Below are 71,909 nucleotides of genomic sequence, written 5' to 3' on the forward strand. Positions count from 1 at the left end.
ACCCCAGTCCTTTTATGCTCAAACCATCATCTTTCGGTCCCAAACTGTCACTTTCAGGGTCCAAACCCCTCTTTAAAGGCTAAAGGCCTCAGTTTTAAATTCCAAATCTTCAGTTTTAGGGTCCAACCCCCTACTTTTAAGGGACAAACCCTCATTTTTAGGTCCCAAGCCCTCACATTTAGCATCTAATCTGGTCTTCTAATGCTCGAACAGTCATTTTTTCGTTCCAAACCGTGAGTTTCAGAGTCCAAACCCCTGTTTTAAGGCTCAAAGCCTCCTTCTTAACACTCAAATCCTCACTTTCAGGGTTCAAATCCCTTTTTAACTCTCAAAGCCTCAGTTTTCAGTTGGTCGCAGCAGCAGGAGCTCCAAGCCCTCATGGCGGCGGCGGCGAGCGATCCCCGCCGTATGCCCTCGCTGAAAGCCCGACCTCCCCACGCCCTGGCTTTTCCTCGGACCCCAACAGCCTCGGCAGGACTGCTCCGCAGGTTTGCTGGGGCCACTGTGCAGGGCGTTGTCAGCTCTGGCACTACGGGCATCTGCCCTTGGGGAATGAGCTGCGGCATCAAGGGGGATGAAAGCGGCGCTGGGCCTTCTCTGCACGAAGCAGCTCGCATCGCTTGTCAGCGGTGACTGACGCATGTCGCTGAGGCAGCTCAGCCATGCCGGGGGTGTCTGAGGTGAGCGCGCTATCCCAAACCATAGCTACGACAGCGACCAGATCACCATCAGCACAGCCAGGTCCGCGTGACGGTTAATCAGATTTCAGGGCAGCAGCCAGTCCGGCCGGCAGCGCCAAACACGCCGAGGCTGCGATGGCCGCCCCCAATAAAACTGAGCCCCTCGGGGTGTTCGGTGGGCGCAGCCGGGGCACTCGAAGCAGGCTGCGCCGGCGGCTTTGCCTCGGGGGGCGCCGTGGCGGCCCTGCCGGGGCAGGGGGTGCTGCCCTTGAGCCCCGCGAGCCCCCGGGCGGAGCCAAAGCTTTGCGTGCAGCTCCCGCGCCGCCCCCGCCCCGCGGAGCCCTTCAGCCCGCTCCCGCCGCCTCTGGGCAGCAAACGCGCTTCCAGGGCCCGAAAAAGGCAGGGCCCGGGCGCGTTTCGCCACGCTCGATGCCCTCCGGAGCCGCGGCGGGAGCGCGGCCGGGCGGTTCGGAGCCAGCTTCGCTCTCCCGGGGATGGGAAGGGGCGCCCGCTTCGCGCCGGGGCTCGGCGGGAGCCGCGGCCCCCCCTGAGCGGCCCCAGCCGCCCCTTCCCGCTCCCGGCGGAGCCCTTCCCCCCCCAGCCCCCCGCGCAGCCCCGGGGCCGGGCACGGAGCGGGGCGGGCGGCAGCGGGGTGGGCGGCCGGGCCCGGCGGGGCCATCGGGGCCGCTCGGCTCCGCGCCGCGGCGGCTCCTGCTGCTGCTGCTGCCGCGCGGCAAAACGTCGGGCAACAGCGGGTCGGTTCTTGTTTTGGGTTGTATTTTCAATGCCGCGTCTCTCGGAGGCGCCTCGGCTGCTGCCGGAGCCCCTGCTGATGTTTCAAAGCCCTTCAGCGGCAGGGAGCCCCCTCCCGCCCCCCCATCTCCGGGACCGCACGTACCCGGCAGAAAGTCCCCGCTGCTCAGGCAAGGGTTTGAAGCCTGTTTGCACAAACGTGCCGGGGGAAGGAATGGCTCGGTGGGGGCTGGGGGTGAGGGCCTTCCTTCCGTAGCCCTTTTGGTTACAGCTGTAAATCACAGCGGGGACTGCTTGTGTTTGCAAGAAAGTCCTAAAACATCAGCAGGTTCTTAGCGTAACTTCCCCTTACTTCCCCATCAGAAACAAAGCTTCTATTTAAGGACAAGTAAATAGTCCCAGAGAGGGAAAAATGAATGGGGAAAGGTGTCGACTAAAAAACCAAAACCCCTAACCTTAAAAGTCCCAGTGCTCCGAGCAACGTAGGGATTTCTGACTGTAGCCTTTGTATACTCTCACGTTAATATCAGTATTAGAACACAGTGATGATGTTAACAGTGATTAGATGGACATAGGAGAGAAACTGATACATCTTAACATTAGTGAGTAGATGTAACAAATAAAAGATGGGGATCACGGTGATTTTTGTTCATTAAAACTGGAGCCTCAAAATCGATGCTTAGCTGAAAAGAAACATAGTATTTATGTCAACTGATCAAAACCACTGTTTTAAAACAGAACGTACAGTTTAATATTCCACTGTAAGTCAGGGTCATTCCTTACTGCAGGCCTCGCTCATTCAAAGCTCTTTAGTGAAACGCTGGCCTCAGCGGGCTCTACAGAACGGTACCTTCTGTATATGTGACGGAAATGCTGAGGAAGTCAGTCTGATTAACAGAAAGTCTAGTCTGTGCGTGCATCGCTTGTCAAAACAGAACGCATAGTGCATTATTTGCTCAACATGGAAGCCTGGAATGCCTATTTCCTATCCCTGTTAGTGGAGAACCAATGGAATAGGAAGGTCTGATCTGCTTATTTCACCAGCTAGCCCTTTTATTGACCTCATTTACTTACCTTTTCTGATCGCACGCCAGGGAACACGAGGAAGATAGCATCGAACACAAAGGTGTTACACCGCTGCACCAGCAAGCGTTGTACAGAACAGGTAGTGGCTCGGTATTACTCATCTGCTTAATGAAGGCGATGGACATTAAGAAAAAGAAAAAACAGGAGGGGGAAGCAAATTTTGTAATGAAGTATAAACCACTCGATAGAATAATTCTGAATCGAATGTGAACACATCACATCTCAGGGTCTTAAGAAACATCGGCAGTTGTGGTTCTTGCTAAAGCAAATGCTCTGCTAAAGTGTTAATCGCTTTAAGTGGTCAGTTTGATTAATCATGAGTTACACCTTAGGGTTCTTACTAATTTTTCATAGCTAGACAAGTAGTAATGACCAAGCTGGCCTTAACGGGTGTTTTGCTTTAATAGGCCATATAGAAGCCTGATCCTACACTCCCTGCCCAGTTCAGGCTCCCGCATAGCCTGCTGTCACCCGCGCTCTGTGGATTCGCTTCAGTAAGTTCCTGTTTCTGGATGTAAAACAGAAGTACTGAAGCTCTGCAAAGGTAACTGCAACACCACAACGTCTGGAATATTCTCACGCTTTGTAGGTGGTTGGTTTCTGAGTGTTATATTACGCGCACGTTGTACGTGTTTACTTAATTTATAGATAGTGAGCACACATGAGATCTTAAAAGGCTTTTTGATGCCATCTATATAGCTAAATATTGTCACACTTGAAAAAAACCCTGAAAAAAATGCAAGCCTTTCTTATCTCAGCCCTCTCACATGTCCAGCTGAGAATCTTCTATCTATCACCACAAGTAAAGCTGAAACCGGTATTTTATTCTGCCTTCTATTTCATTGCCTGATAACTCGTGACTGTCGGAGCAGGGTATTTGACAAGATTCATGGATACAACTAACCTCTTTGTGCTGCTACTCACTGCGGTATTTATCTTAAAATCCACTCCCAAGGAGGTACTATGGGCTCTTGAATATGAAAGCTACCGAATATCTTTTGAACCACTAACTGAAAGATGAACTCAAGTAAGGGAAGGATGCAGCCTTAATTAAATACACAGCTTGGGGGAAATCTAGTAGATATTGCGTGTTGTGATCTTCAAGGCGGCTGGAAAAAACACTCTGTGCCTGAGTAATCTTTCTCTGTACACTTAGGCCAGTCATTCATTGATTTGCCGTTTTTTATAAGTGCTCCGCTCTCGGTAAGGAGAATGTTTTTCATTGAAACCACACTATTTATGTGCTATAGAAAATGTAGTCACCGTAATTACTATTCATACTTTTGGTTGTTTGCTTGTGGTTTTGCATTTGTTTTCTTCTCCCTACTTCATTTTTCCTCAAAACTGTACTGTTACAATAAGGATGGATGAATGCAGATGGGACAGAGCTTTTACTGTCAGAATGGAACTTCCGTAAGTGACAAAGTAAATCTAACGTTGCTGTCCAGCCTCAGGGATATCTCGTGTAAACCTAAAAGCGTTAGATGGGATCATCCTGTGTTTTGAGGTGGAGCCGCACCTTCTGAGTCCTTGGCCTGTGCTACGAGTTGAAGAGTCAATCCCAATGATGGGCTGCAAACGCTCTGCCTAACTACTTACCCTTAGGAGTACCGAAAAAGGAGTGCAAGCCAAAGAGAAAAGAGCAGTAAGTGCTCTTTCTCAAGTTGCTCCTCTCCTTTTCAGAAGCATTATTCTCTAAGAATCACCACTAGCCTGCTATTTTTCATTCCATATCACCAAATTGTTGCATTTTTGTAGTTCAGGGCACATTTTGCTAAGCAAGGGTTGGGGTTTTTTCTCCCCCCCCGGGGGGTGGCGTTAGCTACAGTTCTTTTATAACCTTACACAGTATTTCGAGTTGAGTGAAAAATGGTATCACAACTCCTAACAGCCAAGAAATCTTAGTTCTAGTGCTGGCCCTGATAGTAAAACAGAACTTTTCCTGCCTGCGGATCTCTGATGTCTGATCCTTTGCGAGTCACGGCAATTGTGAAACTTAGGTAATTTCTGAAGAATTGTTTCCCTCGTTTACATGGAAAAATCAGTTGCACAGACTCTTAGGGAGGTGAGGGAGACTGATTAATCCTTTTTCTTCAAGGTATGTCATCCAACAGCATCTAGAAGTGTTGCAGTTGACATCCTCTATGCCAGGCAATGTATGTAACCAGGGGCTAGAACAGCTCGTCTTGAAAACATGCAGTTTCAAGACGGACTCCGCCTGATGTGAGTTACAGGCGATCTCTGTCCCCGCTGAGCTCGGGGTTTAGCAGGAGCAGAGCATCGCGGGACTCTGTCTGCCTGCTGTTCGGTGTCACCTTCCTGCTTCAGAGGTGGTGGTGGCTTCCTTGCAGGGAGTCCTGCCAGGCTCGCTGAGTGCAGCTGTTTCAAACACACGCATGTACACAAGTACAAAGTTTTTGTTATCTTACTGAGTGAAAGAGAAAACAGTGATACTTCTCGGTCTAATTTGAGTGCTGGATGCCCAGCCATGATAATCTGAGGTGAGGAAAATGTGTCCTTAGCCATGAATAAGGCACTCCACAGCGGAAGCCGAGGAAGCTGGAGGCATCTGTTTCCCAATGTGCTATTTTTATCTAAGGAGTTTAGCTCTTGCCATGTAATGAGCAGAGCACCCAGGCATTGTTACCGAAAAACGCGGTAAAATCAGAAACAACTCTTTAACGCCAATGTAGTGTTAAAGAGCATGCGTTCTTTATTGCAGCGCTGGATGCACGGGGGATCGCTCCTCCAAGCGTGCGTACTTTACACGCTCTTTTCATGTGATTTACAGGCCAAAAATATACATATTCATCTTATCCATACATACTCGATATTCTTCTCTTCGGTGATTGGCACAGACTTGCTCGCTTCGCATGTAAATCACTGCGCAGGCTCAGTTGTCCTTTCCCATTGTTCTCCTCTGAGTAGGTGGTGTTACTTGGGTCAGTGGTCCGGGAGTCGGTGGTCGCGATCTCCCCCTGCCGGAATTACCTCTTACCTACTTGGCCCTTAATCTTGGCGGTCCTGGCCGGTTTTCTCAGCCTACTACACGAAACCACATTTTGTCATCCTTTTCTGACAGCAGCACCTTGTCTGTTGTTTCGGTCACATTAATGATTGCCGAGGGACTAAAACACAGATCGACAGATATGCTGATTCGTACGCTCCATGTCCCCGTAATATAACAACATCCCTGGTTGATTAATTTCATCACTTTGGTTACAGCATGACGATTAGCGATACTTGATGGCGTGACTTGGTTTCCTATCCCTTTGCTCCTTAAGCTCAGGGGTTAAAAGGAGGCGCTGAGCATTAAAAGTGAGGCTTTGGACCCTGCAAGTGAGGCTGTGGGACCTAAAACTGAGGCTTTGAACCTAAAACACAGGTTTGGACCCTGAAAGTGAGGCTGTGGGGCCTAAAACTCAGGCTTTGCTGGTGAAAAGAGGGCTTTGGAGAGTAAAAATGAGGTTTTGGCACCTGAAAGTGAGGGTTTGGGTGGTAAAAATGAGGCTATGAGCTTTAAAACTGGGGTTGGACCCTAAAAGTGAGGGCTTGGGACCTAAGAATGAGGGTTTCTTCCTTAATAGAGGTGTTTGGACCCTGAAAGTGAGTGTTTCAGATATGAAAAGGAGGCTTTTAGACTTAAAACAGGGATTTGGAACACCAAAAATGAGCGTTTGGGACTTAAAATGAGGCTTTGAGCATTAAAAGAGGGGTCTGCACCCTGAGAGTGAGGGTCTGGGACCTCAAGAGGAGGCTTTGAGCCTAGAAGAGGGGTTTGGAACTCAAAAAATGAGGGGCCGCAGGACCCCATAAGCAGAGGCCGCAGGACCCCATAAGCAGAGGCCGCAGGACCCCATAAGCAGAGGCCGCAGGACCCCATAAGCAGAGGCCGCAAGGTTTAAAACGGGTTTAGACACTGAAAGTGAGGCTTTGGGTGGTAAAAATGAGGCTTTGAGTGTTAAAAGGGGGGTTTGAAACCTGAATGTGAGGGTCTGGCACATAAAAATGAGGCTTTGAGCCTTAAACAAGGGGGTTTGACTCTCAAAAGTACCGTTTGGAAGGAAAAAATCATGATTTGAGTATTAATAGACAGGATTCGATGCTAGAAGGGAGGGTTTTATGTCCCAAGCCCGTCTTTCAACACTCAAAGCCTCATTTTTCAGTCCCAAACCCTCACTTTCAAGGTCGAAATCCCTCATTTAAGGCACAACGCCTCCTTTTTTAACAGCCAAACCCTGTCTTGTGGGTCCAAACCCCACTTTTAAGGCACAAAGCCTCATTTAGGAGTCCCAAACCCTCACTTTTAAGCTCCAAACCTATCTTTTCTGCACAAAGCCTCATTTTTATATCCCAAACCTTCACTTTTAGGGTCCAAATCCCTCCTTTTTAGGGACAAACCCTCAGTTTTAACAGCCTAAGCCTCCCTTTTATTGTCCAAACCCCTCTTTTAATGCTCAAAGCCTTACAGTCAGGACTGCAAACCTCACTTTTAGGGACCAAACCCCTGTTTTAAAGCTCAAAGCCTCATTTTTAACTCCCAAAGCCACACTCCCAGCGTCCAAACCCCTCTTTTAATGCTCAGTGCCTCCTTTTATGTCCCAAATCCTCACTTTTAGAATTGAATCCTGTCTTGTAAAGCTCAAGCCTTCATTTTTTCATGCCAAACTGTGGGTTTTAGGGTCTAACCCCTTGTTTAATGCTCAAAGCCTCATTTTTATCACCCAAACCCTCACTGTAAGGGTCCAAACCCCTCTTTTAAAGCTCAGTGCTACCTTTTTAGGTCCCAAGCACTCACTTTTAGCATTCAAATCCAATCATTTACTGCTCAAGCCATCATTTTTTGCTCCAAACTGTGAGTTTTGGGGCTCAAACCCATCTTTTAAGGCTCAAAGCCTCATTTATAAGTCCCAAACCTTCACTTTTAGGGTCCAAACCCCTCCTTTTCATGGACTAAATCTCATTTTTACATTCCAAATCCTCCCTTTTATTGGTCAAACACCTCTTCTAAGGCTCAAAGCCTCATTTTTAGGTCCCAAACCCTCACTTTTAACAGCAAAGCCTTAGAGTTAGGACCATAAACCTCACTTTTAGGGTCCAAACCCCTGTTTTAAAGGTCAAACCCTCACTTTTAGGACCCAAAGCCCTCTTAACACAGCTGAAGCCTCCATTTCAGCATCAAACCCCCTCTTTTAGCGCTCAGTGCTTCATTTTTAGGTGCCAAACCAACCCTCACTTTTAGCATCAAATCGACTATATTATTGCTCAAACCATAAATTTTTTGTTGCAAACCATGAGTTTTAGAGTCCAAACCCCTCTTTTATATCTAAGAGACTCATTTAGATGACCCAAACCTTCACTTTTAGGGTCCATATCTGTCTTTTTTACTGTCAAAACCTCATTTATATCTTGCAAAGCCTCACATTTAGGGTCTAAATCATCGTTTAGGGCTCAAAGCATCATTTTTTGGTCCCAAACCAACCCTCACTTTTAGGACCCAAACCCCTCCTTTTTAGGGACAAACCCTCATTTTTAAGGTCAAAAGCCTCCATTTTATTGTCCAAACCCCTCTTTTAAAGCTCAAAGGCTCATTTTTAACAGCCAAACCCTCACTTTCAGGGTTCAAATCCCTCTTTTAAAAGTCAAAGCCTCCATTTTCAGTTCCAAACCTTCACTTCAAGCGTCCAAACCCCACTTTTCAGGCACAAAGCCTCATTCAGAGGTCACAAACCCTCACTGTTAGGGTCCAAACCCATCCTTTTCATGGACTAAATCTCATTTTTAAATTCCAAACCCTCCCTGTCGTTGTCCAAACCCCTCTTTTAACGCTCAAAGCCTCATTTCCAGGTCCCCAAGACGCACTTTAAAGCACCCAAACTCCTCTTTTAACATCAAAGCCTTATAGCTAGGACTGCAAACCTCACTTTTAGGGTCCAAGCCCCTCTTTTAACGCTCAAAGCCTCATTTGTAACAGCCAAACCCTCCCTTTCAGGGTTCCAATTCCTCTTTTAAAACCCAAAGCCTCACTTTTAACACCCAAAGCCGCACTTCCAGCATCCAAACCCCACTTGTAACGCTCAGTGCCTCCTCTTTAGCTCCCAAACCCTCACTTTTAGCAGCGACTCCAGTCCTTTAATGCTCTAACCATCATTTTTTCTTTCAAAACCGTGCGTTTTAGAATCCAAACCCCTCGTTTAAGGCTAAAAGCCACATCTATAGGCCCCAACCCTCACTTTCAGGGTCCATACCCCACTTTTAAAGCTAAAAGCCTCCATTTTAAATTCCAAACCTTCACTTCTAGGGTCTGTGGTGGTTTGGCCGGCAGCTCAGCCCCACACAGTCGCTCGCCCCCTCCCCACCGGTACATGGGGGAGGGAATCAGTAGAGTAACGCTCGTGGGTTGGGATAAGAACAGTTTCATAAATTAAATTAAAAGAAACAACAACAGAAATGCAATGGAAAGGAGAACAAAAAGAGGCGCAAAGCCCCGCGGGGTGGGGGGGGGGGGGGCGGGAGAGGGGGAACGAACCGCCGGAACAAACCGCCCGCGCCGCCGCCGCCGCCGCCGCCGCCGCCGCCGCCGCCGCCGCCGCCGCCGCCACTCACCGACCGCCGACCGCCGACCCGCCGCCACTCACCGACCGCCGACCCGCCGCCGAGCCGCTCCCGAGCCCCAACTGCCCCCCCCACCCCCTTAATATCCTGGTCATGGTGTCACGTGGTACGGAATGAACATGCCACTGGCCAGTCGGGGTCAGCCGCCCCCACCGTGGCCCCGCCCCTCCCAGCCCCCCCCCCCCCCCCCCCCCGCCGCAGAGCGCGGGAAGCCGGAGAGGCAGCCGCCCCCCACGGTGAGGAGAATTAACCCCTTCTCAGCCAAAACCAGCACAGCCGCCTCCCCTTATTCCACACCGCTCACGCCATGCCCAGGTCCCATACCTGGGCTGCTGCACGCCGAGTCAGGCATCGTTCCGTCACTGCTGCACTTTGCTTGTGTCGCAGTTTATCTTCCATGGGTTGGGAGGCTCGTACTCTGGTATCATGGATACAACACAGAGGTGACACACAATATTATATATAGCAGTTCGCATTGCCCCATTCAGTTCATTGCCTGTTTTCGCCCAAAATCAAACCCCCTTGAGGCACACATCGGACTTCTCCGTCCTCCCGCATCACCCACCAAGTGCGCCCAGGTCCTCGAGCAAAAGCAATCCCACAAATGGCTTTGCCTTTGCCTGAGGCAGGGAGGACCCAGACTGTGTTGCCCAGCGTACTTTTTGCGTGCGCTACAGGGACTCCATCCCCTTCCACAGTATGTAGGATTTCTGACTGGGCAGGGCCAGCTCGCCTGGCAGATCCCCTCGTGTTGACTAACCACGTGGCTTTTGCCAAATATGCACCCCAGGGCCTGAATGTCCCACCCCCCATTGCTCTCAGCGTAGTTTTTAACAGTCCATTGTACTGCTCCATTTTCCCAGAGGCTGGTGCGTGACAGGGGGTGTGATACACCCATTCATTGCCGCGCTCTTTGGCCCAGGTGTCTATGAGGTTATTTCGGAAATGAGTCCCATTGCCTGACTCAATTCTCTCTGGGGTGCCATGTCGCCACAGGACTTGTTTTTCCAGACCCAGGAGAGCGTTCCGGGCAGTGGCGTGGGGGACAGGAGATGTTTCCAGCCAGCCAGTCGTCGTTTCTACCATTGTAAGCACATGGCGCTTGCCTTGGCGGGTTTGTGGGAGTGTGATATAGTCAATGTGCCCAGCCTCCCCATATTTGTATTTCAGCCATCGTCCCCCACATCACAGAGGCTTCACCCGCTTCGCTTGCTTGATTGCAGCGCACGTTTCACATTTGTGGATAACCTGTGCAATAACATCCATGGTCAAGTCCACCCCTCGATCACGAGCCCACTGTATGTTGCATCTCTCCCTTGATGGCCTGAGGTGTCATGGGCCCACCGAGCTAGAAATAGTTCACCCTTTTGCTGCCAGTCCAGATCCACCTCAGCCACTTCAATCTCGGCAGCCTGATCCACCTGCTGGTTGTTTCAATGCTCTTCAGTGGCCCGACTCTTGGGGACGCGAGCATCACGTCACAAAAGGACAGTAGAGAAGGACAGTAACTGACCTTCATTGCCCTCAAGTCCAAATATACCAGAATTGAGGTTCATTTGGCCCTACCACCTGTAGGAAAATCATCTGACAGCTACTGGCCTCTTTTCTTTATCGTTCTGCCTATTTTTAAGTAAAAGAGGCAGAAACAAAGCAGAAACTGGGCAGCAAGTGGGAAGAGATCACTATTTGATCACACAATCAAGTCTAGCAAGATGTGTACACCAATAGCTTGATGGTAATCATTGTTTTAGTTTCAGCTCTCTTAAAGTCTCTGAACACATTTACCATAATACAAATATATGTATTTTGCATAACAAACATTATCATAACAGAAAAAACTCTCTCTCAAATGGGTTTCTGCTCGTTTCCTACCCATAACTCTCTAACTTTGGCCAATACACGACTGCTGAAAGGTTCTCTTGGATCCACATTTCCTGCATTAGCTGGTTTTGTTACCGTTGAGAATGGCTTTGGTCTTGCGGCTGTAAAGCACGAGGGAAAAACGATCAGCCTTGTGCAATCAAAGCGATGGTTAGTTGTGCGTTATGTTCCCCCCCAAAATTACCTCCTCTTGGTCCGGATGAAGGCAGACGGGAAGGCTTGGCTCTCCCTGCAGCCAGCTGCCTCTGACCTCTAGGAAGGGTCTTGCCGTGTTGGCCTGAGAGAGAATTTCTGGCAACTGCTCTCTGTCTCCAGCGAGGAGCACGATCGTTCTGATGAACAAAAAGCGTAAAGCAAGAAGTTTCACCCCGTATTTTTAGCCAAGCGGAAGGAAGACTAGAATAATAACAGAACCTACAACTTTAAGTTAAAACCATGCCGGCACTCTGCAGAACCTGATTCTGACACGCTTGTCAGCACCCACAAGTTTCACGTGGCTGACAAAACAGCAGCCTTGCCCTTGTTTTTCCTGAAACGCCACTGCCCCAGGTGACTGAATCTCCAGGGCAACAGTGGGTTACGTTGGACAAAAGGAAGTGAGGATTAAAATGAGGAAGAGAAAGCTACCTACACACCCCTTCCCCTGGATGGAAGCTTTCAAATGCAGGACCTAAACCTTCCAAAACCACCTGGGTAAGTTTGCTGCTCTGGAGAACTATGGTTTCCGGAAAACAGCACATGGATCACATAACCACAACAGAAGTTCCCATAACACAAAATTTGACCTGCCTATTTTGAGATACAGAAGTTAGGTAAGAATTTTGGTCCAAAAAGTGGTAAAATGAAAGCTGTGGAACTGCAGACCTCACGCTATAACTTGAGAAAATAATAAAAAGAACAACTCGTAATGTAAATTTTGCCTGTGGGTTGGCACCCAGAGTTGTGTGCAAGATACCAGAGATGACATACAACACACTCTTCATTCCACAGTGACCCAAACAACTTCCAATCATCCGAACCCTACATAACGTACGTCGCTGAATATCTGGATGGTAAGAGTGGCTGACAGGAAAGATACTTATTTCATCCTCAGACACAAACAAACTGTTTGAAGTGGAGTCAACAACAGCCTGGAACACAGAATTTCCAACTGCACAGGGTAGCTTTGGAGTAGTGACACATTTTGTTCAACTTTTAGGTTCAGCTGTAACGTAAGGTGCAGAGGCTTATTGCAAGTATTTCAAAGAAGGGTGTGATAAAGAAAGCAGGATTCTTACTGAGCGCTGTTAAACCGGTTAGTAACCCCTGAGAGAAACTGGCACACTTGGCAGGACTTTTACGCTTACCATGAGATAGATGAACGTTCATCGCCTGGTTCAGCCGTGCTGCTGCCGTACAGTTGGCACGCTGCAGGTGCTGGACTAAAAGAATTTCATGACTCTAAAAATTTCTCCAAACACTTCTACGAGAAATAACACATTTTAAAACATATATGATGATCCTGCCTCTTCTCTTGGCAAAGAAGGGAGTCAGATTTTTTTCTTGCCCACACTTACTTGTTCAGAGTCTGTGAAAGGCAGCTTCAGGAAGTCTCCCACTAGTTCCATCTCCCGACAGATGTCATACATATCTTTTAATAGCTCTTCCTCCTTTAACTGAGCGGCGTCTTCCTGCAGCAGACCCCAAGCCTCCGCCATGCACCTGTAGTTAGTTTTTTGAGATGTAAAGGCGTATTAATAGTATAACTAAAAAGATGCCCCACAATTATTGTGCTCAAAGTTTAAAGGAAACTTAGGGGATTGTGATTTCTAGTGTTTGTTCTCCACCTTTCACAGTATTTCAATGCCAAAATGGTGGCATATATTTCTTTACCTATTGGACAACAGCACAGTGAGGAAAAGCCGCTCTTCACAACTGCTTGAGAATGGTGGCTTCGTCACCTGCATGTATCTGAGGGCTCGCCCATGCTCTCCTTGGCACATGAGGGACTGAAGAATTCTCACGTGTTGCCACGACACAGGTTTGACTGTAGCTGGGTGAAAGAGCAGGGCCAGGGAATTCTGCAGAAGGTGGAGATCAGGTTTACTCAGATCACAAAATCCCAGGTTGGAAGGGACCTCAGCGATCATCTAGTCCAACCTTTCTGGGAAGAGCCCAGTCTAGACAAGATGGCCCAGCGCCCTGTCCAGACGACTCTTGGCAGTGTCCAACGTGGCCGAGTCAACCACGTCCCTGGGGAGATTATTCCAACAGTGACTGTCCTCAGTGTGAAAAATTTCCCTCTGGTGGCCAATCGGAATCTCCCCAAGAGCAACCTGTGGCCATCCCCCTTGTCCTCTCCATGCGACTCCGTGTAAAAAGGGAGTCTCCACCTTCTTTGTAGCTACCCTTTAAGTGCTGGTACACGGGGATGAGATCCCCTCTGAGCCTCCTTTTCTCAAGGCTGAACAAACCCAGCTCTCCCAGCCCATCCTCGTATGGCAGCTTCCCAGTCCTCTGATCATCCTGGTGGCCCCTCTCTGGACCCCTTCCAGCCTGGCCACATCCTGTTTGTATAGAGGGGATCAGGCTGGGCACACAAGCACACGACAAAACTGTTCAAAAGTTTCTTCAGTAAGGGTGAATGTCCTTGATACCGGACAGGTAAATATAAATTCTTTACTATTTGCAGAAAAAAAAAATCAGTTAGCCATACAGAAAAAAACCAGAGTCTTTTAAAAGGAGTGATTCACACTTGGCTAGGGTAACCAAATCCCCATAGGCAAACATCACTTCTTATAAATACAAGTTATTCTCCCAGACAGGTTGTATTAAAATTGTGACAGGCAAAGAGCAACCCTCAGCATCAGAAGGAACATGAATTAGATTGAAGAGTCACTTTTGCGGTCTTCTGTCTCAAATCTTGCTGCTAGGATGGTCGCTTGACTATTTAAAGTACCCAAACCACTGCTTTTGAGAAAGTGCTCGACTGCTCTGCTGAGAACAACCTGAACAGATGGCTTTGGCAAGTCACACGTCAAGCATTAACGTTGACTTCTTCATTGTCTTAAACCATTTCCTGTCAACGCAATTAAAACAAAATTGCAGATCATCACGTATTGCTGAAGGTGCCGCTGAAGCAGGATTACAAAAGAAGCTTCCCATGTTTTATCACCTGTTATTAGCTAAGCACCAGGTTTTTAAAGTCATTTGCTAGATCATAGCCTTGTACTACAACGTATGCCTAACTAAACTGTCACATGCTTACTTCATGGTCCTTGTGGTCTAGAAGCCAAAATCCTTGAATAAGCTTAACAAGGCCCGAAGGGATGGCAAAGGCAGCTGCGAAGGAGTCGACGGAAGCTTCTGTTTTGTTCGGAAAGGAATGTATGATGTCTAGCAGCAAGTAAATTGTCTGATAACAAGTATCTAATTAAGGCTAATAAATTTGCAAGACCAACAATTTATCACATGAAATAATATTATTCCTATGATTAATATAATAGGAATAAATAATAAAAGGAAATAAGAATATCATAGCGGTAGGACGCAGAAAATACTCATGTATTAGTCCTGCCATTTTATGCTGTTGCAACCTGAAGGTAGTCAGGCCCTAACAACAAAATTGCATTCTGAGTAAATAACCAGAAAGACAGACTCTCTGATTTCTCTAAGGCATTCAGAAAGGTTGCCTTTCGATATTTAAACAGTTCCGTTGGAAACTCAGGCTCCCTCTTTAGTCACTGGAGCCAACAGCTGGACATTCAAAACACGTGAACGGCCAATGCTTGGTTATTAAAGCAAACAAATTCTACAGTTGGTTTCTTCCCTCCTTTCCAGCGTATATAAACCAACTGAAATTAGGGTGTCCTTACAGCACAGCTTAGCTCTGAATGATTAAAACTGGATTTAAACCAGTATGTGGATCACTCATCGGCAGTGTCGTTTTCTCTTTCTGACAGCTGTTTTGGGGGGTCTATTCTCATCAGAGAGCTCCGGGGTGCAACAGCTTTTAAAGCCCCTGCTCTCTAGGCTCCCCTCTTGGGTCAGGCAACAAACAACCAAAGCAACACAGTGTATTTCGGCAGCTTAAAAATTCAGTTTCTGCCCAATGATTTTTCTCTTCTCTCTCTCTTTATTATTCTGTGTGCCCGCACTTGTAACAGCACAAAAGCAAGCCCTCTTAGCTGTGCTGGAAAATGGATGATTTCAGCAAAATCAGGTCCTGGTAAACCGCTGTCAGAAATCCTTTTGCTCTGAAGCAGCACATTCTAGTGCATCGCTCGAGGAAGCAGCCGTTTGCTACAGGTATGGGTGCTTCAAAAATGAAAAACAGTTTACATTTTGAGAAAACCTAAGGGAGCTTTCTACCTTTAACATTGCTTAGTAAACCTGTTTTCTCACATCAGAAAAGACTTTGCAACAAAACATTTTAAAAATTCCTAAAAAATCCACAGTACAAACAAATAATCAAAGCTTCCTCTGTGCCTTCATTCTAAACTACATGTTTTCCCTTGCATTGTGTTTGAAGCATAAATTAGAAAATGCATCGAAGGCGTAGGTGACAGACATTTCAGACCCCTGATGCGCGTATACTGGAGGTGTAACAGAAATAACTCCAAGGGATACAATTGCATGTTTGTGGCTTTCTTCAACGCCTTCTAGCAAATAGAGCTCCAGCAGTGCCTGGAATGAAAAGGGAAAAGGTTTTTAAAAAACTCCTCTTTGAGAAATCATTGGCTTTGGGGGAGGGCTGGGCTGGGGCTGGGGTTTGTGGTGGTGGTGGTTGTTTTCAGGGAACACAACACTCACCTGTAAACTAGGAGGTGGGTATTTCTCAGCTCCTCCTTCCTCTCTCCGCCACAGCTCCTCAACTTGGTCTCCCAACTGGGAAACCATCCCATCGACCATCAGGCAGTCAGAATCTCATTTTCCTCTGGAACAAAACGTAGCGAGGATTTGACAGAGGAAAAGACTAATTCCAGCCTCTCTGTGTCACAGATTTCCTCCAGCCACAACAAAACCAGCAAAAGCTCCCACGAGCCCAAGAATGGAACAAACAGACAAAGGCATGATCGTGACTTGAAATCGACTAGAAAGAAATTTCTCAGTCAGATGAAAGGTGTTCATTAGATCATAGTGAGCTATTAAAGGAGTTCCAAGTAGGAATCCTAGAAGCTCCCCTATTAAGGGGAAAGTTGCAGTGACCTTTTAGTTTTCAGGTTTTCTTTTGTGCCGCATTACTTGTAATACAAAGGCAGTGTGAGCAAAGCTACCCCAAATCTCACGCCTCCAATGGGAGTGTTCCCACACACAGCGGTGAGACCACAGCACGGAAATGTCAGGCTTTGTTCTCAGCACCTCGCTTTTGTTACTGAAAAACAGTCACGGTCAGAAAGCTGAGCCACAGCTGAATTCTGGTATCACCTGAAGCAGCACATTTGTGCCTCTGCACACGCCATCACAGTGATGGAGGGCTGGCCTGGTAAACACTGCATTCCTCAGAAGCCCATCGCAGGCTCCTGCGGGCTGCGACGCCAGCCTTTCATTTCCCGAGGAGGACGAGCAGAAGCAGCACGCTGGAGGTGGTGCTCCTAAGGAGCCCGTGAGCCTGTACGAGCGTTACCTCAGAAGGAAGCTCAGGAAGAGGAGCTTGAAAGCCAACGCCTGACATAGAGCAGCTTCCACCTGGACTCCTCCTGCAGCACCTTGTTCACGGTGCCACAGCCTGAGCTTCTTTAGGACTTGCTTTACTTTACAGTACAGGTGCCAAATTAAAATCTGTTCTCACCTAACCCAAGGCACATCACCTGTATGCCAGGGAGCCAGTCCAGGAAAGGGAGTTCCCGTGAGGAAGGGACTTTTATCCAGTAGCCAGGAGAGCGCTGGCCGTGCCAGCTGCGTGGACCTCTGCCCATCTCCTTAAAGGACACCGCGGTGCTTGGGAGTAGGAGATTTGGGCCAATACTCTTATCACCATCTACTACTCGTCAAGGAGAGAGATTATTTTTGTTTTTTAAAACATGCTTTCTTCTGTGTCCAGAACAATTGCTCTGCAAAGGCCGTGCCTTGCTGACCTGGCCGTGACTGATCCTGTCCTCATCACATGCCCTTTTCCAGTAGTCACAAATCACACAGAATAGCCAGTGAATTACATGCACTTCAAAGAAACGATGATACAAAAAAAGGGCACTAAGCAGAGGTATATATCAACGTTTTAACCCAGGAAAGTAACCTCTGTGTTCAGCAGAACACGCGCATCACTGAAGTCAAGGCTGTTGCCGGCAAATGCATGAAGCGTAGCAAACGCAGCTGTTGATGGAAAAGCCACTCGCTGCCGCTTCTGAATTTGCAGTGGAACTGTTCTAGAGCTTTCCTGCACGTCTTACCTTGATAAACACTCCAGTTTCTGTCGATGACCCGTGTAGTAGCTCTGAATCAGAGGATAATTGTAGAAAGGTCTAGAGAAACGCATATCACCTCCTACAGGCAATAAATAAGAAGTAAGTTAAAGAAGTCATATCATATTTTCAACCTACAGTTTTTGACTAAAAAAGACAGAACACAAGCTGAGCATCAAAATCACAGGCCAGCCTCTGACTTTGAAAGAAGCCAATCCTCTTTCTGCCTTTGCTAAAAGAGACCGAAGACACAGGAGTCAATTCCTTCTTGTCCTAAGCGCCATTTCAAGTTTACAGCTGAGGTCGCATCCAGAACACGTAGTGTCAGCTGAAGTTCACTATAAAGGAAAAAAACCCAATTCTCAAAGGGAATGGGTTTTTCAACACGTCACGTGAGCATGCATAAGGCAATTAAGGCTGACAATAGAATTTATAACCCATCCAAATGATGAACTATTTCCAAGGTGTATTTTTTCCTCAAACAATCAGTAACAAGTTCAAAACATGCAGGCCATGCTTTTACTGTAAAATCAAGCATTCCCGTGTTGGTGCTTTAAGAGTTACTTATTTAAAATCCCAAGTATTTCAAGCTGTGGGCACGAGCAACTCCTTCACTCAGAGGCTTAGTGCTATTTCTGAGAAACACCCCGGAAAGAAACTGTTGGCATCATTCTACACGACGTAGTTGAAAAAAACCAGTCAAACCTCCATTTCAGCAGCAGAACTTCAGCATCTGCTGTCACTGAACCGGCACGGCTTGGTATTGATGAAGCACTGACAGAACCATGCCTAAGCAGTTGTTCATAGGAGCCACTTACTGCTACAAATGCAGGACAGTTTATGCTTACCTGAGCCCTCGGGCAGGAGACGGGACCAACAGAACCAGAGGACCACTCGTGCATACAAAGCTGTGAGGCTGGTTTCTGCCAGCTTCTTTGTCAAGTCTGCAAAACAGGTAAAAAAAGCTTAAGAGGACTGTTGGTATGCAATTTCTTTTGCTTTGCTTTGTTTTGTTTTTTAATAAAACTCCCCTCATTGCACTAAATAGACAGTAGAAAAATAACACGGTAGAAATCTTTGCCTTTGCATTTTTTTCACTCCGTAACACGTCCTTATCTGAAGAAAAAAACCACAATCACAAGCAACCCCAACAAAGAAGCAGATTCACTAAAGGTTACATAAAAAAATGCAAAGTCTGAACAGTTAAATCCACTCATGGATAAGACATCTGTTTTTCACAGAGCAGGGATTTTTACTCTAGCAAAGGGATATTCTCTTTTCTCCTCAATATGCCAAGAACAATTTGTAATAGAAACAGCTACAGAAATTCATGCAACTCACTTCACATGTCACTTATTTATGCTTCCTTTCCTTTTTCAGTAATTTCCAATCCAATATTTGCATGCAATTACACACTGCTAGCTAACAATCAAAGGGAGTATTTTTCACAGTGCCACATCCCGCTGCTGTAATTTCAAGCCGGGTGCTTGCACAGCTCCTTGCTGAACGCAGCCTCCCCACCCACTCGCACCAGCCCCGCAACAAACTCTTGCCCTGAACTCAACGCGCGTTAAGTGGCAGCCCCAACCCCTCCCATTTAAGCCCCTTCTCCCGGCTACATCTGACTTTCTGCCCATCAGCAAAACCAACAAAAGCTCCTCTTTCCACAATTACAGCCCCAGCATCATTCCAAATCTTAATAAAACATACCACCGAGTTAGAAATACTGTGACAAACCTTCTCCAGCCAGCTCGTGGGCTGCTGTTAGAAAACAGTTTAAGACTGTGCTACGGTTGCTCAAAAGCAACTGGCGGCGCTGAAGAGCCTGTAACCTCTGCGGGTCAGTGGAGCTGCAGGAGCCGTCAAACAGCGCAACACCTTTTCACGAATAAGTAGGAAAGCGTCAGCCTGCAGAGCAAGTTCAGAGTCTCAAAGTGCACTTCCAGATCTGCGGGCAAGACCGTCTACCAGCAGATCACTGAATGAGCTCAGCTGGAAAGAATGACTCTAGGTTTGCAGCATGGCTGCACTAGTACTCACAGATTTGGTCAAATTCGCCTTTTGTATAGATCACTTTGCTCCATGTCCAGTCAAGGGCAAACTCTACATTAGCAGCAGAACTTGGCTGCTCTTTAAAAAGAGAGAACAAAAAAGAAATGAATCAAGAATTCCAAACTAAAAAAATATGCAACTTAAAAAACCACATAAGAAGTGTTACCTTTAGATGTCCAAAGCTTAATGCAGCCAGTCAGAAGGCCTACAGAACCTGTCTGGGCAGCAGCTGACAAGACCGCGTCTAACTGCTCCTCCTAAACGTAGCAGACAAAAGAAAAGGAGAATCCCACCTGCTTTCAACATCCCAACCACCAACAGTAAGTGCTTGTTTCTAACTGTGCCCTCACTCGGGCATCACAGGCTGGGCTGCTTGTTGCTGGGAGGAGCACAGGAAATTTTCTCTCTGACATGACAACTTACCAAAGGCTAATTCTAACCTCCTGTGCTGAACCTAATGCTTTGAGGAACTGACAAGGGGGGGAAAGTATTTCCAAGGGAACGATTCTTCCTTTTCTCCAGTCTGCCCTCCTTTTCCCAGCTCATCAGGGATCAAAACCCAAACTCAGGACCACGCAGGCAGTTGCACTCATTGATGAGAGAGAAGGAACAGCTTTCCCCGACTTTCTCGTCCTGCTCCTAGAGCAGCGCTGTCTTCCTTTCTAGACATTCAGGCCCTGATCGTGCTTCAACGGGAGGCAACGGTGGGTTTACACTCCCAAGAGGGGACCTCAAACATCACCATTTGCATAAAACTGGCAGGGTACAGTTGCAATTACACGTGTGGATGGGCAGGAGCAGCATAAAATGGTCTCTGACGCTAAAAGCAGCGCCATGGAAAGCTTAGGAAAGGTCCATCTCTTGACATTCTCAATAAAGACACAGTAAAAGCTCACCTCCTTCTGGAAGCCGCTGCACGTCATCTGAACAACTGTAGAGCTCAGCAAGCACCTGCCATCTGCAGAGACAACGAACGTTGGACAACATTCCATACTCTCACCGTGATGGTAGCACCAGTTTACATTTTTGTCATAGCAGCCTCTGGAAAGGTACAACTGAGTACCCGTTCTCCTCCTCAGAGCACTTAAAACCTTTTTTAGAAAAATAATGGCTGAGTGTAGAAATTTTACCCCTGGGGCTATCGAGGTGCCGTGCTTTGAGCTTCAGTCCAGAGTCACTTCATTTGATCACCAGCACCACGTCACGGGCTGCGTTACAGAAGCACCCAACCCCCAGACCCAGCCGCCTGTCAGACGGGTGTCACAACAGCACACACTTGGTCAGTACAATGTGATCAGAGGTGGGGGGGGGGGTTGGGGTGTTTTGTTTTGGTTGGGTTTGGGTTTTGCGTGACAACCAATGAACAAGGGAACCAATAAATGGCATTTGAGCTCAGTTTAAGCTTATCACTTTTCAAAACAGTGAAATACCTACCAAAATTATAGGTGCTTGGGTGAAAACACAGCTGAGGTTGTGGGTAAGAAGGAGGAACTCTCCAGCTTAGGCTGCGCTCCTGCACCACAACATCCAAAACGATGTTTGGGGCAGTCGTGCTTGTCACAGCGTCCAGTGACCACAGTGCAACATAGGGGCAGTCCTGAAGGGATTCTTCTGGCCTGAAAGAAAACAAGCGCAGAAGCTAAACGCTGACTTCCCAATGAATTACGGGGAGGGATACTGAAAACAGCTCCATCAAAATCTACCTTAGTGAGCCTGGCATTTGAGCCTGATACCAGCAATTAATGTCAAATACACCCAAATAAGTAGATGGTTTTCCCTGGCCACGTGTATTCACTTGCCAGCTGAAGACTGAGACACTGGTGTCAGGAGATATGACTGGAAAAGACAAGACATTGTTTCTTAGTGGGAGAAAATACAATATACCTGACATTTTCAAAACACCACTTTCTATTTTAGCTTCATTCTGCTACATCACTCATGAAACACAACACTTCAGTAAGAATAATTTTAAACATTTACACCGTAGCAAACACCTCTGTGATAGGTTTCAGTCATACTGCCCCCCTTTTCGAGTTCAAATTGTATCCATCCTAAGCCAAATCAAATACACAATTATCAGCTAATCAGGTTTTCCATACAGTAAGAGTGGATCAAGATATTTAGCAAAAAAAACCCCACAAGAATCCCAAAACAAAAACAGACCCTAGGAAAACATACCTCGCTACTTTTAGAAAGCATGCAAATACTTGTCGTATACACTTGATCACTCAGCTGGCATTATTAATTTCCAGATTTGACTCAATCACAAGTTTTTCAAATAGCTCCTTTCCAGCATAGTCAGAATGAAAGAACACAATTATCAGACAAAACAAATACAAAAACCCCAAACCCAACAAACAGGGAATTGGAACAAAGAGTTTAACATCAAACGTTGACCATGTTACACTCGGGTTCTCTCAAGAAGTGGGACGGTCTGTCTCCTCTGGGGAAGGCATGCTCCAGATGTGAGCAAAGTGGGTGGTGCATCCTTTACCCTGACAGAGCAGGGAACCAGGAGACAGGTCGTTTGGCAAAACGGGTCTCTGTTCTCTGCTGAATTCATCAGTGCTGCTTAGGGAGCCTCCCACGCTTTACTGTGTGTCATCGTGAACTCCTGGGCCCTTTCACTTGTGTGAGCCGCTGAAACTGCCCTTGAAGATATCAATTAGTTCCATAAATCAGAAGCCAGCTGCATTTCTAACCTCAATCCACATCCAACAGAAGCTCATGTGGGCCCACAACTTGAATAGTTTCTGGACAAAAGCTAATTAGGAGCCATCAGAAAAATTACAAGTATTTTTCCATGCCTCACACTTCATAAAAAGGGGCTTTTTTGTTGGTTTGGTTTTTTTTGGGGGGTGCGTGTGTTGTTTCGTTTTGACAAGTTTTTAGAAGGCCCTCTCCTCAGAATCATGACACAAGTGGAGAAAATCCAAAGGTGTTTTTATTAGACTTTCACACGCTGTTGTTAGAGGGTAGCACCACAAAAGAGGTGGAAGCTGCCTCTTCAGGACTAAGTCAAAGCTAATAAGCACAAATAGCCTAGAAAGTCATGTCAGTGCCTCCTCTGTGACATCAGGCATAAGTTAAGGCCAGTAAGAAGAGAGGGAAGGGCATTCACACACCCAAACAAAAGGCTATGGCAGTTATCACTGCAGCCGGCTCAAAGATGTGCTCAGAGCATCACTGGATGTGCAAACCCAGAGATGCACATCCAATTGTGGCAAGATAATGAAAGACACCTGAGGAGTTCTAACTGTGTGTACGGACACGGGAAGCCAGAATCTATTGCTTTAACAACTTGTAGGTGTAGGAACCTATTAGACACAGAGAGGGCAAAGTGCACGGGCAGATCATAGACTCATGGAATCATTTAGGTTGGAAAAGACCCTTAAGATCATCGAGCCCAACTGTAAACCCGATACTGCCAAGCCCACCACCAGACCATGTCCCAAAGCGCCACGTCTGCACATCTTTTAAACACCCCCCAGGGATGGTGGTGCCACCACTTCCCTGGGCAGCCTGTTCCAATGCTTCATAACCCTTTTGGTGAAGAAATTTTTCCTAAGATCCCAACTAAACCTTGTGCTCTAGACCCTTCACCAGCTTCGCTGCCCTGCTTTGGACACACTCAGCACCTCAGTATCTTTCTCGAGTGAGGGGCCCAAAACTGAACACAGGATTCGAGGTGCAGCCTCCCCACCGCCGAGTAGAGGGGGACGATCACTGCCCTACTCCTGCTGGCCACACTATCTCTCATACAAGCCAGGATGCTGGTGGCCTTCCTGGCCACCCGGGCACACTGCCGGCTCATCCAGATGGTTGGGGAAGGTATCAAACAGATCTGGCCCCAGGACCGAGCCCTGGGGAACAGCACTCGTGACCAGCCGCCAGCTGGATGCAGATGCAGGCATAGGTTTGAAGAGCGGAAAAAACAAAGTTCAGGGAACATTCCTAAGCAATGGAGGGGATGATCTTACTGTCCAAAGATGAGAGCTGGAGGAATAAAATCACTGACAAGTGTTACAGAGGTGACCCCACCATACATCGCTACAGCACGTCAGCAAGCATTGAAGGAAAAAAATAGGATTTATCTTAACAAGTCCCACAGACCCCAAGCACCCAGCTTTTCCTTTGAAATAAGCCCAGGAAGTTAGTCTATTTTTAAGACTCTCAGACTGTGGGTATAGAACAGCATTCATTGCTTGGATTCCAAAACCATTTAGTTTAGAATCACCGAACAGGGACATCAGGAACAAACCTTCATCAACGCTGCCTTCTCTGGCTGCGTGGTTGGGAAAGGTTTCTACAGCCTGACAGCTGAGTAGTTTGGCCTTGCTGCCCTGCCCTCTCAAGGGAAAGGCTCCGCCTGTCAGATCTAAACTGTTCTTTTCAGCACAGGATGCCAAACGCTGCGGAAAAAAATCACAGGAGGGAGAAAGGTCATTTGGAGATAAAAGCAGACATCATATCTAAGGATGAAAGAATGTCTATATCAAATATAACCTGCATATTGTACTGTAGCTCTCCCAGGCGCTTAATCTGATGGCAAAGAGAAACTCCATCTGACACGCAAGAGAACTAAGTGTCAAACCATAACGGGTAAGTTTGGCTGTAAAAGCTTTGCACATTTTCAGAACTGAGCATTTCCCTCGCATTATTGGTTCTGAATGTGTTTTGCAGAATTCCTTGCAACATCCAGATTTCTTCACAAACCTATGTATTTATCTAGAAAGAGAGATCTGAAATAATGCAATACATAGGCATGCAAAGCTCTTTGCTCCGTGACTTGATTACGGAACTGATGAAGTTAGACACGTCATGGCATTCCAGCAGCCAAAGCTCTCTTGCGAGGCATTATCTATAGGCACACACCGCTAGAGTGAAAGCACATCCCTCGGGAGCAGCCATGAGAACGTCTTACTGATTCACAGCCTTCTCTCAAACCACATCAGCTCCTGCCAGCTCCTCCTCTCGCCTCCTCAGGGACTGATGGGTGAACTATCCCTCCATCTTCCATTAACTACACCACAGCTTTCTCAGGCCACAAACACAACAGCCTTATTTTATCACTTTGTGTCCCTTTTTTAAAGACTATCAGCTGGAGGTTCTAGTAGAGCCATATTTAAAAGCTGCTGAAACACTTCAGCTTCTGAGCTGAAAACTGACACTCCTCACATTGTATTCAGGAAAATAAGATGACCGAGGCAAGGAATCACCAAAGAGTAAAAGGTCCCGCAGTGTAACATTGAAGTATGGAGACAGAACAAAGTAGCCACCAGAGGAAGGGCTACAGACAACTGGGGTTTTTTACCAAAGAAGGACACAGGACAAGGTCATGTCTTTGCCACAGCTAAGGCTGTAGCTACAAACAGTTTTTAAAAGAGGGTAAAAGAAAGCAGAAGTTCAAAAATGAAACTGGGGAAAAATTAAAGAAACGTTTTCCTATCAACCTCCCACAGCGCTTAGAGCACGACAAGAGATGCACAAGTGAACTGCAATGAAAGCCCTTTTGTACGTGAACAACCCCATCAGGGTGCTCTGTTCCTCCACAGCACTGGATATTTATGTCATTAAAAACTGCACATCAACAAAGAGGAAGAGAAGACATCCATGTTTAGAACACACTGAATCACCTGAAGGTACTTATACTTTGGCATCGTGAGAGAGAATGTGTTTTAAAGAAACACCACCTTTCCCAAACTCCTCACCTTTACCTGGTCAAAAGCAACATTTACCAATGAGGAAGGAGCTCTCCTCTAGATAAGGAAAAAAGTCAAAATGTAAGCTCATTCAAAAAATCAAAGTGCACAGTCCCCATCAAAACAGAGCACCACAATACAAGAACCACCCGTTTCATTCCGGACCTAGTGAGCATATGCAAGAGAAAGGAACAAAATGAGAGGAAAGAATTGCTCTGAATTAAAGTTACTTTCCCCTCAAAGAGATTTTGCCAGGGTTTCAAGCATATACATATTACCCCTGCCAACTTCACTGGTACTCCCTTAGAGATAAGGACTCTTTCCATCCTTTCACGCACGTGCACGTCTTACCTCATACAGGACTTGTCCTGAAGCCAAGCATCTTCTGGCAGCGAACACTAACTGCAACAGATGTAAACTCACAGCATCGCCTTCACTGGAAAAGGTATAAATTGTGACATTTGGTTACAAAGCTGCTTTATACTCCTCGTTATCCTTTCCTTGGATCTAGGCTGAGGTTTCCTTCATAGCACTGTCTCGCTGAAAAGAAAAACAGCCCTTCCCAAAGCATGACAGTTGGTCACATTTAGCCGCTAAAACACAACGGAGGACATTTGGACACTAACAGCTTCTGGGGCAAAGGCTAACCACACAGTCTGAAAGCTTTCAGATGTTATGTGGACTAAAAATGGTTGGGAACAGCTCTTCACAGTGAAGAGTTCTCAAGCAAAACTGCTTTACAGTCCAAGTGAAAAAGATTGCCACTCTACGGGCAGCTGAGCTGAGTAAATAGCTTGCTGATGCTGAGAGGGGCAGATCTTCCTTCCCTTCCCTTCCCTTCCCTTCCCTTCCCACCAGAGCTCCAGTCCCTCTCCTGCACACACAGCACCTTCCACACCCTCGTTTCAGTCATTAGCCCAGCAGGAAACCACCGACTTGGCTGCTGAACACCTTCCCTGCCAGGCGAGCTGAGCTGGCTCACCAAGGCTCAAGCTGGCACCAGGGAACCGGCCATGCTGTCACCTCCTCCTTTAGGGGCAGCAGGCTGGTGGATCTGCACCTTTAGTGCTCTGGAGCTGCAGCCTCGGCTGCTTTTCATGGTATTTTTTTAATACCATGGTGTGGTATTAAAAGAATAAGGAATAAAGAATTAAGAGAATGTTTCTTGTGTCATCAAGAAACAAAGGCAGTCATTTAAGAATGCAAACACAGAAATATAGCCACTGTCACTTTGCCACCTTGCAGCAGGGAGGAACTAGTAGGTCCCTCTTCATCTCTGCTAAATCCTGTAAAATTGCACCGTAAGCTCAACACCTTCCACACCTGAGAGAATCTCCTGCACAGCTAAATAATCACAACAAATATACGTGTGTCAACTGTATGTGAATGGATAGATATAAAAAGTTAATTCAATGGCTTAGAGTAAGTTTTTATTCACCTTTCTTGTGTCGACTGAACAGCCCACAAGTAGCCACAATTGCGAGGATCATTCTCAGGCTCTTGAAAAATAATGGCGTAGACAGGAATCCTTCCTCCTTCAAGCTGACAGTGGTGCCTACAGGGTTAAAAAAAAAAGACAGAAAAAGAAACAAGATGAGCCTAGTGGCCCCGACTGCTTGTGTTAGGGTGGACACATCTTCTGAGCAAAGAGCACCCGACATGCTTCTCCTCCCATTCCACCCCTGAAAAAGGTCACTTGGAAGTAACAGACTTCCTCCTCAAGCAAAGCCTTGAGAGCCCTGCACCTCCAGGCGTGACCAAGTGCAAAGGGCGACTTACTCCCGCTGCAGAGTTTTCACATCCCACAGTGACAGGGAGCCGTTGGAAAAACCCACGGCGAGCTGGTTGCTTCTGCTGATGTAGCGCAGGGTCGATATTGCTGTTCCTGAAGGGCTTTGCAGTTGAAAGCAGAGATGTCTCCCTTCCCTGGTCACCATTTCTCTTCTTAGTGGAACTCCAGCAGCAATTCTAGCAGCAACTGTTAGACCTGCACACACAAAACCACACGCTAAATGAATGCGTTATGCCACTCAGGTTGCATTTGAAACACTGATGTGACAACATGTATAAACTAATTCTACCATCCCAGGCAAAATACCCACTGATACAACACTTAGTTTGCTCTTTCCATTTTGTACATATTCGGAGAACATAAGAACTCTCTGTCTGGACAGGAATTCTCAGTCGTATTTCAACACCAGGTAAAAGTGTAGCCTTCATAGACAAATTCTTCCTGGACCCTGCACATCAGGAGTTTGGGCCTCACGATGAAGCTCCTTGAAGTGACATCAACTCTTGAAGACACTGGTGTAAGAGCCAAAACAGAGTATGCGCTCCAAATACACAAATTAGAGGTTTCTTTCATCCAAATAGATGGGTTTTGATAAGTTGGATTTAGATAAAATAAAAAAGCCTAAAATTTGCCACTAGTCAATGAACAGAAGCAGAAGAACATTCCCAAGAAATAGGGCACGTCCGATACACCTTCCTATCTGGCAGCTGCACCGACTCGGATGGTCAGATTCCTACTCCTCACTGGCGAGAGTCACAGTGACAGAGGGATCCTGGTGGGAGGGGGTATTTGTAACCTTAGAAGGAGTATGAAGCCACTCCCATTTTTCATCCATTCAGGACCAGACGGTGTCAAACTGCCATCTGTAATCAGCAGTCATAAACGTCTGCACAGCAGTTATCTTCAAAGCGGGATGCATGTTGTTGATTTAAAAGACACAAGTTTTCTTACTTTCCAATTCAGGTTTAGAAACTGCAGCTTACCCGATGGCTCATTTTCCCTCTGGCTGCAAGATGGATCATCCAAACCAAGGTCCACCACAAGTAGATGACCAACATCTGTCGCCACCGCTGCCGCTCCACAGAACCGTTGCAGAGCCCGGTGTAGGTGCCAAGGCCTCACGCTGCCGCCTCCGGGACTAGTTATGGGCTCTATAGCGGTTACCTACAGGAAAACTACAAGTTAGTATTTAAGCTCTTTGATAAGCTTTGATAGAAATCACTGAAAATTGAAGCCAGAATTAAAAATATAAGACTTAAAAACACAGCATTGTTTCCAATTATATCAAGAAGAAAGAAAGAAAAAAAAAAGCCCTCTACAAACATCCGTTACTGCCTTGCGTTTACTAGAATTCCTGCAGTTATTTCACTGAGTTCACATCGACTGCAATGGCGCACTCTATTATTACAGCTCACCAATTTCCATTTCCTGCAGCTTTCAAAGCCTTTTTGTGCAAGTGGAAAATTAGGTAACTACGTGCTCTACCATAAAACCGGAAAACTTGTTCTACTATCAGTAAACTCAAAGGATAATGGTACTGTGAAGCCCACCATTTTACATCATGCCGCTCTCGACTGGACACTCTGCAGTGACAGTATGATGACGCAATAGAGAAAATAGACTTCCTAACAAAGAGACGCTCCACAGCTGCTCCTGAAACAGCGTTATGCAGCACCTGACAACGTTTCCCCCATTGAAAAGCACCTACCCTTCCTGGCAGAACAACTGCTTTAACCACGCTTGATGTTCCAGGGTCGTACAGGCAGAGAACACTTCCCTCTGCTTCTCTCAAGCCAACCAGCAGCCCCGTTCCCATCTGCCAGGAAACCTCCTTCACCACGCGGATGGTGGGAGGCTGCTCACGGGCTCCACTGAAACGGTGTGCAGAGAGTCCCTCTCCCGTCACAGCGCTCACGACCTCCAGCTGAGGGCCACACGCCAGCCAGGCCAGGCCACCTCTCCCTAGAAGAGAAGGAAAAGCTGGCTAAAGGAAACTCACAAGAGAGGACTGAAAACAACGGAAAAATCACAATCACTGCCCCTTTGCTTCAATAGAGGTGCCTCACACAGGGAGACAGACGTACCGAATTCTGGTCATTGAAATCACCCACTGAACTCTCAAGCAATACATCTTCAAATGAACCACCTTATGATTTTGCATTTGTACTTGTCATTCCTGCACTGAAGAGTTCTGCTTGTTTGGGATAAAGATTACAATATGTTGATCGCTCGTCTTTATACCATATTCAGCTTGGTTTTGCTAGAAAACATCTAAATACCTATGGGAATACAACTCCTAAAGCGTACTTCAAACAGAGCAAATTTCAGCCAATTCCTTTCTACTTTACTAACTTTGCTTGACACACGCCTACTTTGGGCAGGGATTTGGACTTCAACAAGGAATTACCTTAAAATGGGCACTGCGGGAGCCAATTTCAACTTTCACACACGCTGATCACAGAGAGAATTTAGCACATTTAGTTTCACTGAACTACTTCCAACACAAAGGGAGTATTAACTCAGTTACTGCACTTACAGTCACATAGAGGGATTCTACGTGGTCTCAGCAGATGCCCGGACACCCAGGCAGGCACCCGGCGCTACCTTCCCATCACCTACAAAGTCAGCTACCTCATCTGCTCAGCCACTCTCAGCACCTCTCACGGGACACTCCTCTGCATCCTATTCAATGCTCTGCAAACCCGGCTGCAGCACCTAACAGGGCTTTCCTCTTCCTTCTCTTTGTATTCAGGCTAGCAACAAAAAAGCAGGGCCGTTTGCTGCTGTAACACTCTGGGGGAACTCTTTCTGCAGGCAATGTTATGATGGTACCAATAAATATGGCCCAAAACAACACTCTGACTTTTTTGAAAACTGCCCTTCATTCAATTAGCAATTGAGGAGGGCTCACCGACTTGTGCCTGTTATTTTAATGGCTCAAGATTGGAGCAGGCTGTTGTCATTTCAAAGTTTAACTCTACTAATGTTTTAATGTTAACATTTTTCATCGGTTTTTTCATAGCTCACCCTTTCTGTTCTCTCAAAACGTGAGGCACCTGAGCAGCACCAACCTGACACAGCTGATGCTGTGACCCCGTGCCTCAGGTCACCTCCAGGCAGTAACAACTTCACAGCAAGGGCCAGTTTCAAGGAAAAGGCTCACCTCTGCAGAACTGCCCGCGCAGCACAGACCCTCGGGTGGTCTCATCTTCCCCAAGAGCCTGAATGGTCACCTCGGGAAACTGCAGCAGGCTGCTCGTTACCTGAGCCGTGAGGTCTCGCATTCTTCACTCTAAATAAAGACAAACATGCAAAAAGAGACTCCTGACAGCCAGAGACATTTCTGAGATTGACAGAAGTTTCATCACTTTGCCGTGAATAATCTCCCATCCACCTCCTGTAGATCTTCTCCTGAAAAAAATGGCACTGAGGGCAGATTTGGATCTCACAGCAGAGCAAAAGGAGAATCCTTTGCTTTTCTGATGCCTATGAGGTCACCAACAAAAAGGGACGCAGGGGTATTGACAAAATAAATAACAGGGAAAAAAGCCCAGGACACTGAAGTCAAGTCTACTCACACAGGTTAGTACGATGCGATCTGAGAAAAATCATCTTTTCAAAAGCTTCTCGGTAATAGGGAGAAGTTTCCATTTGTCCCTTTCCTTGATTTCATACTTTATTCTTAATTTTCCATTGACTTCTAGTAGATTTCATGCATCGTTTATGTCTTGTTCACTTTTGGCATGTGTATTTTGAACAACGTTCTTAAGGACCTTCATCCTCTAAACTCTTCCACAAAACATACTCTTGATACTTTCACGTTACAAGCAATACAGACTTTCATAGCTCATCAGTTACACAGCAGTTTTCCATACACTTATGATGGAAACATAACACAGCACGGATTTTTTTTCTACAATTAAAGCCTCATATTCCTTATTCCAGTCCTTTCCTTCCTATTGCCTGCCCTTACCGCTCCTCTGCAGGATTTCACAAACATTTCTAGGCCTTTCAGACACTTCCCACACTTTTGGAGGTGCTCCACAAAGAGTTCATGTTTCCATACATCAAGAGCAATTTTGTTGTGGAAAAACTGAAAAGCTGAAGTGATTTACAAGGTTAAACAGGCGCCTTAATAAGAGATACACTCTGGTTTCTCTTCAGGTCTTATCAATCTTTCTCTATTCCCGACACATGGAAAGACAAACTCCTTCAAGTAACTGTGTTTTGCAGGTTCTGAAATGGTTCCTGAAAACGCCTCCCGAAGACAAGGCAGATTTAATCACCCCGTTCAAATGGCACTGCTTTCTTCACGGCGTCTCAAAAGGGAGACGTGAAACGCAGCTCGCTGTGCCTGGGTGTCCCACCTGCTGGCCAAGGCAGGTGTCAGCGCGAGCCCTTACCCCGTGCTACGGAGCAGTACAGCCAGCGCTTACACGGGCTCACACGGCGTGTTGGGGTGTCTGTGCCGTACGTGTTCTCCTGCAAACAAAGGGCTACGATCGCTCCTGCCAGCGCGCACTGGGAACCTGTGTCCCTCCCAGCACAGGAGGTCACAGCTCGCTCTGAAGCCCGGGCTCGGGGAGCAACACAAGGGCATTCAAGGGAAGCGCTGACAAGGAAATACAAGTTATACAGATGGGCCTGCTGTGGAGAAAGGTTATGCTCTGAAGGCCGGGCAGTGGAATCGGCTGCACTTCCAGTCCCAGGCACGGGAACTGTTTGAGAGCATGTTCCAGTACCTTCTGCCAGCATGAAAAGCACGAGCGCGTGACACACGGGACGCGGCCGTCAGGGTCCCGCACTAGGCGCAGGGCAACGTTTTGATGGAAGTGCTTCATCGTCACTCATAGAATATGTTCTACTGGTAGCAAGGTAGTTTTAAGAAAAAGAGCGAGCAAGTCTCTTGCAGCAGGGCAGCTAAGAGCAGTCAGGAAACCTCCTCACCTGCCGTGAGCCGCCCCGCGTCACCCTGCCTTTGCCGCTGCCTCCCGCGACAGGCCAAGAGCACAGAATTTTGTGTGGCCAAACTGGAAGTCACGCTTTAAGGATTTAAACTAACTGGGGAGACCGGAGTTTAAAAGCAAACCACTCACCACCCCAAACTCCCCACCAAGCCAGAAATCCTTCATCTCCGGTGGAAAGCTCACACCCTGACACAGAGCAGTCCTGCCTACAGCGCACATCAGATGTGCTTCTCCGACCAGTGCCACTGGCAAGAACCATCAGGTAAGGAACCCTCCGACATCTGGACCCTTCAGGTGACTTTAAAGTTAGTCATGCTGCCGTTATTAACAGCGTACAAAAGCATGTGAAACTGCCAGCGCATCAGGCACGCCCAGGTTCCCCGAGTGAGCCAACGGGCATTTGAAACATTTTTTTTGCTAGGCATTTGCTTGACAATATGGAACCAGGGAGGTAAAACCTATAATAAATTATGAGCAATATATATAATGATCTGGTTATCAGGATGATGTACTTGCATCATTCTGCTAAGTTAAACCAAGGATGACTGGGAATCAAAGCAGTGGGAAAGGAGAGAGAGACCGGTTAAAGGCGTGAAGCCTCTCCTTTAAGAGACATGTCCAGCACTAACTGCGTTTCTGCTCTCTTTGAAAACACTGACTACAACCACATTCCTATTTCTGTCAGCAGTCAGATTAGTGTAAATCGCCACAGGCTTACTCCATGCTCAGGAGTAAACCAGAATCCAGCCTCCCAGCTGGATCCTACCCCACAGCGGGCTGGGCACAAGCTGCCAAAATGACCATTCTTCTTCACCCTGGGAACTTAGGACTCCTACGGTTATTCTCCAACACGACTACCCTTGCATGCAGGAGCTGCAGTCCCTCTCTAACGCGGCCAAGCTAGCAAAAGTTCCTCAAGTCACTCCTGAAAGTGCGCTCTGTTGCACACTGCTTGGCGTACCTGGACAGACGGGCGCAGGTGCCGAGTGTCTCAGGGCAGAGCACACACACAGCCGTCCCGACAGAGGCAGAGCCCAGGGAAGACAACGTTCCCAGCGCTGCCACAGCGCTGGCCCCTCGCAGCACCACTTCCAGAGTCACGGAGTCACAAGGGAGAGAAAGGCCTTCCGGAATCCCTGGAGGCAGCTGGTCCAGCCCCTGCGCACGCAGGGTCACCCAGAGCAGGCTGCCCAGGGCCAGGGCCCGGCGCCTGCTGAGCCCCCAGTGCTCAAACACACTCCTTGCAAACAGCCGCCCGACGAGGGGAGCTGCAGAAACGTTGGCAGCACACGCGACAGGCACAGGCTTCTGGGGACTCGCTCCGACCAACTGAAGTATTCTCTCCCCCACCCCAGTAAAACACCACCACACCAGCACAGGCTTGTCACCATTCTTTCTCCAAAACTCTCTCTCTCCAAAACTCTTGCTGAAACAAGCTTTCATTTATTATTATTGGTTTGATTCCCTCACCTACACAAATTTTCTGACACAAAAGAGAAAGCCCTTTAGGGAGTGGATGGGATTTACAATCACAAACACCTCTGCGTTCGGTTTTCAGAGAGAGCCCCTTACTTTTTCAAGGAACTCAACTTTTGGAGGCAAGGACCTACTCTTCGGGGATGCCTGAAAAACGCCAACAGCACAAAAACAAAGGAGAGATTTTAAAAGCTTACATCCACAACGGGTTACTTGTTCTGAAAAATCAGGCTTTGAATCTATGCCATCAGGAGGCTTCCCATCTGCTCACAGCCATGTGGATCCTTCTACCCATGCAGCAGCCTGAGATCACGGGGATGATCTCAGTGGCAGTGGTTAGCTACCTGGGGACAACAGATGCTTCTGACACTCCCTGGGTACTGATCCAGCCTCGGACAGCCTGGAGCTGTTCTGTCCCGCTGGCCTCATCACGGGCAATATGGCCAAGCAAACGACAGCACGTGCTTTGCTGACACCGCGCTTCTTTGCAACGTAGGAATCCCAATAAGCGCCTCCGATGAAGCACATATTTGAGATGGACACAGCTTACAGAGAAGCTGCCGCCAAAACAAACTAGCAATTTATGATAACCAGGATGGAGGGAAGACATTCATCGCCTACAACAGGGAAATACTTTTCAGGAACCTCCAGCTTTTACATGCAATTTTGCCACTGATTTGTCACATAGAGCAGAAAAAGTCACTCGCTCAACCTCCCTGAGCCACAGCTCACCCACTCACAAAAGACTTCAAAGGCCCACGTAGCACTGCCTCTAGTTGAGTGTTAGGGGGCGTTTGGGGTTTAAGCTGACCAGCACCGTGTCTCAGGCTCTCTCAGTCTCACCGTCACGCTTTAACATTGGCCATGGACACGCAAGCAAGCTTTGGCTGGTTGGTTCTGTCGGTCTAATCACTGCCAGGAGTCATCAGGGAGGCAGAGGCCTGCCCAGTACCGATGAACCCTGCAAAGCACCAGCTGTACTGAGCGTGTGGAGGGGCAAAATTTAAAAAACAAAATGAAAATACAAGTCCCGAGCGCGCTGTATTTCTGCACGCACCTGTACCTCTGGCTGTAAAGTTTCCCAGGACCTGGTCGGAATGCCTCGCCTTGCAGCTGTACAGCCCCGAGCCATCGTATGACACACTGATGATCTTCAACAGCTTCTGCCCAGTACGAGCTCTGCTGGGAGGTGCAATCCCGATACCGTCTTTAAACCAGGAAACAGACACAGAAGAGCCGTGGCTGTCACAGGAAAGTTCAATGGTGTCTGCGCTCCCAAACACCAGCTCTCCCAGAAAGGTGCTCTCGTTCCTCAAGTATTCTGCAACGGGAGAAAGAAATGGAAATGAGTAACTAAGAGCAGGCATCAGAGGACGAAAGGGCATTTCAAAAATCAACAGATCTTCTATTTGCCCTGCTGACGCTTCCACGTGCCCAGAGCTCCTCCTTGCCCGGGGGAAGCCTTGCCTGCAGCCAGGCAGGCCATACTGCAGACAGGCAGCCGGGCACACTACAGTCAGGGCTCTGGCTGACCTGCAAGGGTGGCTTCGAACCTGTAGCGACCAAAACACGGCCCCCCCTCCAGGTGCGTCACAACAACCAGCACACACCTCTGGGGGGGGTCACCGCAACACCCAGTGGTGCACGGGGGGCTGATCTGGCAGCGAGGAGCGTGTGCTGAAAAGGGCACGGTTCAGCCTCTGGATCTCCGTTTCTTGATTTCTGTGAGTCTGTCCACAACCCCTGTGGGACCCAGCACGGACGGGATACAAGGAGCAGGAATGGGGATAAACCCGATTGCTCAGGTGGCTCTGGGGGGCCCAAAGGCAGCCTCCGTGGGCTGAAGGAAACAAGGGGGAAGGCCGCACAGCACGCGCAGGTTGCAATAGCTAAAATAAATGAACCCACCGCTAGCTCCCTGCTGGAGTTACTCTCCGGGCAGCAGCACCAAAGACTGAGCATGAAAGCTGAAATCCCTCTTTCTTCACTCTACCTACCAGCTGCAGCAGTTTGTTCCACCAGTGACGACAGGGAACCCTGCCACGGGCTGGAGAATTTTGTTTCACCATAGGCTAATGACGCAAAGAAAGGTTCAGGCTCACGAGTCTCCCCAGGGAGGAACGTGGGGCGTGTTGGAGGTGTCGTTCTTGGGCCTGATGCTCTTCAGGCTCATTTGAGTGACAGAAGCTCACTTCTGACACTGAATGGTTTATTCATCCTTTACCCCAGTTTAATAGAGAAGAATTAGCCCTCGACACCTGCCCTCAGCCCAGCCGGGTCAGCGGCCATAAGCCTGCTTATGCCCCGAAGGCAGAACCATTTCTGGGTTGGTGCAAGATGGATCACGGAGGATCCCATTCCAGCACAAAGGCACTGGGGTGCCATGACTGCATCGTTATCAAGCAAAAAGTAATTCAAACCAGATCGGTCTGATCGAGCTGATCCCTGACAGGAATCAGACACGGAGAGGTGACCCTCACTTTGCAGCTGAAGCAGAGCCATAGATTACAATTTGACTATGAAACCAACGCAGTTACAGCAGCTCTGAATTCCTCAGCATGTGGCGTTGGTTTCAAGCTGCTCTTTGGCCATTGAGCGAAGGAGCTGGAGCAGGTTAGGACAGAAAAATGGATTGCTTCTCTCTTCGCCTCATGCAAATTTTTATTCTGGTGCAAATGTAAGCATTAAAAATACAAAAATGTTTCCATCAATAGCCTTGCAGGGTAGCCATAAAGAATCCTGGGGGCCTGAAAACGTCGTATTTCATGGGAGGTATCGCCTTGTAGAAGGAGTCACATTTTAACTACTAAGTTTACTAAAGGCTTTACTCAGCTCAATCTCACAGGGTTTTCTGCTTTTGATATTACAGAAACCTCCTGGTCCTTCAAGCCAAGGGGCAGATGCTTTAGGGGTAAGCACACCACGAATACCACGTTCACCACAGGACTAAGCGCCCTCCTTCACACATCCAGGGATCTAAATCATACCCACGGCACTTGGCAGCCTGAGCTGTGAGCAGGTTGGAAAGGGGCACCTGGACACTCAGCTCGGCTGCAGAGAAAGAGCACCTTTTCTTCTTTTTTTAACAAGCTCACCAGGTAAACAGCCAAAAGAGGGGCAAGCAGTAAACTGATAAGCTCTGTAGGAGGGTAAGGAAAAGAAGTCAGCGCATAACAAAGAATCTGATGACATTTTGGCATCATAGGTGCCTTCAGACCGGCTTTAACCCAGCGTTTGTGCAGGGGGTGCTGTCGGATTTACTCCTCCCAGCAGCCCCGACTGCCCGCTTTCCCACACCACGAGTGGCTTTGCTGAACCACAGCCCCATTTGCTGCAAAAACGGGAGGGATGGTGAATTTGTACCAAGCCACCGTCCTCTCTGGCATCCAGCCTGGGGTGTGGAGAAGAATACATGTTATTAACCAACCAGGATTAAAAGAGATGAAACGACAAACCCTGAAACAGCTCCAGCAAACCACGCTATCAAATGGCTTGGAGGGTGCTGAGCCCGCAGGCAATTTCAAGCTCATGGTTTGGTGTTTTCATTTTTTTTTTTTCTTAAAGGGTCAGAAAAAAGAAGAAACAGGTATGCGGAGCCAGACGAACACCCAGCACATCACAAATGTTACAAACCTGCAGCACACTAGGAAAAAGAGAAAAGTCTGTTCAAACGGAAACCGAATAAAAATGAAGCCTCTTTAATCGACCATCTGTGTATCAGGTCCAGCCAGCTGGGAAACAGTTGCCCAATGGGGAGGAAATTTCACCTGTAGTTTTAGGAGAAATACATGAACTTGAAACATTCCTGCTCGTTCTGTTCTACGTCTACTAAAAATTGCCCGAAGCTAAACTACGAGGAGGACACAGCCACTTCTCCGCCTACTCTGAAGCCTCAAGGCTCACGCCCAGGCTCCTGCACTGGACCCTACACGCTCCAAGGACCAGCCAGGAACACCTGCCAGCAGGCCATGCCCGAACCTCAGCTGAAATTAAGGTCAGGCTAATGCTTTCAGTCCCAGCTCTGTGCGCCAGCTGACAGGTCCCCGTCAGAAATGGCTTGGGAAATGCTTTTGTTAAGTGGAAGTTTTACTCACTGCTCAGAAGCTGGGCTCATTCCCTGTCTTCTAGGGTCTCTCACTGAAATAGCAGATGTACGCAGAAAGTTTTCAGGGAGTTCAGCTTCCTGAGCATAGAGTTGGATATCAAATGTCTCTTCTATTGACCATACTTACAGAGGAAAAAAATTTTCCATCCCTATTGAGGGGAAAAATGTCCTCCCATAGCTTCCCCCCAAATTTCAGCTTTCTCCAGGCAGCAGATTGGGTCCCACTGGATGGAAATGAGACTTCTTGAGTGTTCACCTACTTCAGAGAAAACCACACTCAGGCAGACTTCAGGACAGGCACGCTTTCCCAAACAGCACTGAAGAGTCACTGCAGTGAGCCGCAGAAGTTAACACGCTGCTCAGAGGGGATTACTTTAACTGCACGATTTCATCAGCAGATCAGCACTTCGCAACACTATTTTCAGATTTACTTTCATCACGTTCCCTACTCCCTGGTTGTTAATAAGGTCTTAATCAAAAGAAAAAAACCCTCAGATTTGATTGGAGTGACCCTTGGCAATACATGTAGAAGACGTGATGTTGTACAGCCAGACCAAATACATTCATGAGTCCGTCTCTGTGCTGGAACAGACCTTCTGGTTTGCTATTTGCTAGGGAAGAAATAGATTTAAAAACAGAAAAAAAGCCATGTTTCATCATCCTCTTACTTTATTGCTCAGAAGACTATGCCAGTCTCAACATTAAAGCCTTAATTAGCTTTTTTAGCTACTCCTGTTAACGAGGACAAATGGATCAACTCTGAATCCCAAAACGGTATCACTCCGAGCTGCCCACGGAATCTAAAGGGTTTCTGGTCTCAGGCACAAAGTAGGAAGCACCGTCAATACAGAAGAGACTCTTTTTAGAGGGTTTTAACGCATAAACACCACAGCCAGCTCCAGGAATGGTCGCTGCCATGTGACACTCACTTCAATACCCGCACAATTTGAGGGAGAACATTGAAATGCTCAGGCACACAAAGCGAAGCGACGCGAATCGCCGACCCCACCCCTTGGACCCTCCGCTGGGTGCACGCGGGAGGGCTACAAGAGCCCAGGTTGCCATCAGCTGCACCAAGAAAATCATCGCAACCAGTGCATCAGCAGGTCTTCCCAAGCAGAAAAGCCACAGGTGTTGGTACGTGCCCTGCCATTCAACTCCAACAAAATCCCAATCCGGCACCTTTTCTGTTCTTTTGGCTTGAAAACAGCCTGTGCAGTAACTCGGGGTGACAAATTGACTCCAGAGCTGCGCAAGGACCCTTCGCTCCCTGCTCCTGACAGAGTGGGAGAGCTCTCCCCTGCCCGCACAAGCCTGCTCAAACGGCAGCAGCAAGCTGCTGAACTCCTTCAACGCACACGGACAGCTTCAGCAGCTCACTAATGCAATACAAATCCCAAGACGCCCAGAAATTCCCTTCTTCATGTGCACCATATGCAGACAGACACATACAAACCAGCGACAGGAGACAGGCCGGTTATCAGCGGTTTTTAAAAGCAAAACGCTGCCGTTTCAGTCGGTCTGCTCTCCAAGGGAGGGGGAGGCAGGCACCTCCTCCTGCAGGCTGGGGCCGGCCGGGAGCCATGGAGCCCGTGCGTGGCCGGGCAGCACCGTGGGGACATTGCGATGCCACTGGTGATGTTGTTCGGCCTCCGCTCAGGGCCGAGCCCTGCTCCCAGGGAGCACGGCGGGGGTCTGGCAGCCACACCTTTCCTTTGCACAAAGATGCCAGAGCCGTGAGGGAGCTGGGCCTGAGGATTCCTGCCGGAGCCCCTGCAAATCCCAACCCCTCGCTTGGTTTAGAGGCATCACCAGAGGGACGCTTCCCTCAGCGACACCTCCGCGTACGCCACCTGTTAGGATGCAAACAGCATCCCCAAGCCTTCACATACAAAGGTGTCTCAGAGCACGGGAAGGGTTTAGCGCCACTCAGACACAGCATCGACCCCAAGCTCTGGGCTGAAGCTGCAGGTGACACCCAGGGGACAACTGAGGCGGGCGCCGAGGATGCTCCCCACCCCCGGGGGTTCAACTGTGCCCCAAGTCACAGCGTCAATACGTACTTCAGCCTAAAATGGGGAGAGCTGGGGACACTCTGTTTCTGCCGCTTCCCACCCCCGGGGCCAGCACGGGCTGCTCGCTCCCTCCTGCTCACCCACCGCACCTGCCCCGACCAACTCGCTGAGGTGGTGCCCCAGAAATCAGTGCTTTTGGCTGTGAAAAAAATGAGCCAAACGAGTTACACCAAGAACGTGGTGTTTTACTGGGGCTTTCTTGCAAACACAAGCAGTGCCCGCTGTGATTTACAGCTGTAACCAAAAGGGCTACGGAAGGAAGGCCCTCACCCCCGGCCCCCACCGAGCCATTCCTTCCCCCGGCACGTTTGTGCAAACAGGCTTCAAAGCCTTGCCTGAGCAGCGGGAACTTTCTGCCGGGTACGTGCGGTCCCGGAGATGGGGGGGCGGGGAGGGGGCTCCCTGCCGCTGAAGGGCTTTGAAACATCAGCAGGGGCTCCGGCAGCAGCCGAGGCGCCTCCGAGAGATGCGGCATTGAAAATACAACCCAAAACAAGAACCGACCCGCTGTTGCCCGACGTTTTGCCGCGCGGCAGCAGCAGCAGCAGGAGCCGCCGCGGCGCGGAGCCGAGCGGCCCCGATGGCCCCGCCGGGCCCGGCCGCCCACCCCGCTGCCGCCCGCCCCGCTCCGCGCCCGGCCCCGGGGCTGCGCGGGGGGCTGGGGGGGGAAGGGCTCCGCCGGGAGCGGGAAGGGGCGGCTGGGGCCGCTCAGGGGGGGCCGCGGCTCCCGCCGAGCCCCGGCGCGAAGCGGGCGCCCCTTCCCATCCCCGGGAGAGCGAAGCTGGCTCCGAACCGCCCGGCCGCGCTCCCGCCGCGGCTCCGGAGGGCATCGAGCGTGGCGAAACGCGCCCGGGCCCTGCCTTTTTCGGGCCCTGGAAGCGCGTTTGCTGCCCAGAGGCGGCGGGAGCGGGCTGAAGGGCTCCGCGGGGCGGGGGCGGCGCGGGAGCTGCACGCAAAGCTTTGGCTCCGCCCGGGGGCTCGCGGGGCTCAAGGGCAGCACCCCCTGCCCCGGCAGGGCCGCCACGGCGCCCCCCGAGGCAAAGCCGCCGGCGCAGCCTGCTTCGAGTGCCCCGGCTGCGCCCACCGAACACCCCGAGGGGCTCAGTTTTATTGGGGGCGGCCATCGCAGCCTCGGCGTGTTTGGCGCTGCCGGCCGGACTGGCTGCTGCCCTGAAATCTGATTAACCGTCACGCGGACCTGGCTGTGCTGATGGTGACCTGGTCGCTGTCGTAGCTATGGTTTGGGATAGCGCGCTCACCTCAGACACCCCCGGCATGGCTGAGCTGCCTCAGCGACATGCATCAGTCACCGCTGACAAGCGATGCGAGCTGCTTCGTGCAGAGAAGGCCCAGCGCCGCTTTCATCCCCCTTGACGGCGCAGCTCATTCCCCAAGGGCAGATGCCCGTAGTGCCAGAGCTGACAGCGCCCTGCACAGCGGCCCCAACAAACCTGCGCAGCAGTCCAGCCGAGGCTGTTGGGGTCCGAGGAAAAGCCAGGGTGTGGGGAGGTCGGGCTTTCAGCGAGGGCATACTCTTCCCCAGTTCCCATCACTTTTGCTCTTCCTTTCTCTTTCTTTCTCTGTCTGACTCTATTTTCTAACTCCTCCCTGTCTGTCCTACAGCCTGATGCTATGTTTTCCTTTCCCTACACCTCTCTCCCGCTCCCTGGCCGCCTCCTTCCTCTGTCGCCGTGTCCTGGCCTCCTGGTTCCCCTCTGTGCTGCCGCCTGTCCCCTCTCTCCCGCCTGTATCCCCCGCTCAGCTGGCCCTGCCGCTCTCGGGGCCTCTGTCCTGCTCCCCGGCCCCTTCTGCTCCTCCTGCGTGTACCCTGAAACTCACGGTTTGGGACCTAAAAAGGAGGCAATGAGTGTTAAAATAGGGGTTTGGATGCTGAAAGCGAGTCTTTGGGTGTTACAAATGAGGCTTTGGCTGTTAAACGAGGGCTTTGGTTCCTAGAAGCGAGGGATTGGCTGTTAAAAATGAGGCTTTGAGCCTTGATAAAGGGGTTTGGACCCTGAAAGGGAGGGTTTGGGACCTAAAAATGATGCTTTGAGCCTTAAACGATGGATTTAGACCCTAAACGTGAGGCTTTGTGACATACAAATGAGGCTTTGACAGTAAAAAAGACAGGTTTGGACCCTGACAGTGAGGGTTTGGGAGCTCTAAATGCGGCCTTGAGCCTTAAAAGAGGGGTTTTGACCTTGAGAGTGAAGGTTTGGAACTGAAAACTGAGGCTTTGAGAGTTAAAAGAGGGATTTGAACCCTGAAAGTGAGGATTTGAGTGTTAAGAAGGAGGCTTTGAGCCTTAAAACAGGGGTTTGGACTTTGAAACTCACGGTTTGGAACGAAAAAATGACAGTTTGAGCATTAGAAGACCAGATTAGATGCTAAAAGTGAGGGTTTGGGACCTAAAAATGAGGCTTTGAGCCTTAAACAAGTCCTTTGGACTCTAAAACGCACGGTTTGGAACGAAAAAATGATGGTTTGAGCATTAATAGGCTGGATTCGATGCTAAAAGGGAGGTTTTTATGTCCCAAGCCCATCTTTCACACTCAAAGCCTCATTTTTTAGTTCCAAACCCTCACTTTCACAGTCCAAACCCCTCCTTTTTAGGGATAAACCCTCATTTTTAACAGCCAAAGCCTGACTTTTATTGTCCAAACCCATCTTTTAATGCTCAAACCCTTATAGTCAGGACCGCAAACCTCACTTTTAGGGTCCAAACCCCTATATTAAGGCTCAAAGCCTCATTTTTAACACCCAAACCCTCAATTCTAGGAACCAAAGCCCTCATTTAACAGTCAAAGCCTCATTTTTAGGTCTCAAACCTTCACTTCTAGGGTTTAAACTTGTCTTTCACACTCAAAGCCTCATTTTTTATGTGCCAAACCCTCACTTTAAAGCACCCAAAACCCTCTCTTAACCTCAAACCCTTATAGTCAGGACCGCAAACCTCACTTTTAGGGTCCAAACCCCTCCTTTTTAGGGACAAACCCTCATCTTTAGGTCCCAAAGAATCACTTTAAAGCACCCAAAACCTCACTTTTAACATCACAGCCTTAATAGTTAGGACAGCAAACCTCACTTTTAGGGTCCAAATCCCTGTTTTAAAAATCATAGCCTCATTTTTAACAGCCAAAACCTCACTTTCAAGGTCCAAACCCCTCTTTTAATGCTCGGTGCCTCATTTTGATGTCCCAAACCCTCACTGTTAGGGTCCAGACCTTTCTTTTTTACTGTCAAAGACTCATTTATTTGTTGCAAAGCCTCACGTTTAGGATCTAAATCCATCCTTTAGGCTCAAGGCATTATATTTAGGTCCCCAACCCTCCCTTTTGGTCTCCAAACTTGCCTTTTCCAGCGTCAAAGCCTCATTTTTAGGTCCCAAACCCTCACTTTCAGGGTCCAAACCCCTCTCCTAACCTCTCAAAGCCTCAGCTTTAAGTTCCAAACCTTTAATTTCAGGGTCCAAACCCCACTTTTAATGCACAAAGCCTCATTTAGGAGTCCCAAACCCTCACTTTTAAGCTCCAAACCTATCTTTTCTGCAAAAAGCCTCATTTTTATATCCCAAGCCTTCACTTTTAGGGTCCAAATCCCTCCTTTTTAGGGACAAACCCTCATTTTTCACCTCCAAAGCCTCCCTTTTATTGTCCAAACCCCTCTTTTAATGCTCAAAGCCTTATAGTCAGGACTGCAAACTTTGGTTTTAGGGACCAAACCCCTGTTTTAAAGCTCAAAGCCTCATTTTTAACACCCAAAGCCACACTCCCAGCGTCCAAACCCCTCTTTTAATGCTCAGTGCCTCCTTTCAAGGTCCCAAATCCTCACTTTTAGAATTGAATCCTGTCTTGTAAAGCTCAAGCCTTCATTTTTTTCATTCCAAACTGTGGGTTCTAGGCTCCCACCTCTCATTTAAGACCCAAACCCTCACTGTTAGGGTCCAAACCCCTCTTTTAAACCTCTGTGCCTCCTCATTAGGTCCCAAACACTCACTTTTAGCATTCAAATCTGGTCATTTACTGCTCAAACTATCTTTTTTTTTTCTCCAGACTGTGAGTTTCAGGGTTCAAACCCCTCTTTTAAGGCTAAAAGCCTCATTTAGAAGTCCCAAAACTTCACTTTTAGGGTCTAAACCTGTCTTTTACACTCAAAGCCTCATTTTTAGGTTCCAAACCTTCACTTTGAGGATCCAAACCCCTGCTTTTAAGGGACAAACCCTAATTTTTAAGTACCAAAGCCTCCCTTTTATTGTCCAAACCCAGCTTTTAACGCTCAAAGCCTTATAGTTAAGACAGCAAACCTCTCTTTCAGGGTCCAAGCCCCTGTTTTAAAGCTCAAAGCCTCCTTCTTAACACCCAAATCCTCACTTTCAGGGTTCAAATCCCTCTTTTAAGGCTCAAGGCTGCATTTAGAGCTCCCAAACCCTCACTGTCAGGGACCAAACCTGTCTTTTTTACTGTCAAAGCCTCATTTGTATGTCGCAAAGCCTCACATTTAGGATCTAAATCCATCCTTTAGGGCTCAAAGCATTAGTTTTGGACCCCAAACCCTCACTTTTAGGATCAAAACCCCTCATTTTAGGGACAAACCCTCATTTTTAAGTTCCAAAGCCTCCCTTTTATTGTCCAGACCCCTATTTTAACCTCAAGCCCTATAGTTAGGACCGCAAACCTCACTTATAGGGTCCAAACCCTGATTGAAAGCTCAAAGCCTCATTTGTAAGAGCCAAACCCTCACTTTCAGGGTCCAAACCCCCATTTTAACACTCAAAGCCTCAGTTTTAACACCCAAAGCCACACTTCCAACGTCCAAACCCCTCTTTTAACGCTCAGTGCCTCATCTTTTGGTCCCAAACCCTTGCTTTCAGGGTTAAAACCCCTCTTTTAAGGCTAAACGCCTCAGTTTTAAATTCCAAATCTTCAGTTTTAGGGTCCAAACCCCTACTTTTAAGGGACAAAGCCTCATTTTTAGGTCCCAAACCCTCACTTTTAGCATCTAATCTGGTCTTCTAATGCTCAAACTGTCATTTTTTCGTTCCAAACCGTGAGTTTCAAAGTCCAAACCCCTGTTTTAAGGCTCAAAGCCTCCTTCTTAACTCAAATCCTCACTTTCAGGGTTCAAATCCCTCTTTTAACTCTCAAAGCCTCAGTTTTCAGTTCCAAACCTTCACTCTCAAGGTCAAAACCCCTCTTTTAAGGCTCAAGGCCGCATTTAGAGCTCCCAAACCCTCACTGTCAGGGTCCAAACCTGTCTTTTTTACTGTCAAAGCCTCATTTGTATGTCACAAAGCCTCACGTTTAGGGTCTAAATCCATCGTTTAAGGCTCAAAGCATCATTTTTAGGTCCCAAACCCTCCCTTTCAGGGTCCAAACCCCTTTATCAAGGCTCAAAGCCTCATTTTTAACAGCCAATCCCTCGCTTCTAGGAACCAAAGCCCTCATTTAACAGCCAAAGCCTCATTTGTAACACCCAAAGACTCGCTTTCAGCATCCAAACCCCTATTTTAACACTCATTGCCTCCTTTTTAGGTCCCAAACCGTGAGTTTCAGGGTACACGCAGGAGGAGCAGAAGGGGCCGGGGAGCAGGACAGAGGCCCCGAGAGCGGCAGGGCCAGCTGAGCGGGGGATACAGGCGGGAGAGAGGGGACAGGCGGCAGCACAGAGGGGAACCAGGAGGCCAGGACACGGCGACAGAGGAAGGAGGCGGCCAGGGAGCGGGAGAGAGGTGTAGGGAAAGGAAAACATAGCATCAGGCTGTAGGACAGACAGGGAGGAGTTAGAAAATAGAGTCAGACAGAGAAAGAAAGAGAAAGGAAGAGCAAAAGTGATGGGAACTGGGGAAGAGTATGCCCTCGCTGAAAGCCCGACCTCCCCACACCCTGGCTTTTCCTCGGACCCCAACAGCCTCGGCTGGACTGCTGCGCAGGTTTGTTGGGGCCGCTGTGCAGGGCGCTGTCAGCTCTGGCACTACGGGCATCTGCCCTTGGGGAATGAGCTGCGCCGTCAAGGGGGATGAAAGCGGCGCTGGGCCTTCTCTGCACGAAGCAGCTCGCATCGCTTGTCAGCGGTGACTGATGCATGTCGCTGAGGCAGCTCAGCCATGCCGGGGGTGTCTGAGGTGAGCGCGCTATCCCAAACCATAGCTACGACAGCGACCAGATCACCATCAGCACAGCCAGGTCCGCGTGACGGTTAATCAGATTTCAGGGCAGCAGCCAGTCCGGCCGGCAGCGCCAAACACGCCGAGGCTGCGATGGCCGCCCCCAATAAAACTGAGCCCCTCGGGGTGTTCGGTGGGCGCAGCCGGGGCACTCGAAGCAGGCTGCGCCGGCGGCTTTGCCTCGGGGGGCGCCGTGGCGGCCCTGCCGGGGCAGGGGGTGCTGCCCTTGAGCCCCGCGAGCCCCCGGGCGGAGCCAAAGCTTTGCGTGCAGCTCCCGCGCCGCCCCCGCCCCGCGGAGCCCTTCAGCCCGCTCCCGCCGCCTCTGGGCAGCAAACGCGCTTCCAGGGCCCGAAAAAGGCAGGGCCCGGGCGCGTTTCGCCACGCTCGATGCCCTCCGGAGCCGCGGCGGGAGCGCGGCCGGGCGGTTCGGAGCCAGCTTCGCTCTCCCGGGGATGGGAAGGGGCGCCCGCTTCGCGCCGGGGCTCGGCGGGAGCCGCGGCCCCCCCTGAGCGGCCCCAGCCGCCCCTTCCCGCTCCCGGCGGAGCCCTTCCCCCCCCAGCCCCCCGCGCAGCCCCGGGGCCGGGCGCGGAGCGGGGCGGGCGGCAGCGGGGTGGGCGGCCGGGCCCGGCGGGGCCATCGGGGCCGCTCGGCTCCGCGCCGCGGCGGCTCCTGCTGCTGCTGCTGCCGCGCGGCAAAACGTTGGGCAACAGCGGGTCGGTTCTTGTTTTGGGTTGTATTTTCAATGCCGCGTCTCTCGGAGGCGCCTCGGCCGCTGCCGGAGCCCCTGCTGATGTTTCAAAGCCCTTCAGCGGCAGGGAGCCCCCTCCCCGCCCCCCCATCTCCGGGACCGCACGTACCCGGCAGAAAGTTCCCGCTGCTCAGGCAAGGCTTTGAAGCCTGTTTGCACAAACGTGCCGGGGGAAGGAATGGCTCGGTGGGGGCTGGGGGTGAGGGCCTTCCTTCCGCAGCCCTTTTGGTTACAGCTGTAAATCACAGCGGGCACTGCTTGTGTTTGCAAGAAAGTCCTAAAACATCAGCAGGTTCTTAGCGTAACTTCCCCTTACTTCCCCATCAGAAACAAAGCTTCTATTTAAGGACAAGTAAATAGTCCCAGAGAGGGAAAAATGAATGGGGAAAGGTGTCGACTAAAAAACCAAAACCCCTAACCTTAAAAGTCCCAGTGCTCCGAGCAACGTAGGGATTTCTGACTGTAGCCTTTGTATACTCTCACGTTAATATCAGTATTAGAACACAGTGATGATGTTAACAGTGATTAGATGGACATAGGAGAGAAACTGATACATCTTAACATTAGTGAGTAGATGTAACAAATAAAAGATGGGGATCACGGTGATTTTTGTTCATTAAAACTGGAGCCTCAAAATCGATGCTTAGCTGAAAAGAAACATAGTATTTATGTCAACTGATCAAAACCACTGTTTTAAAACAGAACGTACAGTTTAATATTCCACTGTAAGTCAGGGTCATTCCTTACTGCAGGCCTCGCTCATTCAAAGCTCTTTAGTGAAACGCTGGCCTCAGCGGGCTCTACAGAACGGTACCTTCTGTATATGTGACGGAAATGCTGAGGAAGTCAGTCTGATTAACAGAAAGTCTAGTCTGTGCGTGCATCGCTTGTCAAAACAGAACGCATAGTGCATTATTTGCTCAACATGGAAGCCTGGAATGCCTATTTCCTATCCCTGTTAGTGGAGAACCAATGGAATAGGAAGGTCTGATCTGCTTATTTCACCAGCTAGCCCTTTTATTGACCTCATTTACTTACCTTTTCTGATCGCACGCCAGGGAACACGAGGAAGATAGCATCGAACACAAAGGTGTTACACCGCTGCACCAGCAAGCGTTGTACAGAACAGGTAGTGGCTCGGTATTACTCATCTGCTTAATGAAGGCGATGGACATTAAGAAAAAGAAAAAACAGGAGGGGGAAGCAAATTTTGTAATGAAGTATAAACCACTCGATAGAATAATTCTGAATCGAATGTGAACACATCACATCTCAGGGTCTTAAGAAACATCGGCAGTTGTGGTTCTTGCTAAAGCAAATGCTCTGCTAAAGTGTTAATCGCTTTAAGTGGTCAGTTTGATTAATCATGAGTTACACCTTAGGGTTCTTACTAATTTTTCATAGCTAGACAAGTAGTAATGACCAAGCTGGCCTTAACGGGTGTTTTGCTTTAATAGGCCATATAGAAGCCTGATCCTACACTCCCTGCCCAGTTCAGGCTCCCGCATAGCCTGCTGTCACCCGCGCTCTGTGGATTCGCTTCAGTAAGTTCCTGTTTCTGGATGTAAAACAGAAGTACTGAAGCTCTGCAAAGGTAACTGCAACACCACAACGTCTGGAATATTCTCATGCTTTGTAGGTGGTTGGTTTCTGAGTGTTATATTACGCGCACGTTGTACGTGTTTACTTAATTTATAGATAGTGAGCACACATGAGATCTTAAAAGGCTTTTTGATGCCATCTATATAGCTAAATATTGTCACACTTGAAAAAAACCCTGAAAAAAATGCAAGCCTTTCTTATCTCAGCCCTCTCACATGTCCAGCTGAGAATCTTCTATCTATCACCACAAGTAAAGCTGAAACCGGTATTTTATTCTGCCTTCTATTTCATTGCCTGATAACTCGTGACTGTCGGAGCAGGGTATTTGACAAGATTCATGGATACAACTAACCTCTTTGTGCTGCTACTCACTGCGGTATTTATCTTAAAATCCACTCCCAAGGAGGTACTATGGGCTCTTGAATATGAAAGCTACCGAATATCTTTTGAACCACTAACTGAAAGATGAACTCAAGTAAGGGAAGGATGCAGCCTTAATTAAATACACAGCTTGGGGGAAATCTAGTAGATATTGCGTGTTGTGATCTTCAAGGCGGCTGGAAAAAACACTCTGTGCCTGAGTAATCTTTCTCTGTACACTTAGGCCAGTCATTCATTGATTTGCCGTTTTTTATAAGTGCTCCGCTCTCGGTAAGGAGAATGTTTTTCATTGAAACCACACTATTTATGTGCTATAGAAAATGTAGTCACCGTAATTACTATTCATACTTTTGGTTGTTTGCTTGTGGTTTTGCATTTGTTTTCTTCTCCCTACTTCATTTTTCCTCAAAACTGTACTGTTACAATAAGGATGGATGAATGCAGATGGGACAGAGCTTTTACTGTCAGAATGGAACTTCCGTAAGTGACAAAGTAAATCTAACGTTGCTGTCCAGCCTCAGGGATATCTCGTGTAAACCTAAAAGCGTTAGATGGGATCATCCTGTGTTTTGAGGTGGAGCCGCACCTTCTGAGTCCTTGGCCTGTGCTACGAGTTGAAGAGTCAATCCCAATGATGGGCTGCAAACGCTCTGCCTAACTACTTACCCTTAGGAGTACCGAAAAAGGAGTGCAAGCCAAAGAGAAAAGAGCAGTAAGTGCTCTTTCTCAAGTTGCTCCTCTCCTTTTCAGAAGCATTATTCTCTAAGAATCACCACTAGCCTGCTATTTTTCATTCCATATCACCAAATTGTTGCATTTTTGTAGTTCAGGGCACATTTTGCTAAGCAAGGGTTGGGGTTTTTTCTCCCCCCCCGGGGGGTGGCGTTAGCTACAGTTCTTTTATAACCTTACACAGTATTTCGAGTTGAGTGAAAAATGGTATCACAACTCCTAACAGCCAAGAAATCTTAGTTCTAGTGCTGGCCCTGATAGTAAAACAGAACTTTTCCTGCCTGCGGATCTCTGATGTCTGATCCTTTGCGAGTCACGGCAATTGTGAAACTTAGGTAATTTCTGAAGAATTGTTTCCCTCGTTTACATGGAAAAATCAGTTGCACAGACTCTTAGGGAGGTGAGGGAGACTGATTAATCCTTTTTCTTCAAGGTATGTCATCCAACAGCATCTAGAAGTGTTGCAGTTGACATCCTCTATGCCAGGCAATGTATGTAACCAGGGGCTAGAACAGCTCGTCTTGAAAACATGCAGTTTCAAGACGGACTCCGCCTGATGTGAGTTACAGGCGATCTCTGTCCCCGCTGAGCTCGGGGTTTAGCAGGAGCAGAGCATCGCGGGACTCTGTCTGCCTGCTGTTCGGTGTCACCTTCCTGCTTCAGAGGTGGTGGTGGCTTCCTTGCAGGGAGTCCTGCCAGGCTCGCTGAGTGCAGCTGTTTCAAACACACGCATGTACACAAGTACAAAGTTTTTGTTATCTTACTGAGTGAAAGAGAAAACAGTGATACTTCTCGGTCTAATTTGAGTGCTGGATGCCCAGCCATGATAATCTGAGGTGAGGAAAATGTGTCCTTAGCCATGAATAAGGCACTCCACAGCGGAAGCCGAGGAAGCTGGAGGCATCTGTTTCCCAATGTGCTATTTTTATCTAAGGAGTTTAGCTCTTGCCATGTAATGAGCAGAGCACCCAGGCATTGTTACCGAAAAACGCGGTAAAATCAGAAACAACTCTTTAACGCCAATGTAGTGTTAAAGAGCATGCGTTCTTTATTGCAGCGCTGGATGCACGGGGGATCGCTCCTCCAAGCGTGCGTACTTTACACGCTCTTTTCATGTGATTTACAGGCCAAAAATATACATATTCATCTTATCCATACATACTCGATATTCTTCTCTTCGGTGATTGGCACAGACTTGCTCGCTTCGCATGTAAATCACTGCGCAGGCTCAGTTGTCCTTTCCCATTGTTCTCCTCTGAGTAGGTGGTGTTACTTGGGTCAGTGGTCCGGGAGTCAGTGGTCGCGATCTCCCCCTGCCGGAATTACCTCTTACCTACTTGGCCCTTAATCTTGGCGGTCCTGGCCGGTTTTCTCAGCCTACTACACGAAACCACATTTTGTCATCCTTTTCTGACAGCAGCACCTTGTCTGTTGTTTCGGTCACATTAATGATTGCCGAGGGACTAAAACACAGATCGACAGATACGCTGATTCGTACGCTCCATGTCCCCGTAATATAACAACATCCCTGGTTGATTAATTTCATCACTTTGGTTACAGCATGACGATTAGCGATACTTGATGGCGTGACTTGGTTTCCTATCCCTTTGCTCCTTAAGCTCAGGGGTTAAAAGGAGGCGCTGAGCATTAAAAGTGAGGCTTTGGACCCTGCAAGTGAGGCTGTGGGACCTAAAACTGAGGCTTTGAACCTAAAACACAGGTTTGGACCCTGAAAGTGAGGCTGTGGGGCCTAAAACTCAGGCTTTGCTGGTGAAAAGAGGGCTTTGGAGAGTAAAAATGAGGTTTTGGCACCTGAAAGTGAGGGTTTGGGTGGTAAAAATGAGGCTATGAGCTTTAAAACTGGGGTTGGACCCTAAAAGTGAGGGCTTGGGACCTAAGAATGAGGGTTTCTTCCTTAATAGAGGTGTTTGGACCCTGAAAGTGAGTGTTTCAGATATGAAAAGGAGGCTTTTAGACTTAAAACAGGGATTTGGAACACCAAAAATGAGCGTTTGGGACTTAAAATGAGGCTTTGAGCATTAAAAGAGGGGTCTGCACCCTGAGAGTGAGGGTCTGGGACCTCAAGAGGAGGCTTTGAGCCTAGAAGAGGGGTTTGGAACTCAAAAAATGAGGGGCCGCAGGACCCCATAAGCAGAGGCCGCAGGACCCCATAAGCAGAGGCCGCAAGGTTTAAAACGGGTTTAGACACTGAAAGTGAGGCTTTGGGTGGTAAAAATGAGGCTTTGAGTGTTAAAAGGGGGGTTTGAAACCTGAATGTGAGGGTCTGGCACATAAAAATGAGGCTTTGAGCCTTAAACAAGGGGGTTTGACTCTCAAAAGTACCGTTTGGAAGGAAAAAATCATGATTTGAGTATTAATAGACAGGATTCGATGCTAGAAGGGAGGGTTTTATGTCCCAAGCCCGTCTTTCAACACTCAAAGCCTCATTTTTCAGTCCCAAACCCTCACTTTCAAGGTCGAAATCCCTCATTTAAGGCACAACGCCTCCTTTTTTAACAGCCAAACCCTGTCTTGTGGGTCCAAACCCCACTTTTAAGGCACAAAGCCTCATTTAGGAGTCCCAAACCCTCACTTTTAAGCTCCAAACCTATCTTTTCTGCACAAAGCCTCATTTTTATATCCCAAACCTTCACTTTTAGGGTCCAAATCCCTCCTTTTTAGGGACAAACCCTCAGTTTTAACAGCCTAAGCCTCCCTTTTATTGTCCAAACCCCTCTTTTAATGCTCAAAGCCTTATAGTCAGGACTGCAAACCTCACTTTTAGGGACCAAACCCCTGTTTTAAAGCTCAAAGCCTCATTTTTAACTCCCAAAGCCACACTCCCAGCGTCCAAACCCCTCTTTTAATGCTCAGTGCCTCCTTTTATGTCCCAAATCCTCACTTTTAGAATTGAATCCTGTCTTGTAAAGCTCAAGCCTTCATTTTTTCATGCCAAACTGTGGGTTTTAGGGTCTAACCCCTTGTTTAATGCTCAAAGCCTCATTTTTATCACCCAAACCCTCACTGTAAGGGTCCAAACCCCTCTTTTAAAGCTCAGTGCTACCTTTTTAGGTCCCAAGCACTCACTTTTAGCATTCAAATCCAATCATTTACTGCTCAAGCCATCATTTTTTGCTCCAAACTGTGAGTTTTGGGGCTCAAACCCATCTTTTAAGGCTCAAAGCCTCATTTATAAGTCCCAAACCTTCACTTTTAGGGTCCAAACCCCTCCTTTCCATGGACTAAATCTCATTTTTACATTCCAAATCCTCCCTTTTATTGGTCAAACACCTCTTCTAAGGCTCAAAGCCTCATTTTTAGGTCCCAAACCCTCACTTTTAACAGCAAAGCCTTAGAGTTAGGACCATAAACCTCACTTTTAGGGTCCAAACCCCTGTTTTAAAGGTCAAACCCTCACTTTTAGGACCCAAAGCCCTCTTAACACAGCTGAAGCCTCCATTTCAGCATCAAACCCCCTCTTTTAGCGCTCAGTGCTTCATTTTTAGGTGCCAAACCAACCCTCACTTTTAGCATCAAATCGACTATATTATTGCTCAAACCATAAATTTTTTGTTGCAAACCATGAGTTTTAGAGTCCAAACCCCTCTTTTATATCTAAGAGACTCATTTAGATGACCCAAACCTTCACTTTTAGGGTCCATATCTGTCTTTTTTACTGTCAAAACCTCATTTATATCTTGCAAAGCCTCACATTTAGGGTCTAAATCATCGTTTAGGGCTCAAAGCATCATTTTTTGGTCCCAAACCAACCCTCACTTTTAGGACCCAAACCCCTCCTTTTTAGGGACAAACCCTCATTTTTAAGGTCAAAAGCCTCCATTTTATTGTCCAAACCCCTCTTTTAAAGCTCAAAGGCTCATTTTTAACAGCCAAACCCTCACTTTCAGGGTTCAAATCCCTCTTTTAAAAGTCAAAGCCTCCGTTTTCAGTTCCAAACCTTCACTTCAAGCGTCCAAACCCCACTTTTCAGGCACAAAGCCTCATTCAGAGGTCACAAACCCTCACTGTTAGGGTCCAAACCCATCCTTTTCATGGACTAAATCTCATTTTTAAATTCCAAACCCTCCCTGTCGTTGTCCAAACCCCTCTTTTAACGCTCAAAGCCTCATTTCCAGGTCCCCAAGACGCACTTTAAAGCACCCAAACTCCTCTTTTAACATCAAAGCCTTATAGCTAGGACTGCAAACCTCACTTTTAGGGTCCAAGCCCCTCTTTTAACGCTCAAAGCCTCATTTGTAACAGCCAAACCCTCCCTTTCAGGGTTCCAATTCCTCTTTTAAAACCCAAAGCCTCACTTTTAACACCCAAAGCCGCACTTCCAGCATCCAAACCCCACTTGTAACGCTCAGTGCCTCCTCTTTAGCTCCCAAACCCTCACTTTTAGCAGCGACTCCAGTCCTTTAATGCTCTAACCATCATTTTTTCTTTCAAAACCGTGCGTTTTAGAATCCAAACCCCTCGTTTAAGGCTAAAAGCCACATCTATAGGCCCCAACCCTCACTTTCAGGGTCCATACCCCACTTTTAAAGCTAAAAGCCTCCATTTTAAATTCCAAACCTTCACTTCTAGGGTCTGTGGTGGTTTGGCCGGCAGCTCAGCCCCACACAGTCGCTCGCCCCCTCCCCACCGGTACATGGGGGAGGGAATCAGTAGAGTAACGCTCGTGGGTTGGGATAAGAACAGTTTCATAAATTAAATTAAAAGAAACAACAACAGAAATGCAATGGAAAGGAGAACAAAAAGAGGCGCAAAGCCCCGCGGGGTGGGGGGGGGGGGGCGGGAGAGGGGGAACGAACCGCCGGAACAAACCGCCCGCGCCGCCGCCGCCGCCGCCGCCGCCGCCGCCGCCGCCGCCGCCGCCGCCGCCACTCACCGACCGCCGACCCGCCGCCACTCACCGACCGCCGACCCGCCGCCACTCACCGACCGCCGACCCGCCGCCGAGCCGCTCCCGAGCCCCAACTGCCCCCCCCACCCCCTTAATATCCTGGTCATGGTGTCACGTGGTACGGAATGAACATGCCACTGGCCAGTCGGGGTCAGCCGCCCCCACCGTGGCCCCGCCCCTCCCAGCCCCCCCCCCCCCCCCCCCGCCGCAGAGCGCGGGAAGCCGGAGAGGCAGCCGCCCCCCACGGTGAGGAGAATTAACCCCTTCTCAGCCAAAACCAGCACAGCCGCCTCCCCTTATTCCACACCGCTCACGCCATGCCCAGGTCCCATACCTGGGCTGCTGCACGCCGAGTCAGGCATCGTTCCGTCACTGCTGCACTTTGCTTGTTTCACGGTTTATCTTCCATGGGTTGGGAGGCTCGTACTCTGGTATCATGGATACAACACAGAGGTGACACACAATATTATATATAGCAGTTCGCATTGCCCCATTCAGTTCATTGCCTGTTTTCGCCCAAAATCAAACCCCCTTGAGGCACACATCGGACTTCTCCGTCCTCCCGCATCACCCACCAAGTGCGCCCAGGTCCTCGAGCAAAAGCAATCCCACAAATGGCTTTGCCTTTGCCTGAGGCAGGGAGGACCCAGACTGTGTTGCCCAGCGTACTTTTTGCGTGCGCTACAGGGACTCCATCCCCTTCCACAGCATGTAGGATTTCTGACTGGGCAGGGCCAGCTTGCCTGGCAGATCCCCTCCTGTTGACTAACCACGTGGCTTTTGCCAAATGTGCCCCCCAGGGCCTGAATGTCCCACCCCTCATTGCTCTCAGCGTAGTTTTTAACAGTCCATTGTACTGCTCCATTTTCCCAGAGGCTGGTGCGTGACAGGGGGTGTGATACACCCATTCATTGCCGCGCTCTTTGGCCCAGGTGTCTATGAGGTTATTTCGGAAATGAGTCCCGTTGTCTGACTCAATTCTCTCTGGGGTGCCATGTCGCCACAGGACTTGTTTTTCCAGACCCAGGAGAGTGTTCCGGGCAGTGGCGTGGGGGACAGGAGATGTTTCCAGCCAGCCAGTCGTCGTTTCTACCATTGTAAGCACACGGCGCTTGCCTTGGCGGGTTTGTGGGAGTGTGATATAGTCAATGTGCCCAGCCTCCCCATATTTGTATTTCAGCCATCGTCCCCCACATCACAGAGGCTTCACCCGCTTCGCTTGCTTGATTGCAGCGCACGTTTCACATTTGTGGATAACCTGTGCAATAACATCCATGGTCAAGTCCACCCCTCGATCACGAGCCCACTGTATGTTGCATCTCTCCCTTGATGGCCTGAGGTGTCATGGGCCCACCGAGCTAGAAATAGTTCACCCTTTTGCTGCCAGTCCAGATCCACCTCAGCCACTTCAATCTCGGCAGCCTGATCCACCTGCTGGTTGTTTCAATGCTCTTCAGTGGCCCGACTCTTGGGGACGCGAGCATCACGTCACAAAAGGACAGTAGAGAAGGACAGTAACTGACCTTCATTGCCCTCAAGTCCAAATATACCAGAATTGAGGTTCATTTGGCCCTACCACCTGTAGGAAAATCATCTGACAGCTACTGGCCTCTTTTCTTTATCGTTCTGCCTATTTTTAAGTAAAAGAGGCAGAAACAAAGCAGAAACTGGGCAGCAAGTGGGAAGAGATCACTATTTGATCACACAATCAAGTCTAGCAAGATGTGTACACCAATAGCTTGATGGTAATCATTGTTTTAGTTTCAGCTCTCTTAAAGTCTCTGAACACATTTACCATAATACAAATATATGTATTTTGCATAACAAACATTATCATAACAGAAAAAACTCTCTCTCAAATGGGTTTCTGCTCGTTTCCTACCCATAACTCTCTAACTTTGGCCAATACACGACTGCTGAAAGGTTCTCTTGGATCCACATTTCCTGCATTAGCTGGTTTTGTTACCGTTGAGAATGGCTTTGGTCTTGCGGCTGTAAAGCACGAGGGAAAAACGATCAGCCTTGTGCAATCAAAGCGATGGTTAGTTGTGCGTTATGTTCCCCCCCAAAATTACCTCCTCTTGGTCCGGATGAAGGCAGACGGGAAGGCTTGGCTCTCCCTGCAGCCAGCTGCCTCTGACCTCTAGGAAGGGTCTTGCCGTGTTGGCCTGAGAGAGAATTTCTGGCAACTGCTCTCTGTCTCCAGCGAGGAGCACGATCGTTCTGATGAACAAAAAGCGTAAAGCAAGAAGTTTCACCCCGTATTTTTAGCCAAGCGGAAGGAAGACTAGAATAATAACAGAACCTACAACTTTAAGTTAAAACCATGCCGGCACTCTGCAGAACCTGATTCTGACACGCTTGTCAGCACCCACAAGTTTCACGTGGCTGACAAAACAGCAGCCTTGCCCTTGTTTTTCCTGAAACGCCACTGCCCCAGGTGACTGAATCTCCAGGGCAACAGTGGGTTACGTTGGACAAAAGGAAGTGAGGATTAAAATGAGGAAGAGAAAGCTACCTACACACCCCTTCCCCTGGATGGAAGCTTTCAAATGCAGGACCTAAACCTTCCAAAACCACCTGGGTAAGTTTGCTGCTCTGGAGAACTATGGTTTCCGGAAAACAGCACATGGATCACATAACCACAACAGAAGTTCCCATAACACAAAATTTGACCTGCCTATTTTGAGATACAGAAGTTAGGTAAGAATTTTGGTCCAAAAAGTGGTAAAATGAAAGCTGTGGAACTGCAGACCTCACGCTATAACTTGAGAAAATAATAAAAAGAACAACTCGTAATGTAAATTTTGCCTGTGGGTTGGCACCCAGAGTTGTGTGCAAGATACCAGAGATGACATACAACACACTCTTCATTCCACAGTGACCCAAACAACTTCCAATCATCCGAACCCTACATAACGTACGTCGCTGAATATCTGGATGGTAAGAGTGGCTGACAGGAAAGATACTTATTTCATCCTCAGACACAAACAAACTGTTTGAAGTGGAGTCAACAACAGCCTGGAACACAGAATTTCCAACTGCACAGGGTAGCTTTGGAGTAGTGACACATTTTGTTCAACTTTTAGGTTCAGCTGTAACGTAAGGTGCAGAGGCTTATTGCAAGTATTTCAAAGAAGGGTGTGATAAAGAAAGCAGGATTCTTACTGAGCGCTGTTAAACCGGTTAGTAACCCCTGAGAGAAACTGGCACACTTGGCAGGACTTTTACGCTTACCATGAGATAGATGAACGTTCATCGCCTGGTTCAGCCGTGCTGCTGCCGTACAGTTGGCACGCTGCAGGTGCTGGACTAAAAGAATTTCATGACTCTAAAAATTTCTCCAAACACTTCTACGAGAAATAACACATTTTAAAACATATATGATGATCCTGCCTCTTCTCTTGGCAAAGAAGGGAGTCAGATTTTTTTCTTGCCCACACTTACTTGTTCAGAGTCTGTGAAAGGCAGCTTCAGGAAGTCTCCCACTAGTTCCATCTCCCGACAGATGTCATACATATCTTTTAATAGCTCTTCCTCCTTTAACTGAGCGGCGTCTTCCTGCAGCAGACCCCAAGCCTCCGCCATGCACCTGTAGTTAGTTTTTTGAGATGTAAAGGCGTATTAATAGTATAACTAAAAAGATGCCCCACAATTATTGTGCTCAAAGTTTAAAGGAAACTTAGGGGATTGTGATTTCTAGTGTTTGTTCTCCACCTTTCACAGTATTTCAATGCCAAAATGGTGGCATATATTTCTTTACCTATTGGACAACAGCACAGTGAGGAAAAGCCGCTCTTCACAACTGCTTGAGAATGGTGACTTCGTCACCTGCATGTATCTGAGGGCTCGCCCATGCTCTCCTTGGCACATGAGGGACTGAAGAATTCTCACGTGTTGCCACGACACAGGTTTGACTGTAGCTGGGTGAAAGAGCAGGGCCAGGGAATTCTGCAGAAGGTGGAGATCAGGTTTACTCAGATCACAAAATCCCAGGTTGGAAGGGACCTCAGCGATCATCTAGTCCAACCTTTCTGGGAAGAGCCCAGTCTAGACAAGATGGCCCAGCACCCTGTCCAGACGACTCTTGGCAGTGTCCAACGTGGCCGAGTCAACCACGTCCCTGGGGAGATTATTCCAACAGTGACTGTCCTCAGTGTGAAAAATTTCCCTCTGGTGGCCAATCGGAATCTCCCCAAGAGCAACCTGTGGCCATCCCCCTTGTCCTCTCCATGCGACTCCGTGTAAAAAGGGAGTCTCCACCTTCTTTGTAGCTACCCTTTAAGTGCTGGTACACGGGGATGAGATCCCCTCTGAGCCTCCTTTTCTCAAGGCTGAACAAACCCAGCTCTCCCAGCCCATCCTCGTATGGCAGCTTCCCAGTCCTCTGATCATCCTGGTGGCCCCTCTCTGGACCCCTTCCAGCCTGGCCACATCCTGTTTGTATAGAGGGGATCAGGCTGGGCACACAAGCACACGACAAAACTGTTCAAAAGTTTCTTCAGTAAGGGTGAATGTCCTTGATACCGGACAGGTAAATATAAATTCTTTACTATTTGCAGAAAAAAAAAATCAGTTAGCCATACAGAAAAAAACCAGAGTCTTTTAAAAGGAGTGATTCACACTTGGCTAGGGTAACCAAATCCCCATAGGCAAACATCACTTCTTATAAATACAAGTTATTCTCCCAGACAGGTTGTATTAAAATTGTGACAGGCAAAGAGCAACCCTCAGCATCAGAAGGAACATGAATTAGATTGAAGAGTCACTTTTGCGGTCTTCTGTCTCAAATCTTGCTGCTAGGATGGTCGCTTGACTATTTAAAGTACCCAAACCACTGCTTTTGAGAAAGTGCTCGACTGCTCTGCTGAGAACAACCTGAACAGATGGCTTTGGCAAGTCACACGTCAAGCATTAACGTTGACTTCTTCATTGTCTTAAACCATTTCCTGTCAACGCAATTAAAACAAAATTGCAGATCATCACGTATTGCTGAAGGTGCCGCTGAAGCAGGATTACAAAAGAAGCTTCCCATGTTTTATCACCTGTTATTAGCTAAGCACCAGGTTTTTAAAGTCATTTGCTAGATCATAGCCTTGTACTACAACGTATGCCTAACTAAACTGTCACATGCTTACTTCATGGTCCTTGTGGTCTAGAAGCCAAAATCCTTGAATAAGCTTAACAAGGCCCGAAGGGATGGCAAAGGCAGCTGCGAAGGAGTCGACGGAAGCTTCTGTTTTGTTCGGAAAGGAATGTATGATGTCTAGCAGCAAGTAAATTGTCTGATAACAAGTATCTAATTAAGGCTAATAAATTTGCAAGACCAACAATTTATCACATGAAATAATATTATTCCTATGATTAATATAATAGGAATAAATAATAAAAGGAAATAAGAATATCATAGCGGTAGGACGCAGAAAATACTCATGTATTAGTCCTGCCATTTTATGCTGTTGCAACCTGAAGGTAGTCAGGCCCTAACAACAAAATTGCATTCTGAGTAAATAACCAGAAAGACAGACTCTCTGATTTCTCTAAGGCATTCAGAAAGGTTGCCTTTCGATATTTAAACAGTTCCGTTGGAAACTCAGGCTCCCTCTTTAGTCACTGGAGCCAACAGCTGGACATTCAAAACACGTGAACGGCCAATGCTTGGTTATTAAAGCAAACAAATTCTACAGTTGGTTTCTTCCCTCCTTTCCAGCGTATATAAACCAACTGAAATTAGGGTGTCCTTACAGCACAGCTTAGCTCTGAATGATTAAAACTGGATTTAAACCAGTATGTGGATCACTCATCGGCAGTGTCGTTTTCTCTTTCTGACAGCTGTTTTGGGGGGTCTATTCTCATCAGAGAGCTCCGGGGTGCAACAGCTTTTAAAGCCCCTGCTCTCTAGGCTCCCCTCTTGGGTCAGGCAACAAACAACCAAAGCAACACAGTGTATTTCGGCAGCTTAAAAATTCAGTTTCTGCCCAATGATTTTTCTCTTCTCTCTCTCTTTATTATTCTGTGTGCCCGCACTTGTAACAGCACAAAAGCAAGCCCTCTTAGCTGTGCTGGAAAATGGATGATTTCAGCAAAATCAGGTCCTGGTAAACCGCTGTCAGAAATCCTTTTGCTCTGAAGCAGCACATTCTAGTGCATCGCTCGAGGAAGCAGCCGTTTGCTACAGGTATGGGTGCTTCAAAAATGAAAAACAGTTTACATTTTGAGAAAACCTAAGGGAGCTTTCTACCTTTAACATTGCTTAGTAAACCTGTTTTCTCACATCAGAAAAGACTTTGCAACAAAACATTTTAAAAATTCCTAAAAAATCCACAGTACAAACAAATAATCAAAGCTTCCTCTGTGCCTTCATTCTAAACTACATGTTTTCCCTTGCATTGTGTTTGAAGCATAAATTAGAAAATGCATCGAAGGCGTAGGTGACAGACATTTCAGACCGCTGATGCGCGTACACTGGAGGTGTAACAGAAATCACTCCAAGGGATACAATTGCATGTTTGTGGCTTTCCTCAACGCCTTCTAGCAAATAGAGCTCCAGCAGTGCCTGGAATGAAAAGGGAAAAGGTTTTTAAAAAACTCCTCTTTGAGAAATCATTGGCTTTGGGGGAGGGCTGGGCTGGGGCTGGGGTTTGTGGTGGTGGTGGTTGTTTTCAGGGAACACAACACTCACCTGTAAACTAGGAGGTGGGTATTTCTCAGCTCCTCCTTCCTCTCTCTGCCACAGCTCCTCGACTTGGTCTCCCAACTGGGAAACCATCCCATCGACCGTCAGGCAGTCAGAGTCCCATTTTCCTCTGGAACAAAACGTAGCGAGGATTTGACAGAGGAAAAGACTAATTCCAGCCTCTCTGTGTCACAGATTTCCTCCAGCCACAACAAAACCAGCAAAAGCTCCCACGAGCCCAAGAATGGAACAAACAGACAAAGGCATGATCGTGACTTGAAATCGACTAGAAAGAAATTTCTCAGTCAGATGAAAGGTGTTCATTAGATCATAGTGAGCTATTAAAGGAGTTCCAAGTAGGAATCCTAGAAGCTCCCGTATTAAGGGGAAAGTTGCAGTGACCTTTTAGTTTTCAGGTTTTGTTTTGTGCCGCATTACTTGTAATACAAAGGCAGCGTGAGCAAAGCTACCCCAAATCTCACGCCTCCAATGGGAGTGTTCCCACACACAGCGGTGAGACCACAGCACGGAAATGTCAGGCTTTGTTCTCAGCACCTCGCTTTTGTTACTGAAAAACAGTCACGGTCAGAAAGCTGAGCCACAGCTGAATTCTGGTATCACCTGAAGCAGCACGTTTGTGCCTCTGCACATGCCATCACAGTGACGGAGGGCTGGCCTGGTAAACACTGCATTCCTCAGAAGCCCATCGCAGGCTCCTGCGGGCTGCGACGCCAGCCTTTCATTTCCCGAGGAGGACGAGCAGAAGCAGCACGCTGGAGGTGGTGCTCCTAAGGAGCCCGTGAGCCTGTACGAGCGTTACCTCAGAAGGAAGCTCAGGAAGAGGAGCTTGAAAGCCAACGCCTGACATAGAGCAGCTTCCACCTGGACTCCTCCTGCAGCACCTTGTTCACGGTGCCACAGCCTGAGCTTCTTTAGGACTTGCTTTACTTTACAGTACAGGTGCCAAATTAAAATCTGTTCTCACCTAACCCAAGGCACATCACCTATATGCCAGGGAGCCAGTCCAGGAAAGGGAGTTCCCGTGAGGAAGGGACTTTTATCCAGTCGCCAGGAGAGCGCTGGCCGTGCCAGCTGCGTGGACCTCTGCCCATCTCCTTAAAGGACACCGCGGTGCTTGGGAGTAGGAGATTTGGGCCAATACTCTTATCACCATCTACTACTCGTCAAGGAGAGAGATTATTTTTGTTTTTTAAAACATGCTTTCTTCTGTGTCCAGAACAATTGCTCTGCAAAGGCCGTGCCTTGCTGACCTGGCCGTGACTGATCCTGTCCTCATCACATGCCCTTTTCCAGTAGTCACAAATCACACAGAATAGCCAGTGAATTACGTGCACTTCAAAGAAACGATGATACAAAAAAAGGGCACTAAGCAGAGGTATATATCAACGTTTTAACCCAGGAAAGTAACCTCTGTGTTCAGCAGAACACGCGCATCACTGAAGTCAAGGCTGTTGCCGGCAAATGCATGAAGCGTAGCAAACGCAGCTGTTGATGGAAAAGCCACTCGCTGCCGCTTCTGAATTTGCAGTGGAACTGTTCTAGAGCTTTCCTGCACGTCTTACCTTGATAAACACTCCAGTTTCTGTCGATGACCCGTGTAGTAGCTCTGAATCAGAGGATAATTGTAGAAAGGTCTAGAGAAACGCATATCACCTCCTACAGGCAATAAATAAGAAGTAAGTTAAAGAAGTCATATCATATTTTCAACCTACAGTTTTTGACTAAAAAAGACAGAACACAAGCTGAGCATCAAAATCACAGGCCAGCCTCTGACTTTGAAAGAAGCCAATCCTCTTTCTGCCTTTGCTAAAAGAGACCGAAGACACAGGAGTCAATTCCTTCTTGTCCTAAGCGCCATTTCAAGTTTACAGCTGAGGTCGCATCCAGAACACGTAGTGTCAGCTGAAGTTCACTATAAAGGAAAAAAACCCAATTCTCAAAGGGAATGGGTTTTTCAACACGTCACGTGAGCATGCATAAGGCAATTAAGGCTGACAATAGAATTTATAACCCATCCAAATGATGAACTATTTCCAAGGTGTATTTTTTCCTCAAACAATCAGTAACAAGTTCAAAACATGCAGGCCATGCTTTTACTGTAAAATCAAGCATTCCCGTGTTGGTGCTTTAAGAGTTACTTGTTTAAAATCCCAAGTATTTCAAGCTGTGGGCACGAGCAACTCCTTCACTCAGAGGCTTAGTGCTATTTCTGAGAAACACCCCGGAAAGAAACTGTTGGCATCATTCTACACGACGTAGTTGAAAAAAACCAGTCAAACCTCCATTTCAGCAGCAGAACTTCAGCATCTGCTGTCACTGAACCGGCACGACTTGGTATTGATGAAGCACTGACAGAACCATGCCTAAGCAGTTGTTCATAGGAGCCACTTACTGCTACAAATGCAGGACAGTTTATGCTTACCTGAGCCCTCGGGCAGGAGACGGGACCAACAGAACCAGAGGACCACTCGTGCATACAAAGCTGTGAGGCTGGTTTCTGCCAGCTTCTTTGTCAAGTCTGCAAAACAGGTAAAAAAAGCTTAAGAGGACTGTTGGTATGCAATTTCTTTTGCTTTGCTTTGTTTTGTTTTTTAATAAAACTCCCCTCATTGCACTAAATAGACAGTAGAAAAATAACACGGTAGAAATCTTTGCCTTTGCATTTTTTTCACTCCGTAACACGTCCTTATCTGAAGAAAAAAACCACAATCACAAGCAACCCCTACAAAGAAGCAGATTCACTAAAGGTTACATAAAAAAAAGCAAAGTCTGAACAGTTAAATCCACTCATGGATAAGACATCTGTTTTTCACAGAGCAGGGATTTTTACTCTAGCAAAGGGATATTCTCTTTTCTCCTCAATATGCCAAGAACAATTTGTAATAGAAACAGCTACAGAAATTCATGCAACTCACTTCACATGTCACTTATTTATGCTTCCTTTCCTTTTTTAGTAATTTCCAATCCAATATTTGCATGCAATTACACACTGCTAGCTAACAATCAAAGGGAGTATTTTTCACAGTGCCACATCCCGCTGCTGTAATTTCAAGCCGGGTGCTTGCACAGCTCCTTGCTGAACGCAGCCTCCCCACCCACTCGCACCAGCCCCGCAACAAACTCTTGCCCTGAACTCAACGCGCGTTAAGTGGCAGCCCCAACCCCTCCCATTTAAGCCCCTTCTCCCGGCTACATCTGACTTTCTGCCCATCAGCAAAACCAACAAAAGCTCCTCTTTCCACAATTACAGCCCCAGCATCATCCCAAATCTTAATAAAACATACCACAGAGTTAGAAATACTGTGACAAACCTTTTCCAGCGAGCTTGTGTGCTGCTGTTAGAAAACAGTTTAAGACTGTGCTACGGTTGCTCAAAAGCAACTGGCGGCGCTGAAGAGCCTGTAACCTCTGCGGGTCAGTGGAGCTGCAGGAGCCGTCAAACAGCGCAACACCTTTTCACGAATAAGTAGGAAAGCGTCAGCCTGCAGAGCAAGTTCAGAGTCGCAAAGTGCACTTCCAGATCTGCGGGCAAGACCGTCTACCAGCAGATCACTGAATGAGCTCAGCTGGAAAGAATGACTCCAGGTTTGCAGCATGGCTGCACTAGTACTCACAGATTTGGTCAAATTCGCCTTTTGTATAGATCACTTTGCTCCATGTCCAGTCAAGGGCAAACTCTACATTAGCAGCAGAACTTGGCTGCTCTTTAAAAAGAGAGAACAAAAAAGAAATGAATCAAGAATTCCAAACTAAAAAAATATGCAACTTAAAAAACCACATAAGAAGTGTTACCTTTAGATGTCCAAAGCTTAATGCAGCCAGTCAGAAGGCCTACAGAACCTGTCTGGGCAGCAGCTGACAAGACCGCGTCTAACTGCTCCTCCTAAACGTAGCAGACAAAAGAAAAGGAGAATCCCACCTGCTTTCAACATCCCAACCACCAACAGTAAGTGCTTGTTTCTAACTGTGCCCTCACTCGGGCATCACAGGCTGGGCTGCTTGTTGCTGGGAGGAGCACAGGAAATTTTCTCTCTGACATGACAACTTACCAAAGGCTAATTCTAACCTCCTGTGCTGAACCTAATGCTTTGAGGAACTGACAAGGGGGGGAAAGTATTTCCAAGGGAACGATTCTTCCTTTTCTCCAGTCTGCCCTCCTTTTCCCAGCTCATCAGGGATCAAAACCCAAACTCAGGACCACGCAGGCAGTTGCACTCATTGATGAGAGAGAAGGAACAGCTTTCCCCGACTTTCTCGTCCTGCTCCTAGAGCAGCGCTGTCTTCCTTTCTAGACATTCAGGCCCTGATCGTGCTTCAACAGGAGGCAACGGTGGGTTTACACTCCCAAGAGGGGACCTCAAACATCACCATTTGCATAAAACTGGCAGGGTACAGTTGCAATTACACGTGTGGATGGGCAGGAGCAGCATAAAATGGTCTCTGACGCTAAAAGCAGCGCCATGGAAAGCTTAGGAAAGGTCCATCTCTTGACATTCTCAATAAAGACACAGTAAAAGCTCACCTCCTTCTGGAAGCCGCTGCAAGTCATCTGAACAACTGTAGAGCTCAGCAAGCACCTGCCATCTGCAGAGACAACGAACGTTGGACAACATTCCATACTCTCACCGTGATGGTAGCACCAGTTTACATTTTTGTCATAGCAGCCTCTGGAAAGGTACAACTGAGTACCCGTTCTCCTCCTCAGAGCACTTAAAACCTTTTTTAGAAAAATAATGGCTGAGTGTAGAAATTTTACCCCTGGGGCTATCGAGGTGCCGTGCTTTGAGCTTCAGTCCAGAGTCACTTCATTTGATCACCAGCACCACGTCACGGGCTGCGTTGCAGAAGCACCCAACCCCCAGACCCAGCCGCCTGTCAGGCAGGTGTCACAACAGCACACACTTTGTCAGTACAATGTGATCAGAGGTGGGTGGGGGGGGTTGGGGTGTTTTGGTTTGGTTGGGTTTGGGTTTTGCGTGACAACCAATGAACAAGGGAACCAATAAATGGCATTTGAGCTCAGTTTAAGCTTATCACTTTTCAAAACAGTGAAATAGGTGCTTGGGTGAAAACACAGCTGAGGTTGTGGGTAAGAAGGAGGAACTCTCCAGCTTAGGCTGCGCTCCTGCACCACAACATCCAAAACGATGTTTGGGGCAGTCGTGCTTGTCACAGCGTCCAGTGACCACAGTGCAACATAGGGGCAGTCCTGAAGGGATTCTTCTGGCCTGAAAGAAAACAAGCGCAGAAGCTAAACGCTGACTTCCCAATGAATTACGGGGAGGGATACTGAAAACAGCTCCATCAAAATCTACCTTAGTGAGCCTGGCATTTGAGCCTGATACCAGCAATTAATGTCAAATACACCCAAATAAGTAGATGGTTTTCCCTGGCCACGTGTATTCACTTGCCAGCTGAAGACTGAGACACTGGTGTCAGGAGATATGACTGGAAAAGACAAGACATTGTTTCTTAGTGGGAGAAAATACAATATACCTGACATTTTCAAAACACCACTTTCTATTTTAGCTTCATTCTGCTACATCACTCATGAAACACAACACTTCAGTAAGAATAATTTTAAACATTTACACCGTAGCAAACACCTCTGTGATAGGTTTCAGTCATACTGCCCCCCTTTTCGAGTTCAAATTGTATCCATCCTAAGCCAAATCAAATACACAATTATCAGCTAATCAGGTTTTCCATACAGTAAGAGTGGATCAAGATATTTAGCAAAAAAAACCCCACAAGAATCCCAAAACAAAAACAGACCCTAGGAAAACATACCTCGCTACTTTTAGAAAGCATGCAAATACTTGTCGTATACACTTGATCACTCAGCTGGCATTATTAATTTCCAGATTTGACTCAATCACAAGTTTTTCAAATAGCTCCTTTCCAGCATAGTCAGAATGAAAGAACACAATTATCAGACAAAACAAATACAAAAACCCCAAACCCAACAAACAGGGAATTGGAACAAAGAGTTTAACATCAAACGTTGACCATGTTACACTCGGGTTCTCTCAAGAAGTGGGACGGTCTGTCTCCTCTGGGGAAGGCATGCTCCAGATGTGAGCAAAGTGGGTGGTGCATCCTTTACCCTGACAGAGCAGGGAACCAGGAGACAGGTCGTTTGGCAAAACGGGTCTCTGTTCTCTGCTGAATTCATCAGTGCTGCTTAGGGAGCCTCCCACGCTTTACTGTGTGTCATCGTGAACTCCTGGGCCCTTTCACTTGTGTGAGCCGCTGAAACTGCCCTTGAAGATATCAATTAGTTCCATAAATCAGAAGCCAGCTGCATTTCTAACCTCAATCCACATCCAACAGAAGCTCATGTGGGCCCACAACTTGAATAGTTTCTGGACAAAAGCTAATTAGGAGCCATCAGAAAAATTACAAGTATTTTTCCATGCCTCACACTTCATAAAAAGGGGCTTTTTTGTTGGTTTGGTTTTTTTTGGGGGGTGCGTGTGTTGTTTCGTTTTGACAAGTTTTTAGAAGGCCCTCTCCTCAGAATCATGACACAAGTGGAGAAAATCCAAAGGTGTTTTTATTAGACTTTCACACGCTGTTGTTAGAGGGTAGCACCACAAAAGAGGTGGAAGCTGCCTCTTCAGGACTAAGTCAAAGCTAATAAGCACAAATAGCCTAGAAAGTCATGTCAGTGCCTCCTCTGTGACATCAGGCATAAGTTAAGGCCAGTAAGAAGAGAGGGAAGGGCATTCACACACCCAAACAAAAGGCTATGGCAGTTATCACTGCAGCCGGCTCAAAGATGTGCTCAGAGCATCACTGGATGTGCAAACCCAGAGATGCACATCCAATTGTGGCAAGATAATGAAAGACACCTGAGGAGTTCTAACTGTGTGTACGGACACGGGAAGCCAGAATCTATTGCTTTAACAACTTGTAGGTGTAGGAACCTATTAGACACAGAGAGGGCAAAGTGCACGGGCAGATCATAGACTCATGGAATCATTTAGGTTGGAAAAGACCCTTAAGATCATCGAGCCCAACTGTAAACCCGATACTGCCAAGCCCACCACCAGACCATGTCCCAAAGCGCCACGTCTGCACATCTTTTAAACACCCCCCAGGGATGGTGGTGCCACCACTTCCCTGGGCAGCCTGTTCCAATGCTTCATAACCCTTTTGGTGAAGAAATTTTTCCTAAGATCCCAACTAAACCTTGTGCTCTAGACCCTTCACCAGCTTCGCTGCCCTGCTTTGGACACACTCAGCACCTCAGTATCTTTCTCGAGTGAGGGGCCCAAAACTGAACACAGGATTCGAGGTGCAGCCTCCCCACCGCCGAGTAGAGGGGGACGATCACTGCCCTACTCCTGCTGGCCACACTATCTCTCATACAAGCCAGGATGCTGGTGGCCTTCCTGGCCACCCGGGCACACTGCCGGCTCATCCAGATGGTTGGGGAAGGTATCAAACAGATCTGGCCCCAGGACCGAGCCCTGGGGAACAGCACTCGTGACCAGCCGCCAGCTGGATGCAGATGCAGGCATAGGTTTGAAGAGCGGAAAAAACAAAGTTCAGGGAACATTCCTAAGCAATGGAGGGGATGATCTTACTGTCCAAAGATGAGAGCTGGAGGAATAAAATCACTGACAAGTGTTACAGAGGTGACCCCACCATACATCGCTACAGCACGTCAGCAAGCATTGAAGGAAAAAAATAGGATTTATCTTAACAAGTCCCACAGACCCCAAGCACCCAGCTTTTCCTTTGAAATAAGCCCAGGAAGTTAGTCTATTTTTAAGACTCTCAGACTGTGGGTATAGAACAGCATTCATTGCTTGGATTCCAAAACCATTTAGTTTAGAATCACCGAACAGGGACATCAGGAACAAACCTTCATCAACGCTGCCTTCTCTGGCTGCGTGGTTGGGAAAGGTTTCTACAGCCTGACAGCTGAGTAGTTTGGCCTTGCTGCCCTGCCCTCTCAAGGGAAAGGCTCCGCCTGTCAGATCTAAACTGTTCTTTTCAGCACAGGATGCCAAACGCTGCGGAAAAAAATCACAGGAGGGAGAAAGGTCATTTGGAGATAAAAGCAGACATCATATCTAAGGATGAAAGAATGTCTATATCAAATATAACCTGCATATTGTACTGTAGCTCTCCCAGGCGCTTAATCTGATGGCAAAGAGAAACTCCATCTGACACGCAAGAGAACTAAGTGTCAAACCATAACGGGTAAGTTTGGCTGTAAAAGCTTTGCACATTTTCAGAACTGAGCATTTCCCTCGCATTATTGGTTCTGAATGTGTTTTGCAGAATTCCTTGCAACATCCAGATTTCTTCACAAACCTATGTATTTATCTAGAAAGAGAGATCTGAAATAATGCAATACATAGGCATGCAAAGCTCTTTGCTCCGTGACTTGATTACGGAACTGATGAAGTTAGACACGTCATGGCATTCCAGCAGCCAAAGCTCTCTTGCGAGGCATTATCTATAGGCACACACCGCTAGAGTGAAAGCACATCCCTCGGGAGCAGCCATGAGAACGTCTTACTGATTCACAGCCTTCTCTCAAACCACATCAGCTCCTGCCAGCTCCTCCTCTCGCCTCCTGTCGTGGTTTAGCGGCAGCTCAGCCCCACACAGTCGCTCGCTCACTCCCCCACCGGTAGATGGGGGAGAGAATCAGAAGGGTAACGCTCGTGGGTTGGGATAAGAACAGTTTAATAATGAAAATTAAAAGAAACAACAGTAGAAATGCAATGTGAAGGAGAACAACGAGAGGCGCAAAGCCCCGGGGGAGGGGGGAAGGGAGGGGAGGGGAGAGGGGGAACGAACCGCCGGAACAAACCGCACGCGCCGCAGCCGCTCGCCGCCCGCCGACCCGACGCCGCGCCGCCCGCGCGCTGCCACTGCCCCCCCTCAATATACTGGTCATGGTGTCACATGGTATGGAATGAACCTGCCATTGGCCAGTCGGGGTCAGCCGCCCCCACCATGGCCCTGCCCCTCCCAGCCCCCCCTGCCACGCCACGCGGCAGAGCGCGGGAAGCTGGAAAGGTAGCTGACCCCCACAGTGAGGAGAATTAACCCCTTCTCAGCCAAAACCAGCACATTCTCCACCCCTTATTCCATACCACTTACACCATGCCCAGGTCCCATATGATGCAATACAACCGTACCAACCACCACCCCTCCCCTTCCCATCCTTTAACATAATACACAGACATCATTCCCTTAGTTCATGGATCTTCCCTGTAAAATGTCCATTAAAATGTCCATTGAGTTCACGCAGTCCATGACTCTGGGCTCCATCTGTTGTATCAGTCTTTCCGGGTGGGAGAGATGGTGTGTGGCGTTGGGTTGCTGCATACCGAGTCAGTCATCGTTCCATCACTGCTGCACGGCTTGTTTCATAGTTGATCTTCCATGGGTTGGGAGGCTCGTACTCTGATATCATTGATACAACACAGAGGTGACACACAATATTATATAGCAGTTCACATTGTGCCATTCAGTTCATTGACTGTTTTCACCCAAAATCAAATCCCCTTGAGGCACACATCGGATTTCTCCATCCTCCCGCATCACCCACCAAGTGCACCCAGGTCCTCGAGCAAAAACAATCCCACGAATGGGTTTGCCTTTGCCAGAGGCAGGAAGAACCCAGACTGTTTTGCCCAGCATACTTTTTGTGTGCACTACAGGGACTCTATCCCCTTCCACAGTATGTAGGATTTCTGACTGGGCAGGGCCAGCTCGGTTGGCAGATCCCCTCGTGTTGACTAACCACGTGGCTTTTGCTAAATGTGTATCCCAGTGCTTGAATGTCCCACCCCCCATTGCTCTCAGTGTGGTTTTTAACAGTCCATTGTACCTTTCAATTTTCCCAGAGGCTGGTGCGTGATAGGGGATGTGATACACCCACTCAATGCCGTGCTCTTTGGCCCAGGTGTCTATGAGGCTATTTCGGAAATGAGTCCCATTGTCTGACTCAATCCTCTCTGGGGTGCCATGTCGCCACAGGACTTGTTTCTCAAGACCCAGGATAGTGTTCCGGGCAGTGGCGTGGGGGACAGGATATGTTTCCAGCCAGCCAGTCGTTGTTTCTACCATTGTAAGCACATGGCGCTTGCCTTGGCGGGTCTGTGGGAGTGTGATATAGTCAATTTGCCAGGCCTCCCCATATTTATATTTCAGCCATCGTCCCCCATACCACAGAGGCTTTACCCGCTTCGCTTGCTTGATTGCAGCGCATGTGTCACATTCGTGGATAACCTGTGCAATAATATCCATGGTCAAGTCCACCCCTCGATCACGAGCCCACCTGTATGTTGCATCTCTCCCTTGATGGCCTGAGGTGTCATGGGCCCACCGAGCTAGAAATAGTTCACCCTTATGCTGCCAGTCCAGATCCACCTCAGCCACTTCAATCTTGGCAGCCCGATCTACCTGCTGGTTGTTTCGATGTTCTTCAGTGGCCCGACTCTTGGGGACGTGAGCATCCACATGCCGTACCTTTACAACCAGTTTCTCTACCCGGGCAGCAATATCTTGCCACAATGTGGCAGCCCAGATGGGTTTGCCTCTGCGCTGCCAGTTGCTTTGCTTCCATTGCTGCAGCCAGCCCCACAGGGCATTTGCCACCATCCAGGAGTCAGTATAGAGATAGAGCACTGGCCACTTTTCCCGTTCAGCGATGTCTAAGGCCAGCTGGATGGCCTTTACCTCTGCAAACTGGCTCGATTCACCTTCTCCTTCAGCAGTTTCTGCTACTTGTCGTGTAGGACTCCATACAGCAGCCTTCCATCTCCGGTGCTTTCCCACAAGGCGACAGGACCCATCAGTGAACAGGGCATATTGCTTCTCATCTGCTGGCAGTTTGTTATACAGTGGGGCTTCTTCAGCACGTGTCACCTCCTCCTCTGGTGATAATCCAAAATCTTTGCCTTCTGGCCAGTCCATAATCACTTCCAAGATTCCTGGGCGACTGGGGTTTCCTACTCGAGCCCGCTGGGTGATCAGTGCAACCCATTTACTCCACGTAGCATCAGTTGCATGGTGTGTAGAGGGGATGTTTCCTTTGAACATCCAGCCCAGCACTGGCAGTCGGGGTGCCAGGAGCAACTGT

At 48.1% G+C, this 71,909-nt stretch overlaps 1 long non-coding RNA gene and 1 pseudogene across 1 annotated transcript; both read right to left on the reverse strand.

The window, feature by feature from the left end:
- Positions 1 to 10,979: 10,979 nt before the first annotated feature.
- Positions 10,980 to 34,702, reverse strand: LOC142068090 (protein ELYS-like; annotated as a pseudogene).
- Positions 34,703 to 64,181: 29,479 nt separating this feature from the next.
- On the reverse strand, positions 64,182 to 64,698 carry LOC142067786 (uncharacterized). The gene is made up of 3 exons (XR_012664151.1): positions 64,589 to 64,698; positions 64,411 to 64,500; positions 64,182 to 64,248 (listed from the first exon to the last, which is right to left on the reverse strand). It is a non-coding gene; the product is annotated as an uncharacterized LOC142067786 (long non-coding RNA).
- Between the last annotated feature and the right edge of the window lie 7,211 nt (positions 64,699 to 71,909).

Source organism: Phalacrocorax aristotelis, chromosome 23 (genome assembly GCF_949628215.1).
Source record: "Phalacrocorax aristotelis chromosome 23, bGulAri2.1, whole genome shotgun sequence".
In the NCBI taxonomy this organism is placed as follows: Eukaryota; Metazoa; Chordata; class Aves; order Suliformes; family Phalacrocoracidae; genus Phalacrocorax; species Phalacrocorax aristotelis.